The sequence below is a fragment of the Heteronotia binoei genome, chromosome 2 (assembly GCF_032191835.1).
Source record: "Heteronotia binoei isolate CCM8104 ecotype False Entrance Well chromosome 2, APGP_CSIRO_Hbin_v1, whole genome shotgun sequence".
NCBI lineage: Eukaryota > Metazoa > Chordata > Lepidosauria > Squamata > Gekkonidae > Heteronotia > Heteronotia binoei.
In genome coordinates, this window is record NC_083224.1 from 185,627,750 (window position 1) to 185,698,668 (window position 70,919).

General features: G+C 46.6%; 3 protein-coding genes across 4 annotated transcripts in view; 2 read left to right on the forward strand and 1 right to left on the reverse strand.

The window, feature by feature from the left end:
- Positions 1-3,583, reverse strand: part of LOC132567406 (radial spoke head protein 3 homolog B-like) — a 16,890-nt gene extending 13,307 nt beyond the window's left edge. Inside the window, exon 1 of the mRNA XM_060233080.1 lies at positions 3,450-3,583. Coding sequence (XP_060089063.1) covers positions 3,450-3,583 — 134 coding nt within the window. The remainder of the gene's footprint in view (positions 1-3,449) is intronic.
- Positions 3,584-18,259: 14,676 nt separating this feature from the next.
- ATCAY (ATCAY kinesin light chain interacting caytaxin) lies at positions 18,260-46,428 on the forward strand. Its single transcript, XM_060233399.1, has 12 exons — positions 18,260-18,389; positions 31,840-31,898; positions 33,263-33,487; positions 35,376-35,561; positions 36,442-36,544; positions 38,213-38,344; positions 40,705-40,791; positions 42,683-42,781; positions 43,411-43,446; positions 43,541-43,576; positions 45,249-45,281; positions 46,261-46,428. The coding sequence occupies exons 1-12, from the start codon at positions 18,313-18,315 to the stop codon at positions 46,268-46,270; spliced, it is 1,083 nt and encodes a 360-aa protein (XP_060089382.1). The 5' UTR covers positions 18,260-18,312; the 3' UTR covers positions 46,271-46,428.
- A 19,539-nt stretch (positions 46,429-65,967) lies between these two features.
- The window catches only part of LOC132567048 (nicotinamide riboside kinase 2-like), a 16,142-nt gene continuing 11,190 nt past the window's right edge, over positions 65,968-70,919 (forward strand). The window contains exons 1-2 of one of the 2 annotated variants that reach the window (XM_060232641.1): positions 65,968-66,232; positions 69,785-69,875. In XM_060232641.1, coding sequence (XP_060088624.1) covers positions 66,207-66,232; positions 69,785-69,875 — 117 coding nt within the window. In that variant the 5' untranslated portion in view covers positions 65,968-66,206. The remainder of the gene's footprint in view (positions 66,233-69,784; positions 69,876-70,919) is intronic. The other variant, XM_060232642.1, reaches the window with a different exon arrangement.

A 70,919-nucleotide genomic window follows, 5' to 3' on the forward strand; every position in this document is an offset into this window, starting at 1 on the left:
GGATGGGTCAAAAAAGAAAATTCAGAGAATCACTTTAGAACCTAAGAAACCTGCTGAAACAGACCAAGACAGTCCACCTTTACCATAATTCCACTTCCCACAGGCTCCAGCCATTATCCCTCTGGCTTTCTGCTCACTTAAGCTTTTTTTTTTTTTTTTGCAGGGGGGGGGGTAGGGTTGATTTGATTGGTTGCCTGCATTTATAGTCTACTCCTCTGGTTAATTTTTAATCATTAGATTGAATGTACACCCGCAGACACACAGATGCTGATTTCCATGCATCCACAGGAGGTTTTGCTTGATTTTATGCTGTTAATTTACTGTTCTAAGTGAAGTCTCAGATTCAGAAGCGATGATTCTGGGAGACAAATTAAACAAATTAATCACTGAAGGATCAGTTCTGGGTAGAAGGTTGCAGCTAAGGAAAGGACGGGGGGGGGGGGGCGGGGAGGGTGACTCTACAAAAGAGGAACAGTTTGTGCAGCCTCTTTTCTCCTTCCAAAAGACAAGTCAAACACTTTTCTTTTCAGGAAAGCCTAAGAGGAGAACAACTGCTTGTGTCCAACACTTCACATTCTCTTTGATGGGCAGCTGCTTGCCTGAGCCTGGAGCAGAGAGACACCTTTTTATTGGAGATACTACAGTCGAACCAGAGATCTTTTGGAGGCAAAGCAGTTGCTCAGCCATGGAAGTATAATCCATCCAGCCCAAAACAATTGTCGATGGTCGCAAGCAAGTGCACTAAACTGCCTTGAAGAGTTAGACCACTGATCTCATTCAGCTCAGTATTGCCTGCTCTGACTGGAAGCAGCTCTCTAGGGCAGGGGTGGCCAAACTTGCTTAATGTAAGAGCCTCCTAGATTAAACATTAGATGTTTGAGAGCCACAAGACAGGAAGGAAGGAAGGAAGGAAGGAAGGAAGGAAGGAAGGAAGGAAGGAAGGAAGGAAGGAAGGAAGGAAGGAAGGAAGGAAGGAAGGAAGGAAGGAAGGAAGGAAGGAAGGAATTGATGGGGGAGGGGGAGGTAGAAAGAAAGCACCTTTAACTTTAAATGCATTCTCCAAGCTGCTGGCTTGCTTGGCTAGAAGTGATTTAAGGAGAGAAATGCCTTCTCCAAGCTGACCAGTGTGGCCTCAGGAGGGTCTCAATCAGGAAAAGGGTCTCCCCAGCATTTCAGATACTTGACCTGGAGACTGAACCTAGAATATTCTATATCAGGGGTGGCTTGGGAGCCACATGTGGCTCTTGAAGCCCCCACGATCCCATCAGCTGGCTTGGAGAATGCATTTCAAGTTAAAGTTGCTTTCTTTCCACCTCTCCCTCCCTCCCTCCCTCCTCCCTGTCTATTTGCCTTCCTTCTTTCCAGCTCTCAAACACCTGACATTCATGTCTTGCAGCTCTCAAACATCTGACATGTATTCTAAATGGCTCTTACGTTAAGCGCATTTGGTAAGCCCTGTTCTACATGAAAAACGCACATCCTACCATTAAGCTTCTGCAGCCTGTTCCTTCATTTCAAGCCAATATGAGTATGGTGAAATATAATCAATCAGCCTAACCTTGCTGCGTGACCTTGGGCCAGTCACGCTCTCTCAGACTAACCTAGCTCATAGGGTTGTTGTGAGGGTAAAATGGAAGAGAAAACTATGTAAGTCACTTTGGGTCCCTCTTGGACAGAAAAGTGGGGTATAAATGAATGAAATAAAACAAGTTCACTGGGTGGCCTTGAGCTCTCAGCCTAAGCAGCCTCACGAGCACCTTTTAAGATCAACAAAAGTACATTCAAGGCAGGAGCTTTTGAACTCTCGCTGGTCTTAAAGGTGCCACTGGACTCACAATTTGTTCTACTGCTTCAGACCAACACGGCTGCCCACCTGGATCCAGCCTCACAGGTTTGTTTGTATGGATAAAATGGAGGGAATTAGAACTGCGTTAGCTGCTGGGGAGAAAGGTGGGTGTATAAATAAAATGCATATATGAATTTGCCTGCCGTGCTAAATCCAGGGCTTTGCTGGTAGCAAAAATTTATTTGCATATTAGGCCACACAACCCTGATGTTGCCAATCCTCCTGGAGCTTACAGGGCTCTTAATACAATTCCTACTGTAAGCTCCAGGAAGATTGGCTACATCAGGGGTGTGTGGCCTAATATGCAAAGGAGTTCCTGCTACAAAAAAAGCCCTGGCAAAATCCATTCCTGTTTCACAACTTATTTTCTTGTATGTTAGCTCTCAGATACTCATGTGGGCAGAGGCGGATTGGCCAGGATGTCAGCTTGCCCCATGGCAAGTGGGCACCCTTAAACATGAGGCAGTATGTTAAAAAATGTTAACGACCTTTTAGTAGCTTGAAAATATAATAGACGTTTCAGTATCATCACTGTAATGCAACTAAAATTTATGTTGTATTTAGGGTTGCCAGCCTCCAGGTGGGGCCTGGGGATCTCCCGCTTTTACAACTGATCTGCAGCTGGCAGAGATCAGCTCCCCTGGAGAAAATGCAATCCAGATTTACATTTAGTATCTACTGTATAATGCCAGTAATATGTACAATATATGAACATATGAAGCTGCCTTCTACTGAATCAGACCCTTGGTCCATCAAAGTCAGTATTGTCTTCTCAGACTGGCAGCGGCTCTCCAGGGTCTCAAGCTGAGGCTTTTCACACCTATTTGCCTGGACCCTTTTTTGGAGATGCCAGGGATTGAACCTGGGATCTTCTGCTTACCAAGCAGATGCTCTACCACTGAGCCACCGTCCCTCACCTGACTGGAGCGGCTCTCCAGGGTCTCAAGCTGAGGTTTTTCACACCTATTTGCCTGGACCCTTTTTTGGAGATGCCGGGGATTGAACCTGGGACCTTCTGCTTCCCAAGCAGATGCTCTACCACTGAGCCACCGTCCCTCACCTGACTGGAGCAGCTCTCCAGGGTCTCAAGCTGAGGTTTTTCACACCTATTTGCCTGGACCCTTTTCTTGGAGATGCCAGGGATTGAACCTGGGACCTTCTTCTTCCCAAGCAGATGCTTTACCACTGAGCCACCGCACACTATAATTACATATATATGTAGCAAAATATATGTATAATTACATATATATGTAGCAAAAGTTTTAATTGTACCTTTTTACCACGTTTTGGAAATTTTATTTATTTCTTATAAAAATTAAACGAGAGCCTTATTGTTGTGGGAGGGCCCCCTATGTCTCCTGGCAACCATTATTTTTAGACCCAGTTCGCCACTGCATGTGGGGTCCCCTTCTGGGATTCTTTGTTTCAAAGAAAATGACCCCGCCCTCCACCACAACCCCCACCTCTCAAAAAAAGAAAGACAAGGACCTCCTCCCCTTTCTTTATCTCTGCATTTTGCAAAAAAAACCCCAAACCCCTAAGCTGGGCACTGAGCTGTCTCTGGGATTCCTTTCCCTTTGGCCTGTCCTCTAGCAGTACTCACAGTTCCGTGGCATCCAGGGGCCGGCGGTATCGCCGCCTGGCGGGCACGGCCCGGGGCCGGCTGCAGTAGGAATAGGTCCCGGCAGGCGCTGCAGCCGCTTCTTCGCGGGCGAGGAGCACCGACGGGGAGGCCATGCTGGCTCAATGAGCCGGCCCCGGGACGCAGAGGCCTAGCTCGCAGGCTTGGGGAAGGATCCTCCTTGGCAACCGTTGCCAAGGGAGACCAAGTTTGCTCCCCCGGCAGCCGTTGCCAAGTAAACTGATCCTGGGGCCTACCAGCAGGGCCTGCAGGCTGCCTTCAACTGGGCTTTCTGACGTTTACCCAAAAGGCGGGGGGGGGGGGGGGAGGTGAATTCATGAGGGCTTAAAAAAAAAAAGTTCAGGAAAAAATTACAAGGCAAGTCAAAGGACTCATAGCCAGGCCTTGAATTCAGCAGGAGCTCACAGGAGCACACCTTCTGAACCTTTCTGAGGGTTCCCCCTCCTCCCCCTCCTCACCTATCTACCTACCTTGTCCACTGAATAGTAGGTACAGCCGCATAACAATCCCTGGATGAGCTCCACCACCGGTTTTTCTACAAAAACGGCCCCTGCTCATACCTGATGTTCCTTCTAAGCTGCAGAGTCTTGTGAGCAAAAGTTCTACTCTGTGAGCTACTGCCATTAAAGTTGTGAGCTACTGTATACATTATTGTGCTCTGGGGTCATCCTTCCTGAGCTAAGACGAAAATGTGTGAGCTAGCTAAAAATCTGTGAGCGAGCTCATGCTAACTCAGCTTAGAGGGAACACTGCTCATACCTATGGATGCCAGCCTCCAGGTGGGAAGAAGAAGAAGATATTAGATTTCTATCCCGCCCTCCACTCCAAAGAGTCTCAGAGCGGCTCGCAATCTCCTTTACCTTCCTCCCCCACAACAGACACCCTGTGAAGTGGGTGGGGCTGGAGAGGGCTCTCACAGCAGCTGCCCTTTCAAGGACAACCTCTGCCAGAGCTATGGCGGACCCAAGGCCATGCTAGCAGGTGCAAGTGGAGGAGTGGAGAATCAACCCCAGTTCTCCCAGATAAGAGTCCGCACACTTAACCATTACACCAAACTGGCTTTCCCCGGGGACCCCCTGGAATTACTGCTCATCTCCAGACTACTGAAATCAGTTTCCCTGGGAGAAAATGGATGCTTTGGAGGGTGGGCTCTATGGCTTTGTACCCCACTGAGATCCCTGTCTACCCCCAAAGCTCCAGGAGTTTTTCAACATGGATCTGGTAACCTTACTCTCCATCCCCCGCCTGGCAACCCTAGTCATACCACATGAGAGAATTGTGATCATTATTTTAAGCCCCATAGTACGACAATGGGGAAAGTCAATTTTAAAAGGGCCTTCAAAATGCATGACGTTACATACATGTTGGCCCCTTCAATGTGCATTTCATTATTCCTATTTTGTCAAGCCAAAGCTGACCCAATTTTAAACTAGATGCAGTGTTTTTGTTTGACTTCCCCGCAGCAACCAAGGTGCAAATTAAATCCAGGAGCGATTTCACAGTCGGGCTCCTCACCAAGCAATTCTGCTCTGTGGCTCTTCTCCTGCTGTTGGCGTGACTGCAGGAGAAGCAAACGGGCCTTTGCTGATCGGTGGCCAATCTCAGAGGGCCAAATCTGACATGCGCTGCCTGGGAGTTGTTGTACACCTGGAGCACCCATTGGTTTTTCTTTTTTATGCTCAGTTATCAGGCACTTCCAGCCTTTCCTGTGCTACCTGCTCTCTCCGGGGCAGATTTTTATGTCTCATTTCTAGAGAGCCAGTTTGATGTAATGGTTAAGTGCACGGACTCTTATCTGAGAGCCGGGTTTGATTCCCCACTCCTCCACTTTCAGCTGCTGGAGTGGCCTTGGGTCAGCCTTAGCTCTCGCAGAGGTTATCCTTGAAAGGGCAGCTTCTGGGAGAGCTCTCTCAGCCCCACCTACCTCACAGAGTGCTTGTTGTGGGGGAGGAAGATAAAGGAGATTGTGAGCTGCTCTGAGATTCAGAGTGAAGGGTGGAATATAAATCTAATTTCTTCTTATAGAACTAGTGCCAATAATCCAAAAGGGACCTGTGAAAGTGACCAAAAACAGTTTCAGCTCATTTATTTATTCATCTTATACTTTGCTTTTCTCGCAACAAGGCATAGGGAGTCAGTACAAAACGGGCCATTCATTAACCAATCCATTGGGATTTCAGAAATCTGGAACCACCAGAAAGAACCAAAGTATAGTGTGAGTCTTCACATAAGTGGAACAAAAACGACATAAATAGGATCCTACTTTCAGTCAGCTGAATACAGCAGTATAGACCACAGCCCTCAATCATTGACCCAAGCAAGTCTGCAAAACCATTTTATGCAGTGCAATCCTATTACCTGCGCAGGAAAGCCCTCTTGAATAATTTTGCATAGTTCAATTTTGCATAGTTTATGGAAGACCAGAAGAGTGGGAGCCTTCCATCCCACAAGGCGGGAACCACAACAGAGAAACCACATGTGCTTACAATAGGGTTGCCAATCCCCACGTTCCTGCTTCAGGGTCATCAGAAAACAGGAGGGGAGGGTAATGTCTGCTGAGCACTCCATGAGCCAGTTTGGTAGGAGAGCCGGTTTGGTGTAGTGGTTAAGTGTGTGGACTCTTATCTGGGAGAACCGGGTTTGATTCCCCACTCCTCCACTTGCACCTGCTGGCATGGCCTTGGGTCAGCCATAGCTCTGGCAGAGGTTGTCCTTGAAAGGGCAGCTGCTGTGAGAGCCCTCTCCGGCCCCACCCACCTCACAGGGTGACTGTTGTGGGGGAGGAAGGGAAAGGAGATTGTGAGCCGCTCTGAGACTCTTCAGAGTGGAGGGCGGGATATAAATCCAATATCTTCTTCTTCTTCTCTGGAGACCGATTCCCATGGGGTAATGGAGAATGGACCTGTGGGTATCGGGGGGGGCTGTTTTTGAGGTAGAGGCACCAAATTTGCAGCATAGCATCCGATGCCTCTCCTTAAAACACCCTCCAAGTTCCAAAACGATTGGACCGGGGGTCCAATTCTATGAGCCCCAAAGGAAGGTGCCCCTGTCCTTCGTTATTTCTAATGAAGGGAAGGCATTTGAAAGATGTGCGGTCCCTTTAAATGTGATGGCCAGAACTCCCTTTGGAGTTCAGTCATGCTTGTCCCAACCTTGCTCCAGGCTCCCCACCAAGGTCTCCTGGCTCCACCCCCAAAGTCCCCAGATATTTCTTGAATTTGGACCTGGTAACCCTAGCATAAGAGAGTGAAAGAATTGGGCACCAGGGCATATAGAAAAGGGGGCTACGCACTACTGTACTGGCACGAACCGTATCACGAAGTGATTATACAACTGAGTCAAATTGCAGGGTTATATTGGTGATGGCAGACCATGGTGTGTCTTTTCCCTAGCTGGAGAGCAATGATCGTAACCTTTTAAAACAGGAGTAAGCGTTAACGTATGAACAGTGTTATCTCAATATGTTAGTGACAACCAAAGCAAGGAGCATTCACCAAGGATCACTTAAATTAGAGGCCCTCAACCCTGTTGAGCCTTCAGGCACTTTGGGAATTTTGAGAAAGGCTTGGAGGCTGCGCCAAAAAAACCCAGCTGCCACGGGGATGTGGTGAACCAATTGCAAAACGTTGGGAGGCTCCCACCCAAGCACCCTCCCATAATGGAGGCAGCAGTTTCTGAATGGGTGCTGCCTTGTAGACACATTCGTGTCTCCTTTTGTGCTCTTCCAAAGTATTACCTGCACCAATAACACACGAAGCTGTCTGTCACACCTTCAGTCCATCAAGGTCGGTAGTGTCTACTCAGACTGGGGGCATCTGTCTGGAGCCTTACATAGAGAGTCCGCTCTGGTCAATACCTGGATGGGCAACCACCAAGAAAGTCCACGGTCGTTACGTAGAGGCAGGTAATGGCAAACCACCTCTGAACACCTCTTACCTTGGAAACCCTACCAGGGGGTCACCATAAATCAGCTGCAATTTGATGGCAAAAAAAAAAGAGGCAGTGGCCATCACCCCATCAGGAGAAGAAGATATTGGATTTATATCCCGCCCTCCACTCCGAAGAGTCTCAGAGCAGCTCACAATCTCCTTTACCTTCCTCCCCCACAACAGACACCCTGTGAGGTAGATGAAGATATTGGATTTATATCCCGCCCTCCACTCCGAAGAGTCTCAGAGCGGCTCACAATCTCCTTTACCTTCCTCCCCCACAGCAGACACCCTGTGAGGTAGATGAAGATATTGGATTTATATCCCACCCTCCACTCCGAAGAGTCTCAGAGCGGCTCACAATCTCCTTTACCTTCCTCCCCCACAGCAGACACCCTGTGAGGTGGGTGGGGCTAAGAGAGCTCTTACAGCAGCTGCCCTTTCAAGGACAACCTCTGCCAGGGCTATGGCTAACCCAAGGCCATTCCAGCATGGGCAAGTGGAGGAGTGGGGAATCACTCTCCCAGATAAGAGTCCGCACACTTAACCGCTACACCAAACTGGCTCTCGAGGCAGAGACTTCCATCAACTTATGTTATATAAACGCATTTCATCTATCTGCAGTCAGCTGATGCCAGGAGAGATCAACAAACAGGGCTGGCCCTGTCACTAGGCAGACTAGATGATTGCCTAGGCGCCGGCCTTCTGGGGGTGCCAAATTGGGCACTTCCCCCATGTGACTGGGTGACATTATCAGTGCAGGGGGGAGCACCAGAAGTTAGCCTTGCCAAGGGTGCCAGACAGTCTACAGCCACCCCTGTAAACAAATGAAAAAAATTGGGGGGGGGGGAGATCTATCTACTGTCACCACCCCCTGCATGACGATACAGCATGACTCGTTGCATCCCATTACCTATTTTATCTTTTTATGAGAAAGATAGGAGGGTTTTCAAAAGTGTCCGCATTCTTGGCCCTTCCTTCCTTCTGTGCCTCAGTCTGTCACCTTCCTTCCTTCCTTCCTTCCTTCCTTCCTTCCTTCCTTCCTTCCTTCCTTCCTTCCTTCCTTCCTTCCCTCCCTCCTTCCTTCCTTGCATCTCTTCCATTGCAGCACAGTCTGACAACCCCCCCTTCCGCTTCCTCAGCATCTGTTGTCCTTTGCTTCCATTTCCCCAGATGTTCCCTTAACGTTCCAAAAGCAGGCTCCGGATACAGCTACATTCTCTGGGGAAGGGGGGGGGGGATATATGCGTGCACGCCTATAGGTGTGTCAGTGTGTTCCGGCCTGGAACAGCCGCCTGACAAACGGATGAGGCGATCCTTTCTGCTTTTAGAAAATGAGGCAACCAGATCTGTTTCCTGCGTAACGAGCTAAGACGGCGCCGCCTTTCCTCCAGATGCTCCCCTGAGCACTGTCACGGCAGAAGGGCGCACCAAACACCTTTGGCAGAATGAGGCCTGGCTGAAGAACCCATCTCAGCCCCCTGTCCAATCAGAGGAGGCCAGGCCTGGAGGAAAGGGGGGGGGGATTGCATTTCTCCAGCCCTCTCCACTCACCCCTCCCACCCACACATCACAGGCAGTCTCTCTCTCTTTCTCCCTCCCTCCCTCCCCATTCCTAGCACACAAAAGCAATGCAATTAAGTGGTCTTAAGTGGGTTTAAGCTGTAGACAGTTTGCAGCTGGTGGGGAGAGAGAAAAAGACGCCAGAAAAATACCTGCCAGGCAGAAGCAAAAAGGATGCTGGGCTTGCAGGGCTCCATGCATGCAAAGCCCCAGGCATGTATTTGAGAGAGAAGGAAGGAGAGGACCAGACCTTCTGATGAAGACCAGGTCGGATCAGAGGACAGCTCCGTTCTCTTTCTCAGCCTGCCTGATGAAAGCATTGGGCACCTCCAGGAAGGCCTGGTAGAGAACCAGGGGATGCGGCGGCGAAGCTGAGCAGATCTCTCTTTTTTGACAGCGCCGGCAGCAAGGAGATACACACGGATGTGGTGAGTCAGGATTTTCTGTTCCCTTGATGGTGGGAGACAGCGGCCTCCGGCAATGTCTGTGGCGTTGGGTGATCTGGAGAAATGTTCTGGGGGCTGGTGTGGGTGGGTGTGAAGGTTTTGGCAAGGAGAATGTCTGCTACAATGGTCAGATATTTTTTTGGGGGGGGGGCACCACCCTACCCCTGGCCCCAGGATCCTGTAAATCTGGGCAAAGCCAAGACCAGAGATGTCAAAATGGCAACTGGCAGTCTCAAGTCTGAATTCACATGTGGCATCGAAAACAATCCCTGGCCCCAGTGTCAGTGCGCACCTCTCAGGTGGTTTGGAAAGGCACCGTAGCTCAGATGTCCGGCGCATGAAAACCAGAAAGGCAGGCTGGAAAGATGCCTGGGCGCTGGGCTTCCGAATCGATCACTGGCCCAGCAGGAAGGTGGATTTACGATCACCCGTCAATGGCTCTGCGCTATACCAGGCAGGAGGGATTCCATGCTGAGCCTTCTGTCTGCTCTCTCCTCCACAGGGAGCCCTGGAAGGAAGGCTCCTGATAAATTAAGTCAGAATCTCTGTCAGGTAGGATGGAAAGAGGGGTGTGGTGATGTGAGGGGGGGAGGGTTTACTGGCAGTGTCCTGGGACCTGGATTCTGGCTCATTTCCAGACTACGGAGATCAGTTCCCCTGGAGAAAGTGGCTGCTTTGAAGGGTGGGCTCTGTAGCCTTGTACCCCACTGAGGTCCCCATCCTCCACAGGCTCCCTTCACAAATTTCCAGGAGTTTCCCAACCTGGGTCTGGCAACCCTACGCCCCCCACCCCCAGCCAGGGGACATGGCAACCCTAGAAGTATCTGGGCCTTCTGAAACCTTGCACAACCGTGGGAAATGCAGGGCGGAAACGCTGTCGATGAGCAGGCATTGTGTTAAATTGCACGGCAAGTAGCTAGTCCATATTGAGGCAGCCATAATAAGGAACTCATTGAGCAACTCATAATTGAGCAACTCATAATGAGCAGTTCAGCCTAGCTTACACAGTTCAGACTAGGGTTGCCAGGTCTGACTCAAGAAATATCTGGGGACTTTGGGGGAGGAGCCAGGAGACTTTGGGGGTGGAGCCAGGAAGCAAGGCTGTGACAAAGGGAGTTCTGATCATCACGTTTAAAGGGACCACACACCTTTTAAATGCCTTCCCTCCCTTTGGAAATAATGAATGATAGGGGCACCTTCTTTGGGGGCTGTAGAATTGGACCCCCTGGTCCAGTCTTTTCGAAACTTGGGGATGTTTTGAGGAGAGGCACGGGATATGCTGAAAATTTGGTGCCTCTACTTCAAAAAACAGCGCCCCGGCAAGCCCCAGATACCGACGGATCAATTTTCCATTATACCCAATGGGAACCGATCGCCATAGGTTACAATGGAGTCCCCAGCAGACATTTCCCTCCCCCCACTCCGGCTTCCTGATGACCCTGAAGCAAGGGGAGGGACTCCAAACCAGGGGATCCCCTGCCCCCAACTGGGGATTGGCAACCCAAGTTCAGAGGCCGAGAGGGTCGCTGCCAACCTCCAGGTGGGGCCAGCAGATCTCCTGGCATTACAACTGATCAGGGAAGAAATCTTTGCGGAGCTGAAACAGAAGATACCTCCAAGGGCAGGCGGGATGTCTCGTGTCTCACCAGGCAGATTCTGGAAGGAGTTTTTATTTCTTAACTCCACGATTCTCTTTGATTGGGAACGTTTTGCTTTGGCAGCTCTGGGAGACCTTGGGGTAGCTGACTTCGGCCCTTTCAGATTCAAAAAGAACACAAAGAAATGGGGGAGGGACGGCGGCTCAGTGGCAGAGCATCTGCTTGGGAAGCAGAAGGTCCCAGGTTCAATCCCTGGCATCTCCAACTGAAAAGGGTCCAGGCAAGTAGGGGTGAAAAACCTCAGCTTGAGACCCTGGAGAGCCGCTGCCAGTCCGAGTAGACAAGACTGACTTTGATGGACCAAGAGTCTGATTCAGTAGAAGGCAGCTTCATATGTTAAAGGGGCTTTTGAGAAGGAGAGCCAGTTTGGTGTAATGGTTAAGTGTGCGGACTCTTATCTGGGAGAACCGGGTTTGATTCCCCACTCCTCCACTTGCACCTGCTAGCATGGCCTTGGGTCAGCCATAGCTCTGGCAGAGGTTGTCCTTGAAAGCGCAGCTGCTGGGAGAGCCCTCTCCAGCCCCACCCACCTCACAGGGTGTCTGTTGTGTGGGAGGAAGGTAAAGGAGATTGTGAGCCGCTCTGGGACTCTTCGGAGTGGAGGGCGGGATAGAAATCCAATATTTTCTTCTTCTTCTTCTTCTTCTTCTTCTTCTTCTTCTTCTTCTTCTTCTTCTTCTTCTTCTTCTATATGAAATGAAGACATCTGAAGCTGTCCATGCTGGCTGAAAGCCTGAGTCATGATCACAGCAGAAACCCTCTGAATGCTGGCGCGGGGAGGGGGACTTTGGCCTCTGTGCCCCTGTTGTAGGCCTCCTAAGGCCAACTGGTTGGCCAGCTTCTGAAACTGGATGCTGAGCCCTCTGTTCCAGGGTTGGATTAACAATTAGGCAAAGTAGGCACTGGCCTACGGGCCCCCATGCCTTTAGGGGCCCCAGGCTGGCTCCCCTTCATTTCCCCCCTTCATTTTGCTTGCAGCCCTCCCAGCCTCCATGCACAGCCAGCAACTGAGCCGCTCTTTGCCTGACTTGCCTGGTGCAGCTGCTGGCATCGTCTCCAAGTGTGCCTCTTTCTACTTTTCCCCACAGCTTTGTTAAAGGGGCTTTTGAGAAGGTGCCTGCAGGCTGCAGTGGGGGCTGTGGGTGACAGGCGGGCGCTCCAACTCTGAGATAATTTGCAAGGGGGCCCCCAAGATTTTGACTGCCTAGGGACCTCCACAGGGTTTAATCCGGCACTGCTCTGTTCCAGCAGAACTGCTCTTCTGAATGCCTAAAACAGAGCAAGGGAGAGTCTCTGATTCAGGGAATACAAGCTGCGGCATATTTTCCCCCTGCGATTGCAGTTCTGCCGTGGTCATGCTGTTCTGAAACAGGCAACCCCTCTACAAGCTCCCGGATTTCTCTTCCCCTGCTGAAAACACTGAACCTTCCCAAGGCTTTGTCCGGTATCATTTACTCGGCCCTACCGCTGAATCCCACCTCTCCGTGTCTAGGTTTTGTTAAAGGGAGCTTTTGGTGTGAGCAACGCTTTGTAAGCACCACAATCACAAGATGAAAGGAAAGGAAATGGGGTGCAAAGTGGACACTGTCTGTCCAGGACAGAGCATGAAGGGACTAGCACTTGGCATAAGAGCCCTTATACACGTGCAAAGAAGTTACATTCTTCTACTGGCAATGCCAAATTCCTTTGGGATGGTTTCTCAGCTCTTCAGTTATGATCTCTGAATGTCTCCATCTACCGCCTGTATTCTTACCCAGTAGATTTTTATCTTGCCATTCTTCCAAGGAACTCAGGGTGGCATACAGGCCTCTCCGTTTCTCATTTTTCCTCATGACAACCCTGCAAGGTAGATTGTTAAGAGTGGGTGACTGGTGTAGGGTCGCCCTCAGGGATGTAGCCAGGATTTCATGTTTAGTGGGGTCCACCACAGGATTTGTTGTTTGTAGGGTTGCCAATCCCCAGGTGGGGGTAGGGGATCCCCCGGTTTGGAGGCCCTCCCCCCCGCTTCAGGGTCGTCAAAAAACGGGGGGAGGGGAGGGAAATGTCTGCTGGGAACTCTGTTATTCCCTATGAAGATTTATTCCCACAGAAAATCATGGAGAATTGATTCGCGGGTATCTGGGGCTCTGGGGGGGGCTGTTTATTGGGGTAGAGGCACCGAATTTTCAGTAAAGCATCTAGTGCCTCTCCCCAAAATACCCCCCAAGTTTCAAAAAGATTGGACCAGGGGGTCCAATTCTATGAGCCCCAAATGAAGGTGCCCCTATCCCTCATTATTTCCTATGGAAGGAAGGAATTGAAAAGGTGTGCCGTCCCTTTAAATGTGATGGCCAGAACTCCCTTTGGAGTTCAATTATGCTTGTCACAGCCTTGATCTTGGCTCCACCCCTAATGTCTCCTGGCTCCACCCCCAAAGTCCCCAGATATTTCTTGAATTGGACTTGGCAACCCTAGTTGTTTGGGAGGGCTGGGGGGGGCGACCCAGTTTGGGGGCCCTGGGCTCTCAGCACGGTAAGCTACCTTGAGTTCCACAAGCTAACCCTCTTTTGCCTGGGCAGTCACAACAGCTCCACTCCCCCCACCCCTTTCTTATCTGCCCCTCTCTCAGAGAGACTGAGACCGCTTGAACTGAAGTTGGGTGCTCAGGAGTGCAGTTGCAAGAACTCTCCCCCCTTCCCTTTGCTCTGCAAGGTGTGTTAGGGAAGGGGAGAGAAAAAAAGCAAAAAGACCTGCAGCAACGCCACTACTTCTTCAGAGCGGTGGTGTGCAAAGGGGACAGATTTGGGGCCCTCCAATGGAAGGGCCATACAGTTGGCAGTGGGGCTTGAAAGGATGGGTCTGCCCCCCCCCCCAGCCCCTCTGTAGCTACAGGCCTTGGTAACCCAGCAGGATTTGTGGAAGAGGGAGGATTCAAACCCGGGTTGCCAAGATCCTGGTCTGACATGCTAATCACACACGCACACACACAGAGGAACATATGAAGCTGCCTTCTGCTGAATCTGGCCCTTGGGCCACCAAAAGCAGTACTGTCCACTCAGACTGGCAGCAGCTCTCCAGGGTCTCAGGCAGAGGTCTTTCCCATCACCGACTGCCTGATCCTTTTAACTGGAGATGCCGGGGATTGAACCTGGGACCTTCTGCATGCCAAGCAGATGCCCTGCCATTGAGCCAGGGCCCCCTCTTGTTTCCAGACAAAGATACCCAATACATTCCATGAAACCAAGGGAGCTGGTCAACTCCTCAGTGGTCTCTTGCGCCCCCAAGGAACAGAAGGAGGGCCCCCCAGCTTGACTAAGAGTCATCATCAAGGGATACAAAGTGGGGTGCAAATCGAGATCTTCCACCACCTGATCTTTAGGCAGGATATCTGCCAGAAGAATCCTAGGGTTGCTAGCCTCCAGGTGGGCCCTGGAGATCTCTTAATTTTACAACTGACCTCCAGCTGGCAGAGTAGGCTTCCCAACCCTCCCGCCCTGGCGGGGGACCCCAGAATTTACAGCTTCTTCTCCCGCTCTCCAAAAAAACGGAAGCGGGGGGAGGGGGGGAAACGGCGCCAAGGAGCGTGGCGAGCCGCCCCATCTCGGAGGAGCAGTTACGGTGAAGCGGAGAAGAGGCGGCAGCAGCGCAGCGGCATCGCGCACTCCGCTCCGCCTCTGAGGCGAAATCAGAGAAGGGAAGGGTGGAGGGAAGGAAGACATTTAAAAAGGTGTGCCGTCCCTTGAAATGCGATGGCCAAAACTCCCATTGGGGTTCAGTGATGCTTGTCACACCCTTGCTCCTAGCTCCACCCCAGTGTCTCCTGGCTCCACCCCCAAAGTCTCCTGGCTCCACCCCCAAAGTCCCCAGATATTTCTTGAATTGGACTTGGCAACCCTATGGCAGAGATCAGCTCCCCTGGAGAAAAGTCTCCAGGTATTTTCCAACACAGACCTGACAACCCTAAAGAATCCCAGTGTCTGATTTGAACAGTTAAAGTGGTGCTTGGTGGCCCTGGTATCGGGTTATACAGACATCCAAGCTGCTGCAGAGCTCTGCAGAACTCAAAAGCTTGTTATTTTGGTTGGTCCTGATAAAACATATTACATAGCTTTTGTTGTTCGGTTTTGTTTTGGACCAGCAGGGCTGCCTGCAGCTTCTACTGCATAGCACATCCTTTAGGAGTGCCAACTCCAGGATGGGAAATTCCTGGAGATGGAGCTGGGGAGCGTGGGCTTTGGGAAGCGGAGAGACTTCGATAGGGGATAATGCCGTCGAGTCCAATTTCCAAAGCAGTCATTTCCTCCAGGGGAACTAATCCTTGTAGTCTGGAAATCAACTGTAATTTCATGAGATCTCCAGGCACCCCCTGGAAGTTGGCAATCCCCAGGGCTTTTTATAGCAGGAACTCCTTTGCATATTAGACCACACACCCCTGATGTAGCCAATCCCTGTGGAGCTTTTAGTAGGCCCTGTACGAAGAGCCCTGTAAGCTCCAGGAGGATTGGCTACATCAGGGGGGTGTAGCCGAATATGCAAAGGAGTTCCTGCTACAAAAAAAGCCCTGGCAACCCCAGTTCTGTTAATGAACTAGCATAGTGGGGAAACAGAGTCAACAAAACACCACCATCTTCCCCCCCCCCCCCCCCCGCTCTTTCCTAAACTGGTCAGAATTGCCCATCTTTGGCCTTTGAAGTCAGACAAAGCCAAGTCTGAGCCATCTTTGTTCTCTGTAGCGCTTCCATGGCTAGAAAACAGCTTCGCCACAATTAGACTTCAATCGCTAATTCAATTCCATAGCATTGCTGCTAGAATTAAGTGCTCAGTAGGCTTGAGAGGGAATGAACCACTGTGTAAATCGCCCACTTCTCCATTGCTTTCTGAAATGTTTGCCATGAAAGCTAAAGAGAGCAGTGACTCATAGGTTGGGCAAATGTGGACAGCATCTTGGCATTTCGCATTTTTTAGTGGGGTTAAAAGATGGATTCGCCTTTTAAAGAGCATGCTGCCATTTCAGGCATTCAAAACCACCCAGAGTACCTTCTCTTTGCCCTTACAAGACTGCCAGGCAGGCTCAAATTTATTTATTATTATAAACAAAGGCTAAAAGGAGCAGCTGGATTTTCTCGCATGCATTCCTTGTTCTGGTGTCTTCTTCTGATTTCCACCCCCATCATGGAGAAGAGATCTATCAACAACTATTGTAGCTAAACGCAACCCCCATCTCCAAAGTCGACCTCCACAGACCAGATGCTGGGTATCAAAAACAGGGGAGGTGATGTTGACTTGCAGGCTTCCCAGGCTACATTTAAATTGTAAACATCTTGGAGCAAGAATCTGGGTCCTGCGTCTTTGCGTGTGCTGGTAGCGCTCTAGAAATAAGATATTTCTCTGACACTCTAAACTCAGCCTGGGTCACTCCAAGAGGCCCAGAAGATCCGGTTACAGCCTATTCACACAGGTGGAATTCCTCGCCTCATAGGTGTGTGGAGACTGCAACAGCAACCACAGCACGTGGGGGAAAGGGGCTTTGGTCTCCTTCCGTCCACATAGGGTTACCAGCTTCAGGTTGGGAAATTCCTGAAGACTGGGGGCAGAGCCTGGAGAGGGTGGAGTTTGGGGAGGAGAGAGAGAGGTCAGCAGGGATGCGGTGTCGTTGAGTCCACCCTCTGAAGGTGCCATGTTCTTCAGAGGAACAGATCTCTGGGCTCTGGAGACCAGTTGTAATTTTGGGAGAACTCCTGGCCCCAACTGGAGGTTGGCAGCAGTGTCCCACACCATTTTCACTATCTGAAGTGCCTCTTGGAAGCTGTTCTGTGGGGGGGGGGGGGACTTACATGCTACCAGGGCTTTTTTTTGAGCAGGAACACAGTTCTGGCTGGCTTGGCATCAGGAGATGTGGCAAATGAGTTCCTGATGAGCTTTTTTTCTACCAAAAAGCCCTACATGAAATGCTGGTGATGTTAGGGGTGTGGCCTAATATGCAAATGATTCCTGCTGGGCCTTTTCTACAAAAAGAAAAAGAAAAGCCCAGGATGTAACACAATGGCTATCTACACCAGGCCATTTTCTCCTGGCTAGTTTGGGGAGGGATGGTGGCTCAGTGGTAGAGCATCTGCTTGGGAAGCAGAAGGTCCCAGGTTCAATCCCTGGCATCTCCAACTAAAAAAGGGTCCAGGCAAGTAGGTGTGAAAAACCTCAGCATGAGAATCTGGAGAGGCTCTGCCAGTCTGAGTAGACAATACTGACTTTGATGGACCAAGAGTCTGAAGGCAGCTTCATATGTTCATATGTTCATGTACACACAAGTTTCCAATCAGAGCTCTATAGAGCCCTTTCAGTTCTCAAAAAAGGGCACCGAGGAAGGCTGATGCTCCAAGTGCACCACAGTCACTATCAGGATGTGACCTCTGTGAACCTGGGAGGCATGGAACTCCCTGACACATGCATGAGATGAAGTCTGCCACTGGTGGATTGCCCCAGAAAGTCGGACCAGAACCAACAGGTTGAAATTAAACCAAAAGAGTTTCCAGCTAAACATTAGGAAGAACTTCCTGACAGTGAGAGTAGTTCCTCCGTGGAACAGGCTTCCTCTTCTTCTTTGGAGATTTTCAAGCAGAGGCAGGATGGCCAGCTGACAGCCATGCTGATTCTGTGAACTTAATCAGATCATGAGAAGGAGGAGAGCAGGAAGGGTTGCATCAGTGCTTAGTCCTCATGGCCTTTTCTTAGATGCCCAGGGAAATGATGACTGACTTCAGATCAGGAAGCAATTTTTTCTCCTGGCCAGTTTGGCCCAGGGATCCTGGAGGTTTTTTGCCATCTTCTGGGCATGGAGTAGGGGATGTGGAGGGGGTGGGAGAGGTATTTGTGAATTTCCTGCATTGTGTAGGGGGTTAGGCTAGAAGACCCCGGAGGACCCCTCCAACTCTATGGTTCTATAATGTTGAGAGATTCAGCTCATTGTTGCCATCTCTGTTCTCAAAGGAAGAGTGACCGTTTTTCTTCTTCTAGTCCAGTAACCTTCAGTCCATCTTGAAACCTGTTTTGTATGCAACACCATCTGAGTCGATTAAGTCCCCGACTCAGAGATTTTGAATGCCGGTAGTGGTTATCAATTGAACCCACTCTCCATCTTGATAGCTCACTTTTCATTTTAAAAATGTTGAGCCAGTATTCTGCCTTCTCTTCCAGACCGAGCTCGAGAGCTAATTCACCTTTCTGTGCTGCCACGGTCCCTCCACGCAGCACGATGGGTACCACCGAAGCCACACTCCGTATGGAAAACGTGGATGTCAAGGAGGAATGGCAAGATGAAGACTTCCCAAGGTTTGTTCTTCCAAATGAGGCTAGGAGAAAATGGTGTTTCCTTCTAGTAGGTAAAACACAACCCCTTTTCAAAGGAAGTGCAGACCACATGGGGAGAGTCAGAATTCAAGGGGGGGGAAACCTCCACGAAATAAATTCCCTTTTTTGCAGAAGGAGTGCTGCAAAGTTGAAGCATCAGCTGGAAATCCAAGTCTCCAGAAAATAGCGGCAACACTGGGGTGTGGGAAAGATCCATGTCTAGGTTGGGGAACAGCTGGAGATTTTGGAGGAAGGCAGAGATTGGGGAGGGACCTCAGCAGGGTACAATGCTATAGAATCCATCCTCCAAAGCAGCCATTTTCTCCAGGTAGGGTTGCCAAGTCCCCACTTGCTGCTGGTGGGGGACCTTTTCTTGAACGTGCAGCGTGATGACGTCACCTGGAAGTGACGTATCATGCCGGGCACATTGTACCGGGACACTCTAGCAATTTGGGGAAAACTCTATGGTACCATAGAGTTTTCCCCAAAATTGCTAGAGTATCCCTGCATGGAACCATAGAGTTTCTAGAGTTTCCCCAAAATTGCTAGAGCATCCCTGCGTAACGTGCCTGGCATGACACATCACTTCTGGGTGACAGAATTCATGTACTTGAAGGTCTGTCATACAGAGGATGATGTGGAATTGTTTTCTCTGGTCCCGGAAGGTAGGACCAGAACCAATGGGTTGAAATTAAATCAGAAGAGTTTCCGGCTCAACATTAGGAATGACTTCCTGACTGTTAGAGCGATTCCTCAGTGGAACAGGCTTCCTCGGGCGGTGGTGGGCTCTCCTTCCTTGGAGGTTTTTAAACAGAGGCTAGATGGCCATCTGACAGCGATGAAGATCCTGTGAATTTGGGGTAGGTATTTGTGGGTTTCCTGCATTGTGCAGGGGGTTGGACTAGATGACCCTGGAGATCCCTTCCAACTCTATACTTTGGGGGTGGATCCAGGAGAGGGCGGGGTTTGGGGAGGGGAGGGGCCTCTGCAGGGTACAATACTTGGAGATTTGGGGGGGTGGAGCCTGAGAAGGGTGGGGTTTGGGGAGGGAAGGGACATCAATGAGGTCTAAGGCCATAGAAACCATCCTCCAAAGGAGTCATTTTCTCCAGGGGAACTGATATCTGGGCTCTGGAGATCAGTTGTAATCCTGGGAGATATTGCTGGCAAATCTAGGGTCGATGAATTCTATCATTTTGTTAATTTGTTCTATTGAGTTTCTCTGGCGTTTGACGTGTTTGCATGCGTCTGTGATATCCAGCGTTCTCTGTTGTGACTGTTGGAATCCAATTGCTGCCATTGGCTTTTTTTTGGTTGTTCCTAATTGTTTTATACCTGGGAGGACCCAGGCTAGCCTGATTTTGTCAGAACTTGGAAGCTATATAGGGTCGCCTTTGTTTGTTTAGTACTTGGATAGGAGACCGCTATGAGGAGGGCAGAGTTTGGGGAATGGAGGGACTTCGATAGGGTATGATGCTATAGAGCAGGGGTGGCCAAACTTGCTTAATGTAAGAGCCACATAGAATAAACATCAGATGTTTGAGAGCCTCGTGATATGAATGTCAGAAGTCTGAGAGCTGGAAGGAAGGAAGGAAGGAAGGAAGGAAGGAAGGAAGGAAGGAAGGAAGGAAGGAAGGGAGGGAGGGAGGGAGGGAGGGAGGGAGGGAGGGAGGGAGGAAGGAAGGAAGGAAGGAAGGAAGGAAGGAAGGAAGGAAGGAAGGAAGGAAGGAAGGAAGGAAGGAAGGAAGGAAGGAAGGAAGGAAGGAAGGAAGGAAGGGAGGGAGGGAGGGAGGAAGGAAGGAAGGAAGGTGGAGGCAGAGTAGGGTTGCCAAGTCCAATTCAAGAAATATCTGGGGTCTTTGGGGGTGGAGCCAGGAGACATTGGGGGTGGAGCCAAGAACAAGGCTGTGACAAGCATAATTGAACTCCAAAGGGAGTTTTGGTCATCACATTTCAAGGGACCGCACATCTTTTAAATGCCTTCCTTCCATAGGAAACAATGAAGGATAGGGGTACCTTCTTTGGGGGTCATAGAATTGGACCCCATGGTCCAATCTTTTTGAAACTTAGTGAGTATTTTGAGGAGAGCCATGGAAAATCTGGTGCCTCTACCTCAAAAAACAGGGCCCCCAGAGCCCCAGATACCCATGGATAAATTCTCCATTCTTTTCTATGGGAATAAGTCTCCATAGGGAATCATGAGTACCTAGCAGACATTTCCCTCCCCTCCCTGGCTTTCTGATGACCCTGAAGCAGGGGGAGGGCCTCCAAACCGGGGGATCCCCTGCCCCCACCTGGGGATTGGCAACCCTAAGGCAGAGAGGAGGGAAAGTGAGTTGAAAAGAAAGCAACTTTAAATGAATTCTCCAAGTCAGCCAATGGGGCAGTAGGGGCTTCGAGAGCCGCACAATATGTGTGAAAGAGCCACATGTGTCTCCCGAGTGACAGTTTGGCCACCCCTGCTATAGAGTCCACCTTCCAAAGCCACCATTTTCAGTTGTAATAGCAGGAAATCTCCAGGCCCCACCAGAAGTTTGGGAGTCTTACCTATGTGCGGGGGGGGGGGGGTTCCACCATTAATTGGCTGCGGCTTGATGGTGACTTGACACACGCAGCTCCTTTATAAATCGACTGTCGTGTTTGCACGGCTGTTTTATTTAGTCTTTCACTGCCTTGAGGGTTTTGTGGAAAGGCGATCCAGAAATGCCATCAATCAAATTAAACAGAGCCCTCCGCCTCCCCGGCACGCAGGGCACAGTGATGCTGCTATATTCCGATGCTGGGCATACCCAGCCTGGTCCAGGGTGTCCTGCTGGTGAAAAGGAGGCCCTTCTCAGCTGCAGCTAGCCTCGGTGGAAGGCCACAGGAATCCAGTGTTCCTCAGACAGTTGGCTCCCTTGTCTCCTTCCAGCAGCTGCAGCGCAAGACTCCGGAGCAGATGGAGCTGCCCAGCAGAGGCAGCTTCCCGTCTTCCTTTCCCCTGGATCATTAGCTTAATGCGCTTGTCTATGAAAGACCCAGCTGCGGTGGGGGATCTATGAGCCTCTGTTTGCAGCCCCAGGGGAAGGAGGCGGCCTCCATGCACATGCTTTGCATGCAGAAGGTCCCGGATCAGGAAAAATACCCACCGTGTGTACGGGGCTGGGAAAAGCTTCTCTCTGCCTGAGTAGTAGGGTTGCCAATCCCCAGGTGGGGGCAGGTGATCCCCTGGTTTCGAGGCTCTCCCCCACTTCAGGGTCTTCAGAAAGTGGGGGGGAGGGAAATGTCTGCTGGGCACTTCATTCTTCCCTATGGAGACTGATTCTCACAGGGTATAATGGAGAATGGATCTGTGGGTATCTGGGGCTCTGGGGGGGGGGCTGTTTTTTGAGACAGAGGCACCGAATTTTCAGCATAGCACCCAGTGCCTCTCTTCAAAGCACCCTCCAAGTTTCAAAGGAATGGACCAGGAAGGTCCATTTCTATGAGCCCCTAAAGAAGGTGCCCCTGTCCATTATTTCCAAAGGGGGGAAGGCATTAAAAAGGTGTGCTGTTCCTTTAAATGTGATGGCCAAAACTCCCTTGGAAATAATGTGATGGCCAAAACTCCCTTTGGAGTTTGATTACACTTGTCACAACCTTGCTTCCGGCTCCACCCCCAATATCTCCTGGCTCCACCCCCAAAGTCCCCAGATATTTCTTTTATTGGACTTACTGAGTAGCGTTGCCAGCTACCAGGTGGGTCGCTCTAGCTAAAAAGCTGCATGCTGCCTATTTGAAGAACATTCCATACTTCTGCCAAAAAGATTTTTCCCCTCTGGCTCAACGCTTCGGCACTATTTACAAGAAGACAGCCTTATGTTCTTCGTCAATGCAAGTCATTCGGATGTAGACCGGAGCGTATTGATTGAACAGCTGTCTCTCTCAAGGATTAGGAGAAAGAAGAAGAAAAAGAAAAAGAAAAAGAAGAAAAAGAAGAAGAAGAAGAAGAAGAAAAAGAAAAAGAAGAAGAAGAAGAAGAAGAAAAAGAAAAAGAAGAAGAAGAAGAAGAAAGAAGAAGAAGAAGAAAAAGAAGAAAAAGAAAAAGAGAAAGAGAAAGAGAAAAAGAAGAAGAAGAAGAAGAAGAAGAAGAAAAAGAAGAAAAAGAAGAAGAAGAAAAAAGAAGAAGAAGAAGAAGAAGAAAAAAGAAGAAGAAGAAAAAGAAAAAGAAGAAGAAAAAGAAAAAGAAGAAGAAAAAGAAAAAGAAGAAGAAGAAGAAGAAGAAGAAAAAGAAGAAGAAAAAAAGAAGAAAAAGAAGAAGAAAAAAAGAAGAAGAAGAAGAAGAAAAAGAAAAAGAAGAAAAAGAAAAAGAAAAAGAAAAAAGAAGAAGAAAAAGAAAAAGAAAAAAAGAAGAAGAAGAAGAAGAAGAAAAAGGAAAGAAGAAGAAGAAGATGATGATATTGGATTTATATCCCGCCCTCCACTCTGGAGAGTCTCAGAGCGGCTCACAATCTCCTTTACCTTCCTCCCCCAAAACAGACACCCTGTGAGGTGGGTGGGGCTGGAGAGGGCTCTCACAGCAGCTGCCCTTTCAAGGACAACCTCTGCCAGAGCTATGGCTGACCCAAGGCCATGCCAGCAGGTGCAAGTGGAGGAGTGGGGAATCAAACCCGGTTCTCCCAGATAAGAGTCCACACACTTAACCACTACACCAAACCAGCTCTCCCAGTAAATGAGTGGCACCTTTAAGACCAACTAAGTTCTATTCCAAATGGAAGCTTTCGTACGCTCTTAAGCAGACTTCATCAGATGAGGAGCATACGAAAGCTTACATTCCGAATAAAACTTAGTTGGTCTTAAAGGTGCCCTTGTCTACCGCTTTGTTCTTTTGCTTCAGACCGACACGGCTGCCTCCTGGAATCTCTCAAGGATTATTTGCAATTGAAGGACTGAGCCAGTTTGGAAATCTGTGTATGTGTATGGAATATATTATTTGGTGTGTTTTCAAGTATAGTATGATGTCATAATAGTAAAGAATTCAAATAATTAGTAAAGTGCTATATATAGTTGTGAAAGAATTGTAAACAGTGGTTTTCTCAGCCTCCGGGTGGGGCCTGGATATCTCCCGCTTTTACTCTTCCCACCCTGCCTTCTTACCTCCAGCTGGCAGAGATCAGCTCCCCTGGAGAAAATGGCTGCTTTGAAGGGTGGACTCTGTGGCTGAGGCCCCTCCTCTCCCCAAACCTCACTCTCTCCCAGCTCCACCCCCAAGTTCTCCAGGTATTTTCCAGGACAGACTTGGCAACCCTATGCCCGAGCCACTGCTAGTTCTTGGCTAGGTATACAGACTCTAATCTGGAGAACTGGATTTGATGCCCCACTCCTCCTCCATGTGCAGCCAGCTGGGCGACCTTGGGTGAGTCACAGTTCTCTCAGAGCTCTCCCAGCCCCACCAACCTCACAGGGTATCTGTTGTGGGGAGAGGAATGGAAGGAGTTTGTAAGCCACTTTGAGATGCGTAGTGAAGGGTGGGGTATAAATCCAACTCTTCTTCTTGCTGTCACCTACCAGAGCCTCTTTTTGCTATTCTCCCCATGACAGGCTTTTCTTAGCTGATACCTCCCTTCCCTTTTGTTTCTCAAGTCAGCACCTGGTGCTGAGTGTGAATGAGTGGGAGGGAGTTGGAAGACCAGACAAACAGTTGAGTGAGTTTCGCACCCAGGTATCTTGTTTCAGTAATTTTAAGGTGAGAAGGAAAGGTGGGAGGAGTTACTTGGCCGGCATAATCTTTTTCTTAAGTGGCCATCCTCTAGTTTGCAATGGAAGAAGCTCCATTATAATCAGACTTACCCTGAGGAAATGTACGTAGCATCAGGGAGCAGCTTTTTGTTTTATGGATTTAAGGCCAAGTGATTGTTCAGCAAGAAGTGACAAACTTGATAAGCCACCAATATGTGGATGACACTCAGCTTAATCTTGTGATCCAGGGCTTTTTTTGTTGCAGGAACTCCTCTGCATATTAGTCCACACGCCCCTGATGTAGCCAATCCTCCAAGAGCTTACAGGGCTCTTAGTACAGGGCCTAGTGTAAGCTCCAGGAGGATTGGCTACATTGCGGGGGCGTGGCCCAATTAGGGTTGCCAAGTCCAATTCAAGAAATATCTGGGGACTTTGGGGGTGGAGCCAGGAGACTTTGGGTGTGGAAGGAGGAGACATTAGGGGTGCAGCCAAGATCAAGGCTGTGACAAGCATAATTGAACTCCAAAGGGAGTTCTGGCCATCACATTTAAAGGGACGGCACACCTTTTCAATTCCTTCCTTCCATAGAAAATCATGAAGGATAGGGGCACCTTCTTTTGGGGCTCATAGAATTGGACCCCCTGGTCCAATCTTTTTGAAACTTTAGAGGTATTTTGGGGAGAGGCACTAGACGCTATACTGAAAATTTGGTGCCTCTACCTCAAAAAACAGCCCCCTCAGAGCCCCAGAAACCTGTGGATCAATTCTCCATGATTTTCTATGGGAATAAATCTCCATAGGGAATAATAGAGTTCCCAGCAGACATTTCCCTCCCCTTCCCCCGCTTTCTGACGACCCTGAAGCGGGGGGAGGGCCTCCAAACCGGGGGATCCCCTGCCCCCACCTGGGGATTGGCAACCCTAGGCCCGATAAACAAAGGAGTTCCTGCTACAAAAAAAATCCTGGCTCCCAGCAGATCCCAGGGAGGTGGGAAGAAACTCTGAACAGGTACCAGGAGGCAGTTTGGGGATGGGCGAGGGCTAACACACCGAAACATCTGAACAAAATGGATGTGGTGCTGATTGTGGGAGGGAGGTTTGACCCAGGAAACTGAACATCTCCTGCTTTGGATGGGGTTGCACTCCCCTTAAAGGAAAAAGTTCATAGCTTAGGGGTACTACTGGACCCCGGTCTCCCATTGGTTAAATAGTTGGCATCAGTGGCATGGGGTGCCTTCCACCAGCTTTGGCTGGTGGGCCAGCTATAGTCCTTCCTGGGCAGGAAATGTCTCACCACTGTGGTACATGCCCTAGTAACATCTAGTTTAGATTACTGCAATGTGCTTCACGTGGAGCTAGGCTTCCCAACCCTCCCGCCCTGGCAGGGGACCCCAGGATTTCCACCCTCTTCCACTGCTCCCCAAAAAAATGGAAGCGGGGGGAGGGGGGAAATGGCGAGCCGCCCCATCCCGGAGCGAGCGAGGCCGCCGTGCTGCTGCCGCCCCCTCCCTGCCCAGTGAGGCCGTAGGTGGTGGGCCCGCCGGAACCCAGCAGCAGGAGAAGGCGGTGGAGGAGCTGCCCGCCAAGGGCCTCGCCGGCAGTGTTGGCGCAGCAGAGGGGCAGCAGGAGGGCGGCGAGGAGGACGGGCGCGGCGGAGGCGGCGCAGCCAGGCGCAGCCAAGGGCGGTGAGGGAGCTCTTGAAGGGGTGCAGGAAGGTGCCGCACAGCACGGCCCACAGCAGCGGCCACAGGAAGGCCTCCAGGATGAAGTAGACTAGCACGGCCGCCCCGCAACAAAGCCTCGCCAGCACCAGAGCGCCCGTCGTGTAGAAGGCCTGCCGGAGAGGTTTCTCCATGCGCGGCAGTGCCGGAGGCCGAGGAGGAGGTCCCGAGCCCCCGGCCCCGCTCTCTGCCATGCCCGCGCCGCCGCCCTGCTTCGCCCAGGCCTCCAGCCGCGGCGGCCGCCGAGCTGAGGGGCGGGGGGAACAAGCGGGAGGAGGAGGGAGGGACGGCTGCTAATGCGGCTGTGGCGCGGGAACCTCCAGCCCGCCTCGCCCGGGGCCTGCTTGCGTCAGGAGGGCGGCCAGGAAAGCCCAGCGGAGGCCGCCCGGGCAGGCTTCTCCCAGCGCTCTTCAGGCGCCCGGCCTTGATGGCACCTGGGAGACCAGGCGACGTGTCCTCAGGGCTGAGGGGGCTGCCCACAAGACCAACACGCACCCTTGACCGCTTCCTTCTCTAACTCCTGCGGGGAAAGGCAAAAAAGAGGCCAGTAGGGATCTGAACCTGGATTCTTCCAGACCATAGAATGACCCTCTAACCTAGGGTTGCCAATCCCCAGGTGGGGGCAGGGGATCCCCCGGTTTGGAGACCCTCCCCCAGCTTCAGGGTCATCAGAAAGCGGGGGAGGGGGGAGGGAAATGTCTGCTGGGAACTCTATTATTCCCTATGGAGATTTATTCCCATAGAAAATCATGGAGAATTGATCTGTGGGTATCTGGGGCTCTGGGGGCAGCTGTTTTTGGGGGTAGAGGCACCAAATTTTCAGTATAGCATCTAGTGCCTCTCCCCAAAATACCCCCCAAGTTTCAAAAAGATTGGACCAGGGGTCCAATTCTATGAGCCTCAAAAGAAGGTGCCCCTATCCTTCATGATTTCCTATGGAAGGAAGGAATTGAAAAGGTGTGCCGTCCCTTTAAATGTGATGGTCAGAACTCCCTTTGGAGTTCAATTATGCTTGTCACAGCCTTGATATTCGCTCCACCCCTAACATCTCCTGGCTCCACCCCCAAAGTCTCCTGGCTCCACCCCCAAAGTCCCCAGATATTTCTTGAATTGGACTTGGCAACCCTACGTGGAGCTGCCCTTGAAGACTGTCTGGAAGCTAAAGTTGGTATAGAATCCTGCATCCAAAATGTTGGCTGGAGAAAGCGGTAGGGAACGGATCACTCCAGTTTTGTTCCATCTATAGCAGCTTCTGATTTGCTTGTGGGCCCATTCCAAGGTGCCGGTATTGACTGTTCAAGTGCTATAAAAAGGACTTTTTTTCAGCAAGAACTCACAGGAATGCAGTTCTGGCCTGCTTGGCATCAGGGGGTGTGGCTTCATATGCAGATAAGTTCTTGCTGGGCTTTTTCTACAAAAAACAATAGTGACGTCAGGGTGTGTGGCAAATGAGTTCCTGCTGGAGTTTTTCTACATAAAAGCCCTGGCTATAAGGCTCACAGACAGTTGTACCTTTAGGGTCTCCTTCCCCCATATGAACCTAGCCATCCACTCTATACATCTTTGAACGCCCTGCCCTGTAAGCTCTTGGAGGATTGGCTACATCATGGGAATGTAGCCTAATATGCAAAGGAGTTCCTGCTACAAAAAAAAAATTCCTGCTTTCAGGTAAACTAAAGACTGTCTCTAGATATCTTGTGAATGCAATGGTACAAATATGGCTGAGGTTGTGAGATAATGTGATTGACAGATTCGGTTCACAAGGGCAGAAGCCAGCCCGCAGGTATGTCAATCTGTCTCAAAGAGGTGATGCCCAGGGATTACTCCATCTGGCCGCAGAAGGCTTTAGTCCCCTGTACAGAGACAGAGCCCAGCCGGGTGTGTGAGAATTGAGCTGTCTGACAAGGGGAGCGGGGGGGGGGGAGAATTATTCTCACCAGACACAGGGTGGGTTAGAGAGAGATTTCCAGTTCCCTAGTGACAGAGACATGAAACAGGCTTAGGGATGCACACAGTCTGGGTCTGGGGTCTCCCATGAGAAGATAAGAATGAGCTGAGACAGCAGATGAGAAAATATCCCCACTCCCTCCCAATGAAAGGTTCAGCCTCCCTGTCTAGAGCTCATCTCTATTGCTGCTTGTGAGATTTCAGCTCTGTTATGGTACTTGAATGATGCTCGAGGTTTGGGATGCAGAGAGCATGCTCAGTGAGCCACTAGTTAATCATCGGCAATAGCAGGTACCTTATACAGCAGCGCTGAAGCATCACATGTTCAGGGCAGTCCAAAATGGTGACACGTGACCCTCTGGATCAGCTGTGTTGATTGGGAAACTTTGGGGGGGAGCAGACCAGGAAAACAAATACACCAAATGGAAAATAAGGGGGGACACTGAAAATCTGAGATCTGAAATTAGGAACTGGCTCAAACTAGGTGTCACCTCCAGAAGGTAAGGAAAAGCGGCTTTATTGGGGGGTATAGGTTTTGGCACTTCCTTGTAGAAAGTAACGCCATGGAAACAGGCAGTGTTTTAAAATAACTGAATGTCCAGCTGAGCTCTTGGCGCTGCAAGATTTAGAGGTCAGTGCATCTAATTTCCTTGCAGGGGAAAGAACTCAAGCGTATGTTTTTGTACACCTCACTCTTACGGTCCAGGCGTTTCTTTCCAGTGGGTAAAATTGCTGGTCTCGAAGCAGACGTGCTTCTCATCACAGCACAGAGAATTTCATAATATACAACCACAGGGCTTGGAAAGCGGGGAGGGGAGGGAGATTATCCCGTAATCCAAATAATTACGCAGCTGAATTTGCTCCTGATGGATCAGATGGCAGGGACTTGAAATAGGCTGCTGAGATGGACAGAACCTCTCTGGTTCTGACACAGTGAGCTTTGACTCACGAAAGCTTGGACCCCAAATTCTGTTGGCCTTTAAGGTACTCTGTGTGTGTGTGTGTGTGTGTGTGTGTGCAATACTGTCATTAAAGCCGATTTCTGGCAACCCAGCAAGGACAGGAGCTTCCAAGGCGAGTGAGAAGCAGAGGGGGGGTTGTCATTGCCTTCCTTTGCAGAGTCTGCCTTGGTGGCCTCCCATCCAAGTACTGACCCTGCTTACCTTCCAGGATCTGACAAGACTGGGCTATACCATGCCGTCTTCTCTTTAAGGTGTTACTAGTCTCAAATTTTGTTCAGCTACTCCGGATTAACATGGCTATCTTCAGAACAGTCTGGTGTGATGTGAAGATAACTAGGTGTACTGCTGCTGCACTCTGGTTGTGTCTTCCTCGCAAGAGACCCCATACGTTTTGCAGCATCCCTAAACTTTTATGTGTATTTTGATTTGCCTTGTTTAAAACGTGTGTGTAAGGCTTTTTTGGTAGCAGGAACTCCTTTGCATATTAGGCCACACACCCCTGATGTAGCCAACCCTCCAAGAGCTTACAGAGCTCTTAGTGCAGGGCCTACTGTAAGCTCCAGGAGGATTGGCTACATCAAAGGGATGTGGCCTGATATGCAAAGGAGTTCCTGCTACACAGAAACCCTGTGTGTTTGTATCTATTTCTTTTACTGCTATGTTGGTGGTTTCTAGGTTTGCCATCCTCCAGGCGGGGCTGAAGATCTCCTGAGATTACAACTGATCTCCAGGCAACAGAGATTAGTTTCCCTGGAGAAAAATGGCTGCTTTGGAAGGTGGACTCTAAGGCTGAAGTTCCTCCCCTCCTAAATTCTGCCCTCCCTGAGCTCCACCCCCTAAATCTCCAAGAATTTTCAAACCCAGAGCTGGCAACCCTAATTGGGGAAGGTCACAGTTCCCATTGCAAAGGATAAATTTTGCATTCAGTAGGTTGTACAATGAAGCTGCAGTTCAAAGGGTCTCTGTTAATAAGACTGGGGGAAACGCTGCTCTGCCTGATACTTTGGAAAGCCTTGGCCACTTAGAGTGCCATACATACAGCAGCTGGACCAACTAATGGTTTGACACAGTAGAAGCCAGTTTGGGGTAGTGGTTAAGAGCATGGACTCTCAGCTGGGGCAACAGGGTTTGATTCCTCACTCCTCCACATGCAGCTACTGGTGTGACCTTGGGTCAGTCACAAGTCCTCTCAGAGCAGTTCTCTCAAGAGCAGTTCTCTCAGAGAGCTCTCTCAGCCCCACCTACCTCTGTTGTAGGGAGGGAAGGGAAAGGAGATTGTAAACTGCTCTGAAGGGTGGGATATAATCCAATCTCCTCCTCTTCCTCCTCCTCTTCTTCTTCTAGGCAGCTTTGTACATTTATGAACAAAAGTTCAGAGCTCTGCTCTTCTTCTTTGAGCTGAAGGGGTCATGGCTGAAATTTACCCATGTCTAGCAAGACAGATTCAAATTACTCCGGTTCGTCCTTTCCCAGTCCCTTGATTGAACAGCCGACCGTTGAAGTCTACTGGCTCGATAAGAATTTTGATTTGATCACACTTTCCGGTGGGGGGGGAGCGAGGTGGCATTATGTACACACACAAATTCCCTCCAAATCTAAGGAAATATTCCCTGAAGCTGACTCAGGAAGATCTCTCTCATAAGAACAGAACATAAGAAGAGCCACTGGATCAGGCCAATGGTCCAGTGTAGTCCAACATCCTCACAAAGTGGGGACAGCCAACATCAGGGCATAGAGGTCGAGGCCTTCCCCTGATGTTGCCTCCTGGCTCTGGGGTTCAGAGGATTAGTGCCTCTGGATGTGGAGGTTCCCCTCAGTCACAATGGCTAGTAGCCATTGACGGACTTATTCTCTATGAAACTATCTAATCCCCTTTTGAAGCTGTTTGTTCCTGTGGCCATCACTACATCCTCTGGCAGCAAATTCCACATTTTAAAGATGTGTAAAGAAGTATTTCCTTTTGTCTGTCCTGAACCTACTGCCTATCGGTTTCATTGAATGCTCTCAAGTTCTAGTATTCTCCATCCCGTGCATATTTTTATAAACCTCTATCATGTCCCCCCACCCGGGGTGGAATTCTAGCAGGAGCTCCTTTGCATATTAGGCCACACACCCCTGATGTAGCCAATTCTCCAAGAGCTTACAAGGCTCCTTTTTTGTAAGCTCTTGGAGGATTGGCTACATCAGGGGTGTGTGGTCTAATATGCAAAAGAGCTCTTGCTAGAATTCCACCCCTGCCTCCCACCCTTAAGCATCTATTTTCTCAATTGAAAAGTCCCATACCCTTCAGCCTTTCCTTTTGTGTCATCTGCAAACTTGGCCACTATGCTACTCACCCCTAGTTCCAGATGATTTTTAAATAAATTCAACAGTACTGGTCCCAATACCAACCCTTGTGGGACCCCATTGCTTCAGTTCAGTCCATTGTGAGAACTGTCCATTGATTCCTGCTCCTGACATTTAACCAGTTTTTAATTCATATCCCATGACTGCTAAGCTTATTCAGGAGTCTTTGATGAGGGTACTTATCAAAAGCCTTCTGAAAGTCCAGGTATATAACGTCGACTGGGTCACTGTTGTCTACATGCTTGTTCACTTTCCAAAAGGCTGGTGAGGCAGGACTTGCCTTTGCAGAAGCCATGCTGATTTTCCCTCAGCCAGCTTTGTCCCTCTATGTGCCTGACAATTTTTATCTTTAATAACTGTTTCTACTAATTTGCCTCATATAGATATTAGGCTGACTAGCCTGTAATTTCCTGATTCCCCTCCGGATCACCTTTTAAAAACTGGTGTCACATTTGCTACTCTCTGGTTTTCTGGTACAGTGGCTGAATTTAGTGATAGGTTAAAAATATGAATTAGTAGATCAACGATCTCTAGGGTTGCCAGGTCTGTGCTGGAGACTTTGGCAGTGGAGCTGAGGAGGAGCCTCAGCATGGTACAATGCCATAGAGGCCACCCTTCAAAGCAGCCATTTTCTTCAATGAAGCTGATCTCTGCCAGCTGGAGATCAGTTGTAAAAGCAGATCTCCAGGCTACACACTTAGAGACTGGCAATTCTAAGATCTTACATCTCTTCCCCTCCCCACCATGTCTGTTTCTACAGGCCTCTCCCAGAAGTGGCAGGAATGGAGTCTCTGGGCGGCCCAAACGAGAACACATTGTGTAAGTATGGTGTTGGAATTGTGTCTTGCTGGCAACGCAGATGACTTTGTGTGTTCCCCATGTCACAGCCAAATGAAGGTGCCCATGAGGAAGGATCATCTTCGGTGAACCTGGCTCAATATGCACTAGGGATGGACATGAATCAAAGTACAAATCGCAATTTGCGCCTAAAGTAGCCGATTTGTGGGTCATTCCGAATCAGCTTGGGTACTCGTGCTATGCACGGCTCGCAAAACAAAGGAGCTTGGGTTTGGAGCTGTTTGTATGCGTTGTTATGGGATCCTCCACCACATGCCTGGCATGATGACATCATCTGGAAGTGACGTTGTTATGGGATCCTCCACCACATGCCTGGCATGATGACATCATCTGGAAGTGATGTTATCATGCCAGGCACAATGCCAGGGGGTAGTCTCTATCACTGGGGGGGGAACTCTATGGCACCGTGCCCGGTGTGATAACGTCAGTTCTGAGTGATGTCATCATGCCAGGCATGTTGAGGTGTGCCTGCTCATTCTAGCCCTCTTGGGGGGTGTTCTGCGTCTTCCCAAACCGAACGAACCAACGAGCTACAATTTGTTCAGAAAATCAAAAATCCACAAACCAAACCACCAAACTGGGCAAATCAATGAACCACAAAATGAAATGCACCACCTTTTTCACGTTCTGTGCCCATCCCTAGTGTGCGCCCAACCTTAGTAGCAAGGCAGAGAGATCCAAGGCGGGGCTTATTCCTTAAGAGCACTGCAGTTGTGAGATGCTACGAGGTCAGCAGATCAAAAGTCCTAGCGTTCTCCTTATAGCATCCTCTCCTTTTAGTTTTAGTTAGAAAGTTTTATGGACTGCCCTGCGCTGAAGTATTTTTAGAATGTTTTTATCTCATTGCTTGGCATTTTGGTGCCCCCCCATCTTCTAGAAAGCTTCTATGGACTGCTTGCGCTGAACAATTTCTAATCTCCTGCTCTTTTTACTCAACCACGTATTGATTTCAGTCATTTTATGTGTGTTTTAAATGATTTTTTTTTTTAAAATCCTGTTGTCATTTATAGCAGAGCTTCAAGAATGCAGCTACTACCAAAACAAATATTTGTATTATTGAGAATAATTAACTTTTAAAAAAAAGAATTGCCCAATTGTCAGGGACATCTAAATCAAAAGTTTTTATGTTTTTTCTGTCTAGCTAATCAGCTAAAGTAATTAGCTAATCTGTCTAGCTAATCAGCCCACTTTTTTTTTCTAAGGTACAATAATGCCATTGGATCGCTAAAATTCCTTTCAGGTTATTACTAGGATCATAGCAATGACCTTTCTTGTATGAGTATCATCTCAATTCTGGAGTATATGTTTGCTTGTTTTTCCCTCAGCACCACCAAATACGTTAAATTTTAGTAATGGGGCACATCATAAACGGAAAACGCTCGTCGCCCCGGAAATCAACATTTCTCTGGATCAGAGTGAAGGCTCCCTCTTATCAGATGATTTCTTGGACACGCCTGATGACCTGGACATAAATGTGGATGACATCGAAACCCCAGACGAGACAGATTCCCTTGAGTTCTTGGGCAATGGGAATGAACTGGAGTGGGAAGGTGAGAGAAAAAAAGGGCAGGAAATCTCTCTGTACTTTGGTTGTTTAGTGAAAGAGATGCTGGTTTTGGAGGTGGCTGTCAAGAGCATCGTAGGCCTTCTTTCCCAAGTGGAACACCCTTAGAAGGTATCTAAGACTAGATCATCTCAAGCAAAAAGGACTATAAAAGCTTCTGTGTCAGGCTTAGTTTTTGCTCAGGCAACTCCCAGTCCTTCCTGTCCAGCTGCCAAACCAGATTTGTTCTGCTGCCTGCTCATCCACAGGATTTCCTTCAGGCTCCAGGAAGGGGCTGTGGCTCAGTGGCAAAGCCTGGCATGCAGAAGGCCCCAGGTTCAATCCTTAGGATCTCCAATCTAAAATGGTGAGTCAGCTTGGTGTAGCAATTAAGAATGGCAGACTCTAATCTGAAGTACAAAGCAAAAGTCAAGCATCACCTTTAAGACCAATAGTTTTATTCAGAATGTAAGCTTTCGTGTGCTCTAAGCACACTTCATCAGACAAGAAATCAGGTATAGTGAAGAATTGGGTTTGACTCCCCCACTCCTCTACATGCAACTGCTGGGTGATCTTGGGTCAGTCACAGTTCTCACAGAGCTGTTCTCTCAAGGGTAGTTCTCTCAGAGATCTCTGAGCCCCATCTATCTCACAAGGTGCCTGTTGAGGGGAGAGGAAGGGAGGGACATTGTAAGCTGCTCTGAGACTCCATGTGAAGGGTGGGGTATAAATCAAATCTTCTCCTCCTCCGGCCCATAGTGAGGGGGTGGGCCTGAGGGTTACTGACCCTACCAATCAAATATATTTGAAACAATTATGGGCCCTTCTTACAGTCCCCACACCTAGCAAGAGATGCTATGCATGAGTTTGAGGCTAGTTTGCAAAGACAATAAACTTGCCTATGGTGCAATAAACACATGCTAAAGAAATGCAATCCTTATCTATAAGCTTTAAAGGCCAGAGGCTCAATCTGGAGAGTGTGAAAAAGGGAGGGGACCTACAGTGTCAGTTGCCAGCCAGCTGGAGGAACATAATACAGACCAAACATTTTTCCTTGTCTTCATTATATCTGTAATGGTTAGTGGCTTAGTGAAACAATAGAAACATTAATAGTAGTTTACATAATATAGGTAATGGCTAGCATTTTTTGAACATGAACATATGAAGCTGCCTTATACTGAATCAGACCTTTGGTCCATCAAAGTCAGTATTGTCTTCTCAGACTGGCAGCGGCTCTCCAGGGTCTCAAGCTGAGGTTTTTCACACCTATTTGCCTGGACCCTTTTTTGGAGATGCCAGGGATTGAACCTGGGACCTTCTGCTTCCCAAGCAGATGCTCTACCACTGAGCCACCGCCCCTCCCCCAAATAAATAAACTTCAGACATTTTTGAGTGATAAATGACTTGTCTGCATTATTTACGCATCATTTTAGATATAATACATTTAAGCAAAAAATGTGCTCCCCTAAATGAAAATCCTGGCTGTGCCCCCCCCAATTAAAAATCCTAGCTGCGGGCGTCCTCCTCCTATTCTTCCTTCTTCTTCTTCTTCTTCTTCTTCTTCTTCTTCTTCTTCTTCTTCTTCTTCTTCTTCTTCTTCTTCTTCTTCTTCTTCTTCTTCTTCTTCATCAGGTAGTAGGTGATGTGAAAGACCTCTGCCTGAGACCCTGGAGAATTGCTGTCAGTACGAGTAAACAAGACTGACCTTGATAGACCAAAGGTCTGATTCAGTATAAGGCAGTTCCATGTGCTATACCTCTTGCTTCCCACCCTGCTGGCTTCCCAGGCTGCCGACAGTTTATTAAGGCTTCCCCAGAACAACCTCTACACTTTAACTTTTTCACAAACGACTCAGCATGTTCTTCTTTAAGTCGTGTTTTTTTGATGTCTCACAGATGATACTCCGGTGGCCACAGCAAAAAATATGCCTGGGGACAGTGCGGACTTGTTTGGGGACGGGGCCACGGAAGATGGCAGCGCCACCAATGGGCGCCTATGGAGGACAGTCATCATTGGTGAACAGGAACACCGCATTGATCTGCAGATGATCAAGCCGTACATGAGAGTCGTCACACACGGAGGTGAGGGAGGTGGGGGCAGCTGGGCATGCGGAAATGACAGATTTCTCAAAGGGCCTGCTCTAGTGGGGAGCTGGGATGACCCCACTTGCTCCAAGACCGGTGGTGGTGGTGGGAATACGTAAATACGCTTCTGTCCCAAACTAAGTGATTCCAACAACACTCTTGATGATGGTGGAAAGAGCTGTCAAGTCCCAGCTGACTTATGGGAGGGACGGTGGCTCAGTGGTAGAGCATCTGCTTGGGAAGCAGAAGGTCCCAGGTTCAATCCCTGGCATCTCCAAAAAGGGTGCAGGCAAATTGGTGTGAAAAACCTCAGCTTGGGACCCTGGAGAGCCACTGCCAGTCTGAGAAGACAATACTGACTTTGATGGACCAAGGGTCTGATTCAGTATAAGGCAGCTTCATATGTTCATATGTTCATGGCAGCCCCAGAGGGTTTTCAAGGCAAGAGATGAACAGAGCTGATTTGCACATTGCCTGCCTCTGCATAGTGACCCCAGAACTCCTTGGAGATCTCCCATCCAAGTACTAACCGCAGCCAACCGTGCTTAGCTTCTGGAATCTGATGAGACCAGACTTGCTTGGGCCTTCCAGGTCAAGGCAATACATCAGGCCTTGGTTTTTTCTACTATGAAAGCAGGTGCCCCCTTTACTTTTCAGGTGGTTTGCCACTGCCTGCCTCTGCATAGAGACTGTGGACTTCCTTGGTTGTCTCCCATCCAGATGCTAACCGGGGCCCACCTTGCTTAGCTTCTGGGACCTGAGGAGATGGGGCTAACCTAGGCCATCCAAGTCAAGGCTACCGGTGCAATTTAATGATAGATTTGTGTAGACACGGCATCCAGCTCTTCAAGGATCTTTCTCTTCTCCTCTTTCTCAGGCTATTACGGAGAAGGCCTCAACGCCATCATTGTCTTCGCTGCCTGCTATCTGCCCGACAGCAACCTGCCGGATTATCATTACATCATGGAGAATCTCTTCTTGTGAGTGGCCACCCGCTCTGCCGTTTTCCACAACGGGAGGAAGTCTTGCTTTCAGCTCTATAGCATTGCTTTGTCACGCGGCAGCCATTCTCTGTGAAGCTCTCGTCGCTGTTGCATGGGCATTTGCAGCAAAAATTGGTGTCCGCATCAGTGTGGCGATTGATAACGATATCGCAATTAAAGGGCTGGGTGGGAATGGTAACCCAGGGGTGCCTTGGGGGCTGGGGCAAGGGACATTGTGCTGATGTGAATGGTACCTTTCAGACCAACAAAGTTTTATTCAGAACGTAAGCTTTCTTGTGCTAGAAAGCACGCTTCACCAGACAATAGGCTGGAATGGCAAGCACTCCTTAATATAGAGAAAGTGGGCAGTGAATTAGTATGCAAAATCATGGGAATGTTTTTTAGCACATGCCATGATTTTGCATACCAATTCACTGCCCACTTTCTCTAAATTAAGGACCGCTTGCCATTCCATCATTGTCTGGTGAAGTGTGCTTCCGATGGCTGTTGTGCACCATCCCTGTAGCTTGGTTTGGGTTTCTTTTTTCCCATTCATTTAATGGCTATGCATATGTGCGCTCATACGCCCATGTGTCTATGTACTTGAAATCAATATTTTTTTAAACAAAAAAAGCCGGAAGCAGCTTGGTGGGTTCACACCGCCAAGACACCTCGCTTGCAGCTTCCGCATCCAGACGCTAGTGAGGCGACTGGCGTGCGGCTCAGAAATTTGCTACTACTTTGAGAGCGGTCGCTTTTTGAGCCACCTGAGGACCCCGGAGGACAAGGTGTGTACGGGATGGGAGCAGGCAGCAGATGTGCTCATTTGGACAGGTTTTTCTAACCAGTTTCTGAGGCATCTCTGGGTCACCTCAAACTGCCCATCTGTAAGCAGCCTTAGAGAAGGATAACATGTGGATGCTCCAGGAAAACCTGGCTCCCATCCAGAAGTCAAACAGGAGCAAAGCCTCCATGGAAATGTAACACACTCTTTATCAAAGATTTCAGGTTTTCATTACTGGTAACATCATTAGGGTTTGTAGAATCTTTCGGGCTCAAGTGCCGTGTTCTACTGGAGAAAGTTTTTCTTCCAGACATTTCGTTCTCAGCTGCGGAGAACATCCTCAGTGGCATTGCAGCCGGAGCAGGCGCTCTGACCTTCTTGGCTGCTGTGCATTGAGTGAGGCCAGGGCTGCTGGAGAGCTGCTATTTCTAGGCTGGAGGGGGTGTGGTGAAATGGCAATTGGTTTGTGGATGTGCCCATTGTTTGGTGGGGCTTCCTGGAAGGGTAGTGATAAGCTCTGGCTGCAACGCCACTGAGGATGTTCTCCACAGCTGAGAACGAAACGTCTGGAAGAAAAACTTTCTCCAGTAGAACACGGCACTTGAGCCTGAAAGATTCTACAAACCCTAACACACTCTTTTGTTAGCAAAACCAAGCATTCTGTACTCACGGAGAAAAATTTCCAAACGCTGTTTGGGCATACAATGTTGAGCTTGTTCTTTGGGCAGTCTTGCTTCTTTGGAAAGGTTAGAATACTGTTCAGAGACCTGCATATTCCAGACTTCCAAACAAGCACATTTTAAGCCATAGAGTGTTTTCCTTTTTGCACCAGCAGTACAATTCTGCATCTTCATAGCCGCTTTCTGATTTTTAATCAAAAGGTACGTGATCAGTAGCCTGGAGCTCTTGGTGGCCGAGGACTACATGATTGTGTACTTGAACGGTGCTACACCACGCCGAAGAATGCCTGGGATTGGTTGGCTGAAAAAATGCTACCAGATGATTGACAGAAGGTGAGAGTTCAGTTAATTCTATAACTCCTGAACCCCGTCTGTTGGTTTCCACTGAAGTTTAGTGCAGGCAAGACAAAGGTGCTGTTGTTCAGTGGAGAAGCTGCTCAGGGACTGCAGAGCCAGCCTAGGGTTGCCAGGTCCAACTCAGAAAATATCTGGGGACTTTGGGGGCGGAGCCAGGAGACTTTTCCATTTCCAAATAAATAAATAAAAATACAGCAGTGCAGTTCCCCTGAATACAGTCTTCATTTCCTCATCCCCCAGCAGATGCACTTCCACTAAATGAAAGCGAATACACACGCTCTCACAAAGCAGCCAAAATAAACAGAGTTAACAAGCACACACTTTTGTGATCTCACTGGGGCAATTTACTCATGTTGCTGAATGTAACCATCTGCTGTATTTCAACCAGCTTCTTCAGGAAAACTAAGGAGCAGCCTAGGGGGTGGTGTTTTCCCCAAACAAACAAGGACTGAGAGCCACAGATTTAAAGGTACACACAGATTCAGAAACACAAACAGTTGTACTAAGAGCCCTGTAAGCTCTTGGAGGATTGGCTACATCAAGGGTATGTGGCCTAATATGCAAAGGAGTTCCTGCTACAAAAAAAAGCCCTGGGCACCAGGCCAAAACACATCTTTTAAACTGCACTTTTAATTAGGGGTTTGATCTGACTAGCTTTTGTACTGTTTGCCTCTGTTTTACAGATAGTTTTTATGCAGTTTATGTCCCATGGCTTGTTGTTAGTAACTTTTTAAAAAATTGTTGTGTTGTTTTAATTGCAAACTGCCCCGAGCAGGGCTCTGAGGAGGCAGCATTAAAACACCTTAAATAAATGCAGAAATAAAATTCAGAGGCAGTAAACCTATGAAACCTGATGCTAGGAGGCAACAATAGCGGAGGGCTTCAGCTCTATGCCCTGTTATTGACCCACCAGAGTAATGTGTTGGTAGGGTTGCCAGTTCCCTCCGTGCCACTGGCAGGGGATGGGGGGGATAGTGTTGCCAACTCTAAGTTGGGAAACTCCTAGAGATTTGGGGATGGAGCTTGGGGAGGACAGGGATCTCAGTGGGATACAATGCCAGAAGAACATAAGAGAAGCCATGTTGGACCAGGCCAATGGCCCATCCAGTCCAACACTCTGTCACACAGTGGCCAAATAAGCCAGGCACCATCAGGAGGTCCTTCGGTGGGGCCAGGACACTAGAAGCCCTCCCACTGTTGCCTCCCCAAGCACCAAGAATACAGAGCATCACTGCCCCAGACAGAGAGTTCCATCAATACCCACAGTGGCTAATAGCCACTAATGGACCTCTGCTCCATATGTTTATCGAATCCCCTCTTGAAGCTGTCTGTGTTTGTAGCTGCCACCACCTTCTGTGGCAGTGAATTCCATGTGTTAATCAACCTTTGGGTGAGGAAGTTGGAGTCCTCCCTCCAAAGTATCCATTTTATCCGGGGGAACTGACTTCTGTAGTCAGGAGATGAGGTATCATTCTGGGCAATTCCAAGGTACTGCTTGGAGGTGGGCATTCCTACTGGCTGGCCACTCTTGTGAACAGTCTGTGGGAGAAGATGGGCCACTATCTGGTCCCGCATGGCTCTTATGTTCTTGAAGCTTGTCTAATTTGGATTAATCTGGTAGCTCAGCAGGTGCCTACCCGCATGTGAGCGCATCTCTGTTTGAAATTGGCTCCTCATTTTGATCAGGTCTCAGAACAAATGACAACTAAATTAGGCTTGAACTTCATTTTGTATTGTTTATAGTGGTTATGCAACAACCTTTGGTCTTAAGCAATAATAATAATAATACAATAATTTACAGACTAAGGAAGAAACTGCTTGAGGGGCCTCAGGAATCCCAGCTTGCCCTGATGTAGCCAATCTTCCAAGAGCTTACAGGGCTCTTAGTAAGACTGTTTGTGTTTCTGAATAGGCGTGTACCTTTAAATCTGGCAAGAGGAAAACTACATGTGGGGCGGGGGGTGAGCAGACAGAGCCATGTGGCTCTCAGTCCCTGTTTGTTTGGGGAAAACTCCACCCCTTAGGCTCTTCTTTAGTTTTCCTGAATTCAGCCTCAGTTTGCCCATATGTAATATGGGGACTAATAATACTGGCCCTTCTTATAGCGCTATTTTTCAGATGACTGAAGTCAATGGAGCTCTGAAAGTCTTAATCTATGGCTGGACGGTGCCCCGAATAGTATTATTAGAAACTGAATACAGATTAAAGTAGTGTCTGTACAAAAAGCATCACCATCTGGTTCAAAAATCTGGTCCAAAATTACTGTCATTTCTAAAGCGAACTTCACCAGCCTGCTCGCTCTTACACTGCCTTGCCTTCTTTTTTTGTGCATGCAGATTACGGAAGAACCTGAAAGCTCTGATAATCGTTCACCCCTCTTGGTTCATTCGGACAGTGCTGGCGATTTCAAGGCCGTTTATCAGGTAAAGAACAGAAGTACAGGGAGGGCCCGTTTGCCATCTGTTTCCCAGCTGCTGGTTTAAAGATTTGTAGTTTAAGGGAAGAAAAAGGAACAGCGTGCCAGAGAATTATATGATTATATATGGGGGGAGTGGGGCAATAGAACCTGATTCCGCCTCCCTAAAAAACAAGTTATTCAAAGTCACCCAAATGAAATTGACCCATAGCAAATTCAGGGCAGACAAAATGAAGGTCCATCTTCATAAAGTGATTAAAAACTTATGGAATTTGCCGGCACAGAATGCAGTGATGAAAATGGGCTAAGCTGGCTTTCTAATGGAGAGTAGGGACATTTACAACTGAATTGTCTATAAATGGCAACGTGACATGATAATGAAATGGAACCTCCTTATTGGCAAGCAGTCTACCTCTGAAAACCATTTGCTGTGGGAAGGGAACTGTTGGGTCTGGTTTAGGACGGCTGGACTGGTCAGGCAGCCATCCCTACCTTCACTTAGCAGAGTGCTCCTTCTTAGCTTCAGTGCAGCAACGTGGTCTGGTCAAATGGTTACCACACTGTCTTACAAATTGTACAGAGAGCCTTTTGCATTATTAAGAAACCAATAATAGTGTATTTAGTTAAAAGAAACCATAACATATCAATATTGTGGAAACAAAGAGTGTATACACTATTCTAGGTAACTGGATGGCTTTGGATTGTAGTAGGCCATCTGCTTAGTTCAGGTCAGGAAGAGAGACACCATGCTATTCCTCCTGATGTATGCAAGGAAGAAAAAGGAAGAGGAGAACAAGCAGGAAGGAAGTTCCCTGAGTTACATTCTATTGGTTAGAAAGGGTGTAGTGAAAGCATAACTAGACAGGAAGGAGACTGATATGAACCTAGCTATCTAGCTTGCTCTATGGTGTTTGTAGTCTTGGAGGACTAAGCAAGAGACATCATCAGTCTGTTTTTCTAACAGGGAACAACAGAGGAAGGGCTGTTGCCTGGACACCTGGCTTTTGAGTTTCCTAAAAGCAACTGTCTGAATCCTGTTGGAAACAGGATGATGGAGTGATGTAGCCAGACAGCTAAATCAATTTAATTCAGCAGGACCTTTAAGTCAATGGCCTTCTTTTCTCCCCTGCTGCAACATGACAGTTTAAATGCATGTCACCTAAATCCAGTAAGAAAACCTCAGATTTACAAATCTTAAAAGTCAGTGTGGTATCTCGGCCAGCATATCAGACACAGGGGGGGCTTCAACTGATGGTTCTCTGCAGCCTAACCTACCCTGCCTCAAAGTTGTCATGAAGATAAAGGGGGAAATAACTATATACATCAACCTGATTAGGAAAATGTGGATAAATATTGAACTGTTGAGTTTTCTGGACTAGGAACTACAGATCAAGCACTTTTTTCCTCTCTCCCCACTCCTCTGCCCAGTTAACTGTGAATTTCAGGGTCAAACCACACCTTACAGCCTCCATGGATCCAAACTGAACTCAGATTCAACCATTTAAAAATGTCTCCTGGCCCAGTCAGGGCCACGGGGCAGCAAGACCAAAGTTTCCCACCCCTACCCTTTTTCAGGTGCTGAAAGGGCTGAGATTGCCTGCTCCCTCTGCACAGTGCCCTCACAACATTTTTGAATGGCAGAGTTCAGTTCTAACATGTCAACGCATGCCCGTGGGTTGGACCCTACCGGAGACCGTAATGTCTAGTTTGGCTTTGAATCTCCCCAAAAATGGTTTAATCTCCAGTCCAAATTGGTTTCAAATGGGTCAGAATTAATTATACCATCCTTTCAAGGTCAGGTTAGCGATCCTAGAGGGAGTTTAAAAATAAAAATCAACAGTAATCTGTGTATATTGTATTTATTTAACAGTGTGGATTCTCTCTGTCTGTCTCCCTAGTGTGAAGTTTATCAGTAAGATCCAGTACGTTCACACACTGGAGGAATTAGAGCACATTATCCCCATGGAACATGTCCAGATTCCAGTTTGTGTCCTACAGTAAGCACGGCATTTGTTTCTTCTCCTCACCCACCCCCCACCAATCATCTTTCCCCACTGATTGCTTAATCACCCACTTTCTGCAACTCAAAGGAGTAAAGTTAGGCTTTGGGTAGCTGCAGAGAAGGAAAAAAGACAAGAGAAACTACAATGATTTAAAAGGCACTTTAAAAATTGCTGAGTCCACACCAACAGGCTTTTTAAATGCAACGAGAGTCAAAGTGCTACCAGGGAATAGAATTTGGTAATTAAATACATAGGATGATAGAATGTAGTAATTAAATACATTCTCTTTTTTTTTTTTTACAGAAAACCTTTCTTGCTCCTATATCAATTTGTATATTGTTTTACCAGGGCTTTTTTTTTTTAGCAGGAACGTACAGGAATGCTAATCCAGCTGGCTTGGTGTGTGGGGGGGTGGCCTAATATGCAAATAAGTTATTTCTGCAAAACAATGGTGTCATCAAGGGGGGTGGCCTACTATGCAAATAAGTCTCCAAAAAAAAAAAAGCCCTGAGGCGTGCAGAGGAGCTGTCTTGGTCACCTGGCTTCTAGAGGAGAATTTTTTCATGTTAAAACAATATGAAATTGTGGGAATGAACAGCTAAAGTAATTATTCTTTGCTTTAGGTTTGAAGAAGAGAGAAACAGAGCCAGAAAAGAAAGGTAAAGAACAACTTTAGTAAATTTGGGAGGGCGTTTGTCACCATGTACCCATTTGGGGAACCAGAATATTTGAAATTGCAATTTATCTTTGCAGGGCAGAAGAAAAACAGGACATGGTTGAGAGAGAAAGGTAGGTACTTGTTATTGATCTCCAAGAATATCAGTCCAACAGAGTCGACCTTAGGCGGTTTCCCTAACCTTGCAAGAATTAATATTTGGTGATAAGTAGCCACGACAGTGAATTGGGCCTCGTATTGTAGAGGACAGGACCATCCATGGTTATTAGGCATGGTGGCTAAATGAAACCTCCATGTTCAGAGGCAATCTACTTCTGAGTATGTTGTTGAGGAGCAATCCATAGAGGTGCTTTGGCCTACATGTCCTAAGAAAATAAGAGAAGCCGTATTGGATCAGGCCAATGGCCCATCCAATCCAACACTCTGTGCCGCACAGTGGCCAAAAAAAACAGGTGCCTTCAGGAGGTCCATCAGTGGGGCCAGAACACTAGAAGTCCTCACACTGTTGCCCCTCCCAAGCACCAAGAATACGGAACATCACTGCCCCAGACAGAGAGTTTCAACAATATGCTGTGGCTAATAGCCACTGATGGATGTCAGGCGATGGAGACTCAAGGCTGTATTCATTTGAGACAATGTAATACTCTTATTGGAAACTCATAGCTTGAAACAGAAATTGAGACTAATACCTTGGAAGGGGTGTTTCTGGGTCTTATTGAATCTACATCAAAGCAACATCTGAACAAAGGCATTATTCTCAAAACAACAGGGAGTGAAGGTGCAAACTTTCACACGAGAGCCTCTGCTTATCTTCTAGCCTCTGGGAAGATGCTGGCCAGCGACGGTATCTATTAACGGTCACATTCCTTTGCTCTCTTCACAACCTAAACAAAATTAACACTTCAAACGTTCCCTTTGATATGCATGGTAACTATAATATCACAAAGGCTAAGGGCTAGTATAGAAAAGTCCATTTGGTTAGTATTTTATCATTTCAGTATTATAGAGTTACAGAGCCTGACCTCTGCTCCATATGTTTATCCAGTCCCCTTGAAGCTGGCTATGCTTGTAGCTGCCATCACCTCCTGTGGCAGTGAATTCCACGTGTTAATCATCCTTTGGGTGAGGAAGTACTTCCTTTTATCCTTTCTAACCAGACTGCTCAGCAATTTCATGGAGTGCCCACAAGTTCTTGTATTGTGAGAAAGAAGATGCTTGCACATATTCCTTCTGTAGTTGGCCAATGTGGCAAACAGGTTGCTGGAAGGTGTCTTTTCAGTCCGAATCCGACAAGGCTCTTCATGTTAATGTATTACTTAAAAGATGCATGTCATGGAATCTTCTCTGCTGAGATCCCTGTGTATCTCTGACCCCAACTGTGCATTCTATGTATGCTTTTTTTTTTTAATTCTATGCATGCTTTTGATCTCCAAGAATACCAGTATTTGTTGGACCCCAGATTTACAACCTCAGTAGTTCCCTTGCCATCACCTGGAGAGATGTCCTGTTTTCCCTGATGGCTCCAAAGCCTGTAGATTATCCCTTGAACGTAGGTGTTGGCAAGCACTATGGCACCCACAGGCACCACATTGGGGTCACCTGATAGTAGACAGCCATAGCAGATATTCTTCAAGTCTTTATGAACAACTGCAAGGTTCCTGCCCATCCCTGCTCAGAACCAGCATTTCTTATGGTGAAGATCCACCCAAGAGATGGGAAGTAGAGAATCAACAAACAAAGGCGTCGTACAAAGTTATTTACTGTTGTGTCTATATTCCCAAACAGGCCTGTACTGCCAGTGGAGGATCAGGAAACAAGGTATGGGTTTTTCTCTCTTTTCACCCATTTAACATTTGTTACAGTGACCATATTTCTGGTTGGGCATTAGAGGGGTAAATGACCAGTCCTTCATATGTCTTATGAATTCAATTCAGTTTTAATTCAGTTTGTCCAAATAAGGGTTAGTGCCAGTTTGGGGCAAGTGAGGGGTGACATCTACCTTGGATTTAATCAAATGCTGGTAACAAATGAACAGAGGAAAGCCATCTCACCTGAGGAAGGTTTCTCCTAGCTAATGTTAGCCACAATCCTTTTAGCTAGGAAGAGGGTTGCCAAGTCCCCTGCGTCCCGGAGCGGAGGACTTTTGCGCATGCGAGGCAATGACGTCACCCGGAAGTGACATCATCAAGTTGGTGACGACACACATGGCTGTTCTAGGCATTTCCGGGAAAACTCTATGGTTTTCCCGGACGCTCTAGCCATTCGGGAGGGGGAAATTCTATGGTACCTATTGTACCGGGTGATGTCATCGTGCCAGCAATGTAGGGGGAGGTTTCCCCCGCTGGCCCAATGTGGGCTGGCGGGTTGGGAACTTCCCGGGTGGGGAAATCCCCACCCGGATCGGGGACTTGGCAGCCCTATCTAGGAATTATACCTGGAACTCTCTAGATGTAAGTGCCAGGGCTTTTTTTTTTTAGCAGGAACACACAGGAATGCAGTTCCATTTGACCTGGTGTCAGGGGATGTGGCCTAACAGGCAAATGAGTTCCCACTGGGCTTTTTCTACAAAAAAACCCCTGTGTAAATCAGGGACTCTGCTGCTGAGAGTTGTGTCCCCCCCCCCCCCACACTCCATATTTGCAAGATGGCAATCGTAAATACTTCAGCCTCTCTCATGGGGTTGCTGTAACCATAACTTGCAACGATGCATGTGACTTTAATCCTTATGTTAAATTAGAGATCTGGCACCTTGAAATAATAATAATAATAATTTTTTCTCTCCCTCTCTCTGTTCCAGCATGTCATGAATAAAGAGACAGGGTCGAAAGGTGGGCTCGGCTCGGTTTATTATCCACTGTAAAATGACCTTCCTGATGTTAAGACTTCATGACCATCTCATTCTCAGTAAGATCCAGGAAAGCCTGCCTCCCCCCACCTTAATGGCATCAAGTCCACTAAAGGAAAGGACAAGAAAAGTGTTGCAACACGCAGAGATAAACAGCACTTTCCATTAAACGGTTCGGAGCTCTGAAAAGTTTTGCATCTGTTGCAGAGATTCCGTGATGCACAGGCATATATACTTAAAAACAGCACTTCAGGATATTACAGCATCCAGCCCTGAACTAAGAGGAAAATGGGACACCTCTCTCTCTCTCTTTTGTAGTGCAAAGCTCTTCCTTTATTTGCTGCAGGCTGGCATCCTGACAGAGGCCTTGCAAAAGTTCTTACGTGAGGCACTGTTAACCAGAGACTGTCACCCTATGCATTGATTGGAGCGGGAGACGTACCATGCACATCTCTCGCAAAGCTTGTGCTGCCTCTTTGACCCACCAAAAGCATCTGTTTGCTGTTACTTTGTCCCCCCCCCCAAAAAAAAACCACCCAGCATCCAGCTGTCATATCAGCAAGCACATGCTTGCAGCCTCATGGGTGAAAACAAACTTATTAGCCATGGCCACTCCTTCAAGAAAGGTGTCTTCGGCACATTTGTTTCTCCAGAAGAAAGAGAAAGGATCTCGACACCATGTTCCAGAAGTGTTCCTACTGCATCTTTCCCACAACAATAAGGATGTTGAAGGTACGCAGGAGAGGAAACTCACACGGCTTCTATTGTTTTCATTATATCACACAATCATCTTGATTCATACCTGCCCCCAAAGCTGCAAATCCTAGAGGCTGGCAAGAGACCACCTACCCCAATTCTCCTGTGATATGTGGCAGGGGAGGAGGAGACAATTCAAGCCCCAAAGGGCATAGTGTATTCTTTGCAAGAAGGGAAGACTACCCCAATCTCGGGCTTAATTGTCATGAAAGAAAACTCCTTTACAGTCGTGTCATTATTCTTATAGCAAAGAACTCAGGAGATAACCCTCACAGCCGTCCTGGAAGACCGGCTTGGCTAAGAGATACTAGCCCAAGATTATTGAGAGCGCATGGCGGCCAAGTGAGAACTGGAAGCGGCTGTGCCGGACTGGGGGGGGGGGGGGGCTAGCTGCTCTCTCCCCACCTCAGCTTTGCAAACACAAAAGTCACTCATGCACACGCAAAGCGAAAATCAGCTTTCACTTCCTTCGAAACAACCTGTACCGTTAAGTCACCAGGCGGTCGAGTCCAGGAAGATCAAAGCTCTGCCAAGCCCAACTTTTGTGCAACTGATTTATGGCCTCTGTAAAGTTCCACAAGGGGGCGGTCCTGGCAAGACAACCATTTTCTCTCGACTGTGAGGAAGCTGGGAGTGCCCTTTTTGAGTCCTCCAGAGATGGTCTTCTCTGCAACAAGAGAGTGCTTCCTTTTCTTTCAGCTGCTGCTGAGCAGGGAATGCACAGCTGGCTGGCTTGTTTGTCTCATCCTCTGGCGGGCAGCACAGGGAGCAGTAGGTGAAAAGGCATCGGGACACATCTTCAACTACAGCTTCAAGCAAACCACATTGCGGTAGCCACAGAAGCAAAAAAAAAAAAATCCTTCAGGACTGCTTTATGTCACAGAAACATTCTGACGTTTGTGAATCTGAATGGCTTCCTGGACTCTTCAATCATAGCTCTTTCCCGGCAAAGGAAGTAGAATATACGTATATCTTACAGAGGTTCACAACATGCGCACACCACAAATCACTGATGTTCTGGGAAATGTACCAAACACACAATCAAGGTGTTCTAAAAGATCGTGCAGTAAATCAAAACGGTTGCGGCGGCATCTGTAGTCTCTGCAAGAAACAGCGGCTGGACAATTTTAAAAACATATTTTTAAGAACATACGAGACTGCCTTGTTTTGAGCGTTGGCTAATAAAGCCCAGAACTGTCTTAGCTCTGACTTCAAGTTCTTGGGAAGGGATAAGCTGTTTCCAGCAAGGCTAACCTTTAACTGGACGTGCCAGGTATAGAAAGGAGACCTTATCCATGCAAAGAACATGGGCTCTTTGACAGAACTGTGGGGAACAAAGAAACTGAAAAACAAAAAAGCCATCATGGAATACCACCAGCATGTTCTCGGGCAGATTCATACAGGAGCGGGGGAATTTGCCCCCTTTTCCTCTAGAAATCCATGGGATTACAACAGATGTTTCTCTGTTCTGTTTTTGCTTGCTTCTCTATGGAGTTTTAATTTGCTATGCATTTTGCTTTAAATTAATGATCATTTAGGGACTGGAAAGACACATATCGGGACATTTGGCTAAAGAGTAGAAAAGATGAAATGGTAAAGGCTTTGGAAAGATGGGACCCTGTGTCCTCAGCTGGCACGGTTGGAAATGGCTCAACATATTCTTAAACCAACATATCTGTAAAACCAAGGATATTGGCTGGTACACCTAAAGAAACAGCTTTCATTTCTCCATCACTGGGAACACAGAAACGTTTCATGTTTTTATATAGTAAAAATAATAGTAGATTAAACGATAAAAATATAATTACCGTGGGTTGTATCTTACCACTCTGCCCAGCTAATGGTGGAACCATCTTCCAGGGCTGGCAACTTCCAGGTGGGGCCTGGTGTTTTCTCAGAATTCAGCTGATCCCCAGATTACAATTCCTGTGGAGGAAACAACAGTTTTGGAGTGTGGACTCTATGACATCATATCCCCCCAAGCTCCCTCTCCTGCCTAAACTACGCCTTCTGCAGGCACTGCACCCAAATCTCTAGGAATTTCCTAAGCTAATGTTGGCACCATATGGTTGCTAGTCTTCAAATGGGGCCTGAAGATCTCCCTGAATTGACAATGATTTCCAGACTACAGAAATCAGTTTTCCTGGAGAAAATGGCTGCTCTGGAGGGTGGACTCTACGGCACTATAACCTGCGGAACTTTCTCCCCTCTCCGAAGCCTGCCTTTCTTAGGCTCCAGTCCCAAATCTTCAGGAATTCCCCACCTGGAGATGGCAACTCTACCTATGTAGAAGGGTTTCCCATGGGCAGAAATGTTTATTGTGTCAAAGGGTGGCACTGCTATTAGATGAGGGGAATGGCAGGATACATTTTGCCATCAGGTAGCACTTTAAAAAAAGAAAGAACGATACCTCAATATGAACAAAAAGGAAAATCTCATGAGGGTGGTCAGGGCTTCTTTTGTAGAAAAGGCCCAGCAGGATCACATTTGCATATTAGGTCACACCCCCTGGTATCACCATTGTTTTACACGGGGCTTTTTTGCAGAAAAAGCCCAGCAGAAATTCATTTGCATATTAGGCCACACCCCCTGACACCGAGCCAGCTGGAACTGTGTTCCGGTGCATTCCTGCTAAAAAAAAAAAAAAAGCCCTGAGGCTGGTCTTCTGTGCAAGAGGAGCCTGCAGGAAGCTATCTAAGCACAGTTTGTCCAAGAGACCTTTGGGGTGGCCTGCAGCAGTCGCAGCCTAGAAATGTATCAGCATTAAGCATTTTCAGGGCTTTTTTTGTAGAAAAAGTCCAGCATGAACTCATTTGCATATTAGTCCACACCCCTGACATCATCATTGTTTTGCACAGGGCTTTTTTTGCAGAAAAAAATTCCAGGTTGAATTTATTTGCATATTAGGCCACACCCTCTGACACCAAGCCAGCCGGAACTGCGTTCTTGTGCGTTCCTGCTTTTTAAAAAAAGGCCATGAGCATTTTCATTTAATCGCATTGAAAAGAAACTGTCCACTGTAAAAGAATGTGGGTTTTTTAAAGCACTTTTAAAGCTGCCAGCCCAGGTTCTGGCATTTAGCATTCAGTGTATGAGGTCCAAATTGAGTTTTCAGCAATACTTTTACAAAATACAGGTGTGCTCTGCTTCCCCCTCCCCCCCATGGGGATGAAGCAGCTAAGGGAAGGCAAATTTAGAGAAACCATTCCTACCACTACAAGAAGATTTCAAGCTCCTCCTCTGCATTTTGTAGAAGGAATAAGAAAGCTAGGAAGAGAGCCGCACACAGTTCAGCATCATGCATAGTTTGGCTTTAAACAAAAGCAAAGGTTGTCCTCAAGCTTTGCTTTGCAGCTGCCAAAATTTAATAAGCAGAAAACAGAGATAGCCAGGGAGGTGGGACATTGTCATAGGGTTGCCAAGTCCAATTCAAGAAATATCTGGGGACTTTGGGGGTGGGGCCAGGAGAAAGGTTGTGACAAGTATAATTGAACTCCAAAGGGAGTTTGGGCCATCATATTTAAAGGGACCGCACACCTTTTAAATGTCTTCTTTCCATTTGAAATAATGAAGGATAGGAGGACCTTCTTTTGGGTTCATAGAATCGGACCCCCTGGTCCAATCCTTTTGAAACTTGGAGGATATTTTGGGGAGAGGCACTGGATGCTGTGCTGAAAATCTGGTGCCTCTACCTCAAAAACAGGGCTTCCAGAGCCCTAGACACCCATAGATCAATTCTCCTTTATACCCTATGGGAATCGGTCTCCATAGGGAATAATGGAGCGTCCAGCAGATATTTCCCTCCCCCCTGCTTTCTGATGACCCTGAAGGGCCTCCAAACCGGGGGATCCCCTGCCCCCACCTGAGGATTGGCAACCCTAGACATTGAAGGCCATTACAGGTACACAGTTTTGAGCAAAACCCAGTTTGAAAAACCTCTCACTTTGCTCATGTATAGACTTTCTCCAAAAATGTTTCAGGCCTACCCTCCTAGCACGAGGCTGTGCATAGACACTGGGGTTGCCAGCTTTGAGTGGGGAAATACCTGGAGATTTGGGGGGGTGGGGCTGGAGCCTGGAGAGGGCAGAGTTTGGGGAGGGGCCTCCGCAGAGTATAATGCCTCAGGGTCCCCTCTTCAAAGCATCCCTTCTCTCTAGTGGAATGGCTCTCTGTTGTCTGGAGATCAATTGTAGTAGCAGCAGTTCTCCTGAAGGGTGGCAATACTAGTAGACACTGGATAGACTTTCTTGGAATCTCAGCTTTTTAAAGTTTCTAGTCCTTAAGGCTGTAAAAGTATGCTTGAAATTTTAGAAGCCAAAGGCAGGAGGTCAGTAGGATTTGGAGAAGAATCAGGAGGCAGGACTGTCACCCTGCACGGCTCCTTGATCCCACCGCAAAACAAATGATGGTAAATGCTTTTTAAAAATGTAGATTGAAATTACAGATATGCAGATTTATTTATCTTAAATGCTTATTTAAATATGTATTGTTTTATATCGATTTGTATTTGGATTGCCTTTGGTGCAGAATTTCTTTTTGACACAGTGTGCAAACCTCTTGATCATCATTTAAGAAAAAGGGTGGTCTGCCTGGTCTGAAAATCTGGTCTAAGAAAAGGGTTGGAATCAATACTCCCTCTAAGCTGTGGAGTCTTGTGAGCAAAAATTCTATTTTGTGAGCTACTGACATTAAAGTTGTGAGTTGTGTATATAAATTAGATTGCTCTGGGGCCATTTTTCCTGAGCTAAAACAAAAATGTGTGTGTTGGAGGCTAAAAAACTGTGAGCTAGCTCACACTAACTCAGCTTAGAGGGACACTGGTTGGAATATAGTATGCGATGATTGAAACAAGACAATACAAAACCCTGAGGAGGATGGGGGCGTGTAAGGAATGGGTTTGGAAATCTGTTCTCAGTGCCATAACTGCCCACTTTTACTAACATTAGAAATGAGAATGTCTCTCTCCTGGAGAGTTTAAAATCTAAAAGGTATAACAGGGAAGTGTAAAAAGTAATAGATAGATGTAATTGATGTTGAATGAACTTAAATGTTTCACATTTTGGACAGGAAAGTGATGGATGGCCTCTGGCTTGAAAAGGAAGAGTAAAACGCATGGCAGGAGAGACAGGAATTTGTCAACAGCTATAAACCTCAATAGCTGAATAGATCCTCCATGCCTGAGGCAAAAGCAACAAAAGAAAGGCTTTTGCCTTCCGGATCTTGGGCTCTTCCTAAAAGCATCTAACTGATCACTGTTAGATGCTAAGCCAGATGGGTCTTTGGTCTGATCCAGCAGGGCACATATGCCCCTACCAATGTTTCTGCTAAGCTGCAAAGTCTTGTGAGCAAAAATTCTCCTTTGTGAGCTACTGGTATTAAAGTTGTGAGCTACTGCATAAATTATTGTGCTTTGGGGCCATTTTTCCTGAGCGAAGACAAAAATGTGTGAGCTGGAGGCTAAAAATCTGTGAGCTAGCTCACACTAACTCAGCTTAGAGGGAACACTGGTTCCTACATACTCAACAGGGCTTTCTTTATAGCAGGAACTCCTTTGCATATCAGGCTACACCTCTCTTATGTTGCCAATCCTCCAAGAGTTCACAGGGCCTATTGTAAGCTCTTGGAGGATTGGCTACATCAGAGGTGTGTGGCCTAATATGTAAAGGAGTTCCTGCTACAAAAAAAAGCCCTGCTTACGCATCCTCCCTAACACGGCCCAGACCTGCCTTGCCACAGCCAGTACCCATTTTGTGGGCTGGATTTAAAGTACATAAAAACTTCTTACCTTTCTCCTTTATTCTGCACTATCCTGCAGTTTAGGATTATTTTCCCGGTACAGCTGTGCTTCCTTTCCCCTGGAAGACTCAGCTCAGGCCTTAAAGACTGCATAAAATGCTGAATCTGTACAACAGCACACAAATACACATTGTCAAGACACTATATATGCAGGGAGGAAGGAGAAAAGGGTGGTTGAGGAGGGATTATGAGACATGCGTGTCTTTAAACTGAAAAATTAGCAAATGAGATTAACAGACAAATGAGATTGAACGAACAGGTACAATAATGGGTTACCACTGGGGAGGAAATGAGAAGGAAAGAGACATGTCAAGGGCCAGAAAGGATAATAATAAAAACACCAGTAAATTTAAGAAGAACCTCACCAAAAAAAGCCAGTATTTCTTTAATGCAATAAAAGAATTTTCCCCAAACTTATCTGGAAGTGGGACACTTAAAACAACACATCATGAGATTAAAACATAAACCTACTAATCTGAATGGCATCTCACCTTTCACCAAAGCAAAGGAAACAAGATGCAGTTGTCTTGCATTCCCTGTTCCTCTGCTATGTTTCAGTGTCTGGAATAGATTCTCTGACATATGCCACAACACTGAGAGAGGACTGTTCTATTTTGAATTTTCCAATGCTACCAGGGACCCAGCAGGAAGGATGAAATATTTTCAGATAGCCCACTTCTTAAATGACAAATGGTGCTGCATTGGACTGCAGAGAATATTTTTAACTATTTACTTCACTTACATGCCTTTCTCTCTCCCAGCGGGGAGCCAAAGCAGTTTATATCAGGGCTTTTTTTGTAGCAGGAACTCTTTTGCATATTAGGCTACACCCCCTTGATGTAGTCAATCCTCCAAGAGCTTACAGGACTCTTCTTACAGGGCCTACTGTATGCCCTTGGGGGATTGGTTACATCAGAGTGGTGTGGCCTAATATGCAAAGGAGTTCCTCCTACAAAAAAGCGCCCTGGTTTATATCATTCTTCAGTCCCCCAGTTTTATCCTTACAATAACCCTGTGAGGTAGGTTAGGCTGAGAGCATGTGAGTGGCCCAAGGTCACACCCAGCAAGCTTCTGTGGCAGAGGGGGGATTCAAATTTGGGAATCCCTGATCTCAGTCCAGTATGCTTAACCACTTATACCATACCAGCTCTCCTTTTAAAACAATCAAATATTCATCTAATTATATCTATAGCAGTTTCCCATTCTAATTCACTCAATGTCTCATCTGTCATACATGGAAAAAAGCTGGAGCCTTTTCAAGTATACCTCACGGCAATCTCCCATCAAATCCCCTCCACATTTCTCAAAGACATTCACTTATCGTGTAGCTGGTTGAAGGAGAGGGAGGGGAGGAAAGTTCCAAGTGAACTAGTGTAAATACATGTCATCTTTTGTATATTTCCTGTAATTATTAACACAGCATGCTAGCGTCCCAGTGAAGTTTCACGTCATCACAAACACAGGAGCAAACAATACACACGCGTCCCGACCTTAATGCAGTTTTCCTGTGTTCAAGTGGAGCCCTTTCGCCCCTCAAAAATATACTTGTAAATTGTGGGGGAAATGTAATTCTTCCCCTCCCCATGTGTTTGTATTTATCTGGTTAATTTCTAGGAGATACCAATTGTTGTTAACTATGTATGATTATCATCATTTTTCTGGCTTTGTTTGAAATCAAGGAAATCAATGGATATTTAATTAAAAATACTGAACCTTCAACAGCAAAAGAAGTCTCTCCTGCATTTTGTCTGCATGCTCATTTTCCACCAACGACATGAGGCACTTTGTGCTTACTGACATTTTATCTTACTTATGGGGGGGGGGGGGTTGAGCAGGAACACACAGGGATGCAGTTCCAGCTGGCTTGGCATTAGGGGGTGTGGCCTAATGTGCAAATGAGTTCCTGTTGGGCTTTTTTATTTAAAAAGCCATGCATGGAAACAATGGTGACATCAGGGGTGTGTCCTAATATGCAAATGAGTTCCTGCTAGGTTTTTTCCCTACAAAAAAGCCCTGTGTGAAACAATGGTGCTGCCCAGGGGGTGTGGCCTAATATGCAAATGAGTTCCGGCTGGGCTTTTTCTACCAAAAAAAGCCCCGCTTCTCCCTTTCTGGGCAAGTGAGCACCACAAACACCCCAGCTGGCTGAGAAGATAGAATTATCCAGTTAGCTAAGGGCTCTGTCATATTGGGAATCCCAAAACTTCTCTTACATTTGGTGCATGGCCCCACTGCCACCATACCAAATGAATTATTTGATCATGGGATCTATTGGTTAGTCTACTGGCGAGCAGAACATGAACCTCGACATGACATGGGAGTATGGAGGGCCCTGGAGAAGCCGAGGTTAAAAAGAACAACCTTCCAATCATAAAAGGAGTCCTCAGGCTGAGAGAAGGAAAGGTTGGGGCAGGGAAACCTGCCTGCCTGCTTGCCACCTGCTCACCAAAAAAGCACAACAGCACGGTCTCTGACAGTTGCCAATCAGAGGCATCATAAATACAGTATTTATTTGTTTATTTCTATTTGTATTCCACCCTCCCCTCAAGCAGGCTCGGGGTGGATCACATAGCAAAATCTAAAAAATAGCATATATGTTACAGAACAGTTAAAACAGTTTAAAACAGCATCAATTAAAAACAGGTTACACTATTTATCCATGTGCATAGATTTTCAGCTGGTGCCATTTGGCCTCCAAAATCTTCTTACGTCTGGGCCATGTAGAGATAGTAGCTTCATTAGGGGAGGCTGAGTTTTTATTGAATGCCCACCACTTCAGCAAAAGGCCTGGCAGTTCCATTTTACAGGCCCTGCAGAATGGTAATAAATCCTGCAGGGCCCTGATCTCAACCAGGAGCATGTCCTACCAGTAGGGTTGCTGCCAGGTCCAACTCAGAAAATATCTGGGGACTTTGGGGGTGGAGTCAAAACCTCCTGGTTGTCCCCGGGGCCAAAAGAAGCCCGTTTGAAAGCTACAAGGGACAGGGCCTTCTCCGTAATGGCTCCATCTTGGTGGAACCAGCTGCCGGAAGAGGTAAGGGCCCTGCGGGACCTCACCCAATTCCGCAGGGCCTGTAAGACAGCCCTCTTCCGGCTGGCCCACAACCAACCGGCATAGAGTACTGAACACTGAACACTGAACATCGAATTTGAATTGAGCGTAGCTTAAGACCGCTGAATGATTTTAATGTTTTACATATATAACAAATGTTTAGATTTTTAATAAATTATGTAATGTTAATTTTAATGCTTAATTTTATATCTTATGTTAGTTTTTACATGTTGTAAGCCGCCCTGAGCCACCTAGTGGGAAGGGCAGGATATAAATCTCAGATAAATAAATAAAAATAAATAAATAAATAAAAAAGTCAGGAGACTTTGGGGTGGACCTAGGAGACTTTCCTATTCCCTAAAATAAATACAAATACAGCAGTGCAGTTCCCCTGAATACAGTCTTCATTTTCCCATCCCCCAACAGCTAAAGTTCCACTAAATGAAAGTGAACACACACACTCACACACTCCTCACAAAGCAGCCAAAATAAACACAGTTAGCAAGCACATACTTTTGTGATCTCACTGGGGCAATTTACTCACCGGAGTTGCTGAATGTAACCATTTGCTGTATTTCAGCCAACTTCTTCAGACTAATAAGGAAATGAAAGAACAGCCTAGGGAGTGGATTTTTCCTCCAAACAAACAGGGGGACCAAGAGCAATGTGGCTGCGTCTGCTCGCCCCACCCCCGCAACTTTCCTGCCAAGATTTAAAGGAGCACACACATTCAGAAACAAGAACAGTTGCAAACCTCTTCTAAACCTGCCAAGGTTTGAAGGCACATGGTGGTTGTTGGGGTGGGGCTTCCCCCACCAGCCAGCTGTCTGGCAGCAAGGAGAAGCCTGAAAAAACAGAGGATCCCCTGCATGGACCTGGGAACTGGCAAGCCTATCCACAGTTAGCAAGCACATACTTTTGTGATCTCACTGGGGCAATTTACTCACGGGAGTTGCTGAATGTAACCATCTGCTGTATTTCAGCCCTGGCCTGGTCGAGGCTAAGCGGATGTCCCTTGAGCCAGGGACAACCAGCAGGTCTTGATCCACAAAGCGCAAGGCTCTCCAGGACACATATGGGGAGAGGCGGCACCTCAGGAATGTCAGTCCCAGGCTGTGCAGGGCTTTAAAAGTCAATATCAATATTTTGAAGCGGATCCAGTACTCAATTGGTAGCCAGTACAAGGCCAGTTCAAACCAGCAACAGTTCCATCGTGCAGTATGGATCTGTTAAAGTTTTTACATTTGGTATTTTCCATTGAGCACTTCGAAGGGGTGTGCAGTGCCAGTTCTCCATTTTACTGTTTCCACCTGAAATCCAACCACGCTATTAAGGTCCATTAGCAAAAAAAAAAAATAATACCTTTAAAAATGTTTTACAAAATGTCACCTTTCTGAAATACTTTAAGATGACCTTCTGTTCTCTTTATCACCTACAGTCAGCCTAGAAATTTGGATTACCATGAGGGAAGAGAAACGTCATGCTGAGCTCTTGGCAGCTGTTTGCTTATGCATAACTCCTGACTTTGAGGAACGTGACCAATGCATGTACTGGATAAACTTCGATACATACCACATTATAACTATGACTTACAGGGGGTATGGAGCAACTCAAAAGAGGATTAACTGTTGCTCTGCAAGAGAGGCAAAACGTGCAATTAGGAACACACACAAACACAAAAAGACAATATGTTATTTGAGAGGAACACTCTCTCTCTCATAGCCTTTTTGATGTGTTTTTCCACTCTCCATTCTGATAACTTGCCCAAAAGACTTTTCTCTGAATCCCTCATATTCCCCATGTAGCAAACCGTTTTGTTGTCATGGATTGCACACACACTCTCTCTATACCTATTGATTTTTTTTCAATCTGGTTATGGAACAAAAGCAGCCTTGGGCATCCTGGTAGATGACTTGCATCACGAGGACAGAGGGAATGAGGAAGAAGAGGAATTGGCTTTATATTCCACTCTTCACTAACCCACCCCCCCACAAAAAAGGTAAAGGTCATTTCCAACTCTGGAGTGACATCACATCACAACATTTTCATGGTAGACTTTTTACGGGGTGGTTTGCCAGTGCCTTCCCCAGTCATCTACACTTTCCCCCCAGCAAGGACCAAACAGAAATAACAAGTTTAGTTTATATGGTTACCATTTGTTTGGGTTTAATTCAGGGGAGGGGACATAGTGAGGGAAATAAATATGTCAAAACTGGAGACTGGTGTATCCTTAATTGTGGGATGCTGAGAGTAATTAACTAAGACTCTGCCACTACTCTCCATTTGTCTCCTCTCAAGCATTAATATCTGTTAGTGTGCCTTTGATAAAGTGGGCTGAAGTCCACAAAAGTTTATGGTACAATAAGAGTGTTACCCTAGCACCACAGGACTCTTCTTTATAATCCAGTCAGGTTATTCTGTACACAAGTGCAAAATATAACAGCCATTTAGAAAAAACTTATTAAAACAAAAAATATTTATTACAAAAGGAACAAACAAAATATCAAAATAAAAGCATTTTTTTAAAATTACTTGATGCTTTCTCTCGTCTATATGATTCAAGTTAGTTGTGTTGTGTTGTGCTGCTGATCCCCCTCCCCCCAAAATGTTCACCACTTCATCAAGTTCAAAATGGTACTGGCCTTGTCCAGTTTGACAGAGTTGCAGGCATTAAAGGATACTTCAGACAGGAAAATAATGGAGTCTCCCAGTGAACTCCAGTCCTGTACAAAAGGAGAAAGAGAACCTTCAAGACTGGAGAAAAAGCATACACTTCTTGCGATGTGAATCTGCACCCCACGGATCAGAGAGGTTAGCATGATGTAAGACTCTGTGCTTCATGCTGATGATTTGATTTTAATTAAGCTCTCCTTAAGTCGTAAACTTAAACTTCCTCCTGTTAATACACTAATGATCTGAAGAATTTTAACTACGCCATCTAGAGTTTAAATGGGTGTTGTGCCACTGCTGTGGAAATTAATTTGTCTAATTTTTGAAGGCAGATTAAAAAAAAAAATTAAATCATTCATTACTAGACCATTATTTAGGTCAGGAAGCCTTCAATTTCTAATTATACCTCCCTGTGGCAAATTTCCTGACTACTTCCCTCCACAGTATTTAGAGGTATTTAGTTAATCAAACAGCTATTAACTAAACAGGATGAAACGAAGCTGGTAAGTAGGCCATTTTGTCTGGATGAAGGCCCGGACATTTTTAAAAACCTGGGAAAACTGCTTGGCAAGTTTTGGCTTACAAAATGCGTTATGGACTCTTGAAGACAGCAGTGGTGATTACTAGGGACGGGCACAAACCAGCTCACAAACTAAAGTCTGTGACAAATTTTGGCCCGTTTGTGGTTTGTGAATTGAGGTTTGTGAAAGTTCAACCGGCACAAACTTTCCATGAACTTTTAAGCAGTGCACGGTGGTTCACGAATGATGCATTTGTAGACAGACTGTCTCTGCTCAATCAAGATGTTTACCAAACTTCAAAGAGATTGATGGGGTGGGGGTGGAATTCTCCAGCCTTGGAAACACTAATAGGGGCTCTCCAAAGTTTAAAAGGCACTGCTGGCTGCCAATAAGAGTTCCCATTCTGTTCTATGGGATCAGAATGCTATATATACCCTCAGCTCAGCTCCACACCTTCTCATCTGTTGGGTCTTGGTAGTTAGACGAAGGGGCAGGGAACTTGTTAAAAGCAAAGCTTGTTCATTTATTCCTGATGGTGAACACCTCTACCCTGGTGGGGTTCGGGTGTTAGCTGGACTCAGGGCTCTGAACCACCTGACTCTCTGCTCACACTCAGCAGAGGGGTTTAGCTTAGGGTTGCCACTGCAAGGGACTTGTTATTTGTGCTCACTTTGTGTGCACGGCGCAATGACATCACCTGAAAGTGACATAATTGTACCAGGGATAGCAATCTCGGGATGCTCTAGAACTTGCACTAAAAACTCTATGGTACCGTAGAATTTTACTGCGATTCCTAGAGCGTCACATCAGAAGGGATAGTACCATAGAGTTTTTGGCACGAGTCCAAAAGCGTCCCCGGCACAATGATGTCACTCCCGGGTGACATCATCGCACTGGGGACAGCACACAATGATTGGACTCTTTGGGAATGGGGATCCCCCTGGCGGCTTGCTCCCTGCCAGTGGGTTGGGGCCTTCCCAGGTGGGGGATCCCCTGCGCCCAGCAGGAGCTTGTCAGTCCTAGCTTAGCTACTGGGTGCCTTGGCTGAGGACCCACATTTATATCCTCCCACCTCTCTCTCCTGGTGGGACTTGGGTGTTACATGAGCCAGCCATTTCACTGCTCATGTCGAGCAAAAGTGCTTAGCTACAGGGTGCCTTGGCTGAGAGCCCACATTTTATACCCTCCCACACTTTATACTCTGTGTGTTTCAGCCTGGAGGGAATGTGAGAGTTTGGGGCACATTTCCCTTGTTTGTGTGGTGTGGCTAGGGTGCCTGCCAAGCTGTCAAGGGGTTACTCTGGGAAGCCCCTATCAAAACTGGGGGCTTTCCAGTGTTTTGCACTGAGTGTCACATGTATGGCTATCTGCCCACAGGACAGAAGTCTTGGGTGTGTGCTTGATGCAAGGAGCTCCTGGTCCTCAGGGAATGAGTTCATACTCTTGAGGCTGAGGTGACTGACCTGGAGAAGCAGAGACAGTCAGTTAGGCACTCGGGGAAGACTCTCAGGGACATATTAGATGAGCCCCGCTCCGATTGTGGCAGCCCCGTTGGTGCCAGGGAGTATGAGGGTCGAGAGGGAACATGGCACCGTGCTGAGGATAAGGGGAATGCGCCCTCAGAAGGGACCTCTTCTTCAGTTGGTGAGCGGGAATCCTTTCGCTCCAAAGAACCATCCCTGGGCAGGGAGAGAGGGGGGGGTGTCTTGGTAGTTGGTGATTCGATCCTTAGGCAAGTAGACAGCTGGGTGGCAAAACTGCATAATGACCGTATGGTGACTTGCCTGCCTGGTGTGAAGGTAGCGGGGAACGATGTGGGGAAATGCAGTCGTGAGGTCCTGGAGGAAAGATTAAGGCTGCTAGGCAGGAGACTTAAGGCCAGGACCTCCAAGGTAGCCTTCTCAGAAGTGCTACCTGTTCCACGTGCAGGGCAGGAGAGACAGGCACAAATTAGAAGTCTCAATGTGTGGATGAGACGATGGTGTAAGGAAGAAGGGTTTAAGTTTGTTAGGCACTGGGATGCTTTTTGGAACAAGCGGGAGCTGTACAAGAGATGGTCTCCACTTGTTCCCAGATGGAACCAGGCTGCTGGTGCTTAAAATCAAAAAGGTGGCAGAGCAGTTTTTAAACTAAATCTTGGGGGAAAGCCAACAGGAGATAAAATGTCTCTGGTTCGGGAGGACTCATCTCAAAAAGATGAAGGGTTTGCTGTTACTTTTCTATCGGGTAATGGATCAGAGTTGTCCACTGAGATGGTGACAAACAGTATGGACTGTCTGCCAAAGTCTCGAGGCAGCAGGAGGAAGGTTGTGGGCCTAACTTGCCTGGGAAATTATAGATGTTTGTATACAAATGCTAGAAGTGTTCAAAGTAAAATTGGTGAGTTGGAATGTTTAGTGCTGGGGGGAAACAAAGACATTGTGGGAATTTCAGAAACTTGGTGGAATGAGGAGAATCAGTGGGACACGGTGATTCCTGGATATAAGTTATATCAGAAGGATAGGGAGGGAAGGGTTGGAAGTGGGGTGGCTCTGTATGTCAGAGAGGGTATACAGTCCACTAAGACTGAGGTCAAAGAATTAGATTCCCTTCTAGAAATGCTTTGGGCCAAAATAGAGGGCCCAAAAGGAAATTTAACTAAGGAAGTTTGTTATTGCCCACCAAATCAAAAGATAGAGGACGATTATAATATGATGGAAGGATTAAAGATAGCGGCTAAATGTAAAAACTGTGTCGTAATAGGTGATTTTAGCTACCCGCAGATTGATTGGGTCAATATGTGTTCAGGTCAAGAGAAAGAGATTGAGTTTCTAGATGCTCTCAATGACTGTGCTATGGAGCAGATGGTAACAGAACCTACCAGAGATGGGGTGATCCTGGATTTGGTCCTAAGTAATGCCCAAGACTTGGTGAGAGATGTGAAAGTGATCGCACCGCTTGGGAGCAGTGACCATAACGTTATTGATTTCACCATTTGTAGAAATAGAGAGTTCCCCCAAAAGACCAGCACAACCATGTTTAACTTTAAAAGGGGTAAATTCTCTGAGATGAGGAGGCATGTGAAGAGGAAACTGAAAGGAAAGGTAAATACAGTCAAAATCCTTGGGGAAGCTTGGAGGCTATTTAAAACTACAATCCTAGAAGCTCAGATAAAGTATATACCACAAGTTAGGAAAGGCAGAAACAGGTATAAAAAAGGCCTGCATGGTTAACAAAGTAATGGAAGCTGTAAAAGGTAAGAAGGACACCTTCAAGTGGTGGAAAGCTAGTCCAAGTGAGATTAATAAAAGGCAACACAGGCTGTGGCAAATCAAATGCAAGACTGTGATCAGGCAGGCAAAAAGGGACTATGAGGAACATATTGCAAAAAACATAAAGACCAACAATAAAAATTTCTTCAAATATATTAGAAGCAGGAAACCAGCCAGGGAGGCAGTGGGGCCCTTGGATGACCAAGGGGTCAAAGGATTACTGAAGGATGATAGGGAAATGGCTGAGAAGCTGAATGCATTTTTTTGCCTCTTCACTGTGGAAGATGAGAAGTGTTTGCCCGCTCCAGAACCACTTATTTTGGAAGGGGTGTTGAAAGACCTGAGCCAGATTGAGGTGACAAGAGAGGAGGTCCTACAACTGATAGACGAATTAAAAACTAATAAGTCACCAGGTCCAGATGGCATACATTCAAGAGTTCTAAAAGAACTCAAAGTTGAACTTGTGGATCTCCTGACAAAAATATGTAATCTTTCATTGAAATCTGCCTCCGTTCCCAAGGACTGGAAGGTAGCAAATGTCACCCTCATCTTTAAAAAGGGTTCCAGAGGAGATCCAGGAAATTACAGGCCAGTCAGTCTGACTTCAATACCGGGAAAGCTGGTAGAAACCATTATAAAGGACAGAATGAGTAGGCACATTCATGAACATGAGTTATTGAGGAAGACTCAGCATGAGTTCTGTAAGGGAAGATCTTGCCTAACTAACCTGTTACATTTCCTTGAGGGGGTGAACAAACATATGGACAAAGGAGACCCAATAGATGTTGTTTACCTTGACTTCCAGAAAGCTTTTGATAAAGTTCCTCATCAAAGGCTCCTTAGTAAGCTCGAGAGTCATGGAGCAACAGGACAGGTCCTCTTGTGGATCAAAAACTGGCTAATTAATAGGAAGCAGAGAGTGAGTATAAATGGGCAGTCTTCGCAGTGGAGGATGGTAAGTAGTGGGGTGCCATGCTCTTTAACTTGTTCATAAATGATTTGGAGTTGGGAGTAAGCAGTGAAGTGGCCAAGTTTGCGGATGACACTAAATTGTTCAGGGTGGTGAGAACCAGAGAGGATTGTGAGGCACTCCAAAGGGATCTGTTGAGGCTGGGTGAGTGGGCGTCAACGTGGCAGATGAGGTTCAATGTGGCCAGCAAAGTAATGCACATTGGGGCCAAAAATCCCAGCTACAAATACAAGTTGATGGGGTGTGAACTGGCAGAGACTGACCAAGAGAGAGATCTTGGGGTCATGCTGGATAACTCACTGAAAATGTCAAGACAGTATGTGATTGCAATAAAAAAGGCCAATGCCATGCTGGGAATTATTAGGACGGGAATTGAAAACAAATCAGCCAATATCATAATGCCCCTGTATAAATCAATTGTGCGGTCTCATTTGGAATACTGTGTACAATTCTGGTCACCGCACCTCAAAAAGGATATTATAACATTGGAAAAAGTCCAGAAAAAGGCAACTAGAATGATTAAAGGGTTGGAACACTTTCCCTATGAAGAAAGGTTGAAACACTTGGGGCTCTTTAGCTTGGAGAAACGTCGACTGCGGGGTGACATGATAGAGGTTTACAAGATTATGCATGGGATGGAGAAAGTACAGAAAGAAGTACTTTTCTCCCTTTCTCACAATACAAGAACTCGTGGACATTCAATTAAATTTCTGAGTAGTCAGGTTAAAACGGATAGAAGGAAGTACTTCTTCACCCAAAGGGTGATTAACATGTGGAATTCACTGCCACAGGAGGTGGTGGCGTCTACAAGCATAGCCAGCTTCAAGAAGGGGTTAGATAAAAATATGGAGCAGAGGTCCATCAGTGGCTATTAGCCACAGTGTGTATATATATATATATGTGTGTGTGTATATATATATATATATTTGGCCACTGTGTGACACGGAGTGTTGGACTGGATGGGCCATTGGCCTGATCCAACATGGCTTCTCTTATGTTCTTAAAACTCTGAGTATGTATCCCTTTCTGTCCTTGAAAACCTGCCTTTGGAGACTTGGGGCAGAGAGCTGTGAGTGTAAGGGAGATGCTTGCCTTGTGTCTGGCTGGTGTGGGTCTGCCTAGTTGAAGTTTCCCTGTGAGTTTGGTCCTGAGCTCTTCCATAGACTCCTGCAATTGCAGCTGTCTTTCCCAGAGAGAATACTGAGGAAACCTTCTTCTTCTGGGGTGGGTGTGTCTGTAACTAGGACCCCAGAAATATAAGTTCAATATTTCTGTCACTGTTTGTCAACATTACAGCAGCTACAGTTTCACATGATTTAGAAATAACATAATTCTTCCAGACCTTGTTCACCCTGATCAAATTGCTTACATACACTGTGTTGCATCATGCAGTGTTGAAAGAGTAAGGCACTCATAATGGCTTAATGATTCTACTAGAAGGGGATGGAAAATACCACCCAACCACTGGATGCCACTTTCTTCCTCTTGCTTTATCCCCTCCCCTGCTTTCCTCCCCAATTTTCTCTGTCATGCACTCTCCTATCCCCACGGTAATCCCTTTAAAAAAAAGATTGTTTTTTGTTTTTTTGTACTTGTACACATGCAGATATCACAAGTTATTTTGGGGATAGGGCTGCTAGCCCCCAGGTGGGGCCTGGAGATCTCCCACTTTCACAACTGATCTCCAGCTGGCAGAGATCAGTTCCCCTGGAGAAAATGGCTGCTTTGAAGGGTGGACACTGCTGAAGTCCCTCCCCTCCCCAATTCCTACCCTCTCCTGGATCCACCTTCAAGGTCTCCAGACCTGGCAACCCTACCCCATACACATTTTTAAGGTTTGTTCTGGCCCCATTGTTCATATTTTAATTTACCTTGAGAACTTATTTTATAACAATTGGTTGATTTATAACACACACTTTATCAGGCCAAGTTATTTAACACATTATTTTATTTTATTTAGTCAATTTGTATTCCGCCCTTTCCCAAGGATGGGCTCAGGGCAGATAGCATCATTTTAAAATAACAATTTAAATTATACAGTTAAAACAAATAAAATAGCAGTATATCAAGCAATACACAAGTTATAAACCAAATCGTAGATGGTAGCTTAGTTAATACATAGTCTAATGCATTAAAAATAAATCAAGTGTGCACTTTAGAAGAGTTGTTAAACCTCACAGACATGCAGCCTTTGTCTATAGAATATTTTCTAAGGACATTGCTGAAATTTTTAAAATATTTCAAGGTCTTGTTGGATGGCCTATGATACAGTAACCTTGCTTAAACTAAGCAAGTCTAAGTGAATCCTTGAGCTTTCCGAGAAACCTAAGGAAGCCAACTTGAGTGCAATGATTAAAGAAAGTAGAATGATAAAATAAAACAGATACCGCTAGAATATACTAAGTTGATGTAGGGGAGTTTCCTGTTCTCCAACATGGCACTCTGAAAATGTAATAAAAGAGGGTGACATTTCCACTTTTCTCATTACTAATTTAGGCAAAAGGGAACGGCAGCCAAAAAAGCTATTTATAAACTAAGTAACTAAGGCCAGCCAGAAGCAAGAGAGGATGTGTGAAAAGTGCTTAACAGGTGCAGGAACACTGCGCATGGCCAGTCACACTATGCTCAGGATTGGCTCAGACAGCCTCTGAGGCTTATGATCACAGGGAGTGCTTTTCCATTTCCTCAAGGGGGAGGGGAAGAGGAGAGAGAAAGGGGAGAGGCCATGACTGCTCTGGTATATAAAGGACAGCCGCGCACGCCTTTTTCCTGAATGAAATAGTTCAAGCAAAGCAAGAGGCAGAGTAGAAGATCTTTGTTCTCTTGCTTTGCGCTCTTCCCATTTTTATTTCTGCATTCCCACTCAAACAAGAAACAGGAAGATGAAATACATCATTGGAATAGGAGGGTAAGTTGCTACATTTCTTTCTTGCTGTTTTGTCTCTTTTTTAACTCTTGCATGCTCCCAGCATTGGAAACATATTTGGACATTAATTGAAAAAAAGGTGAATTTCAAATAGAAAACAGCATTCATAAGGGCATCCTGTCCTTTTCTTTCAACTTGGTATCTCAGGCTCTGTAAGACAAATTTTTTAAAATATATATTTTTGGAGGGTTTTTTTTAATTCCCACCCCCACCCCCTCAGTAAATCTACGTCTCGGTATAGCAAACTAGTGGATCAGATTAGGAGTAGTTTCATCACTTTGCAGAAATACTTTATTTTAGGTAGTTTTTGATCACAATTTCTATGATATGGGAGAGACCTTAAAATAACTTTTAATTGCATGTTGATATTACAAGTTTACAAAAATAACCTTTAAAAAGTTTTGGGCACAGAGGGAATGAAATTCTAAGTAAATGACCACCATCATTGAATGGGGGAAAGGTTATAGAATAAGGCATTATAAGTATACTTCTAAACCAACTTGAGCGCAACCAGGGTATTACAGGACCACCCATCTACTTGTCTGTAATATATAAAGCCTAAAATTGCTGTTTCAATGTTTAATCTTTGCATTAAACCAGGAAAAGAGCAGGATTGTCATTTGAAATTTCAATTTTAAGAGGACATTTACAAGGATCCTCAGTAAGTGTTACTCTATTCTGGAGACACAGCTACCCCAAAAGAGGAGCAAGCATCCAACTAGATACGTCATTTGCAAGAAAGTAAAAGTAGACAGCGAATGGGCAAGCTGAGCTACAGTGTTCAGTCCTGTACTTCACTCCCCTCTAGATTACAACCTAAATGACACATTTCAGATGTGACACCAAACCCAGTTGGGGGCAGGGTGTACATAACATCCAAGTTTAGAGCTATGGTTTTAGCTGGTGACTGATGATGAAGCCAAAATCTTAAGGACTGTAGTCTGAAGTAGGATTGCAGTTTTTGCACACCATGGCAGACTAACTGCGGCTGGGCATTGCACCCATAGTGAGAAAGATGTTTAACGCAGGTGGTTCTAAATCTGCGCTTCCTTCTCTGCATTTCCTAAAACAGAAAAGAGAACTTTGTCATTCAAGATAAGATTCAGGAGGGTAGCTGTGTTGGTCTGAAACAATGGGACAAAGTTCGAGTCCACTGGCACCTTGAAGACCAACAAAGTTTGATTCTTTTGTGTGTAGGTATGGAGGTCTGCATGCACACGAAAGCTTATACGCCGAATTAAACTTTGTAATTCAAGGCTGCTTCCTGCTCCACAGTGATCACCTGATCTGAAGTGCATATATGCAAAAGGCACTTTAGGGCTGCTCAAGTTTCCTACCATCTTTTTCTATCTCACTACCCAACTCAGAGAACTTCAGGGGGCAGTTTTAAGTCTTTCATCTTAGCTCATGTAGTAATCAGTAGTGATTCCCCGCCCCCCAAGCAGGATAAATGGATTGATTATTGCTGCGTGCGGTTAAAAAGTGGGGGGAAACTCCCTTTTATCACTGAAAAGCCTTAAAAGTCCCCAACGGCTCCCGCCTTCCCCTCACAGGAACCAGAAAAATTCCCGCCTTCCCCTCACAGGAACCAGAAAAATTCCCGCCTTCCTCCGCTTTTCTCCCCGAGCGCGCGCCTTTAAATAACGGACAACCCGGGATGAATATCTCTCTCGCGCGCGCGCGAATCCATCGAAGGGTACAGGCGTCGTTACGAAATTCCCGCCCACTCGGCGTCACCATCCAATCATAGCTCAGCGTTTGGGAGCCCGGCGGGCAAATTCAAAACTCTTTGCTGATCTTCCCCTTTTGGGATTCTCTGAAGCAACCTCTCTCGCGCTTTTGGCAGTAGAATATGGAATTGTGCTAGGGTTCCCAAATATCCTCTTTTTAAAGGACATGGTCACTTTTTTGTGTGCCAATCCTCTTTTGGGCTCTTAAAAAAAAAAAACTGATGAAAGGACCTCTTGGGGCTGGAAGTTTAGGAATATGCCTAGTTAGTAGCAATTATCACGGTTTAAATAGTAGGGGTATTTAAAATGAGATTTGTCCTAGTGACCACTTGTTTGAAAGAGGACCTTTTTTGCTTTGCAAAATATGGTAGCCCTAATTGAATATGCTATGTATTTGGCAAATATGGATGAGTTCTAGTGAGAGTTACCCTTAAGTAAGCATGCAGAGGAGCTGTGCAGAATAAGCTTGCCGATGTTTACTCAGGCTACCCCAGTGGAGTTCCAGGGCGGCTTCCTCTCAATGAAGAGCAACCTTAAAATATTGAATGTCTGCCATTTAAGACCCAGAGGATGAGCTGTGTTAGTCTCTTGCTGCAAAATGGTAGACCTGTAGCACCTTTAAGGTTTAACAAATTTTATTGTAGCATAAGCTTTCAAGAAACACAGCTCTCTTCATCAGATGCATGGAGCTGTGTTTCTCTAAAGTTTATGCTAAAATAGATGTCTTAAAGGTGCCACTGGACTCTACTATTTTGCTGCTTACGAGTTACATAAGTCAGTACCATGGCCTGGGGTGTGTTTGAGCCAATCACTTTGCCTGCCTTCCCTACCTCACAGGGTTGATTTTAGCTAAGAAGGGACACGTTTTGTGGTATGAGTATACTCGCCAGTTGTTTTACAAGAGTCATAATTAGGAGACTGGAAGATATTAAGCCTAGCTTTTTAAAGTGAAAGGGGAGAGGGAGTGATTTTCTGTATTTCAGTTCCCGTTTAGTTGAAGGTGGCCACGCCCTTCTGTCCTTTGTAGGCTGTGTGACTGGCAGAAATTCAGTAGCTGCTGCAGCACTCCCCTATCCCTGCTAAGCAAAAACTCCACTTGGGGGAGGGGGGGCGGAATGGTGGTGGTGATTGCCCAAACTGCAAGTGTTCGGATAACCCCATTAAACCTTTTGCCTCAGATCCTGGAAAGCTACTGCTTGTCGGGTTAAATAGTACTATTACTAGTAACCATGATAAGATGAAATGTACAAACTAGGGAAAGGAATATAAATTGCATAATTGGAGTACTTGTTGAGGGCTGCCCCTTTTGATTTAACCAGAGGCCTGCATCTTCAACAGATCCACAGCAGGCAGAAATTCAACGAGGGAGAGCTTTTTGTCATCTGTTGAATTGCTGCCTGTCATGTAGCTTTTTGAGGCCCTGACCAAAAAGAAGGCATTGAACCAAATCATACTAAATTTCTGTATTTCATCACAAATAACAAAATTGATACGATTCCAATAGTTTAATGTACAACCCCCAAATGGACCCTCTTAAGTCAATTAAAGTGGAGCAAAAAAGCAGGAATACTGGAATTCCCATTATTATCTATGGATTTGCTTAAAAACGGACTCTCCTCCATAATCTTGGCAGATCTTTTCTGTAAAGATGCATTGAATGCTGAAGAAAGTTCACCTTTTTTCAGTTATTAACATTCAACATGATCTATGTACAAAGGTGACATGTGTTCATTGAAGTTCTCTGCCACATTATAGTTCTAATGTTGTCTTCTGCAATTCTGCTCCAAATTCTTTTTTTATGTAGCGTGACCAATGGTGGGAAAACCACTCTGACCAATAGACTTATCAAAGTACTTCCAAACTGTTGCGTTGTCCATCAAGATGACTTTTTCAAGGTAAGCATAACTATACCTGTTTAGCTTTTTTTTTTTTTAATAAAAAAGCATATTGTCCTTGCAGTGATTTAAATGTGGAGTATGCATTCTAAAGAGTCCGAGAGCATTGCTTTGTTATCACAAACCAGGTATGCATGTATATGGCACACTTTTGTGCATGGATGTGCGCATTGGCATATATTCATTTTGTTAAGTACAAGAAGTGATTTATAAGGAAATGTTCAAGGTGCATGTGTGTGTTGGTATATATATATATGTGTGGATATATATACCCACACACAGTCACACACATACTGTTTTGCTCCAGATTAGCTAACCTGGAATAACTGTTCCCTCGTTTTGTGATTGCACCAATCCCTAACATGGATTAATATAAAGTCCATCCAAACATAATTGAAAATGTAAGGATGGGGAAAACACTTTTAACATTCTTTAACCACTCTTGTAAATATAATAAATTAGGCATTAAAGGGCAATTACGGTAATCTGCTTTAGATTGATCTTGAGTGTGCTCCTACAATTGCTGCCGTTGGCTAGTGGTCACTAGCAATCTATCAAGCAATGGTTTTCAAACTTCCTTCCCCAGGAACCCTTTCAGTGGCGGCCAAAAAACTACTACATGTTTCCGCTTCTGAGTCATGTTCCAAGACACATGCATTGTTCATCTGTGGCTCCATTTGGATCTCCCTTGCTTCCAGCATGCACAGAGGGAGGGTGTGCTTAAAACATATCCAACAGTCCCATTCTATACAGGGTAAAGCCAGTAAGCAAATGTTCAGGAATATTTCCTTCCATTAGTAATCTTCCCACTGAAAAATCCTGCTCCCCCCAAAAAGTATAGTTTGAAAACTACAATATATAAACAATGCGTCATATACTAACTATAAATATTCTTTAAGTGGACTGTCCTTTATATTATCAATGGGCTTTAAATTGCTGCTAACTAGTGTGTGCAATCAAATCTGTTATTTAGAATAACAATGAATTTATTCTGAAAGACATGCTGGCATTTCAACAAGAATTGCTAATGGATCTTGTTTTAAA

Coding starts and splice junctions, on each gene's coding strand:
- ATCAY (XM_060233399.1), top strand. CDS start 18,313: ATGGGTACCACCGAAGCCACACTCCGTATGGAAAACGTGGATGTCAAG. Junction 35,562..36,441: donor GAGAGTCGTCACACACGGAG/GTGAGGGAGGTG, acceptor CCTCTTTCTCAG/GCTATTACGGAGAAGGCCTC. Junction 40,792..42,682: donor ATTTCAAGGCCGTTTATCAG/GTAAAGAACAGA, acceptor CTGTCTCCCTAG/TGTGAAGTTTATCAGTAAGA.